The sequence below is a fragment of the Magnolia sinica genome, chromosome 6 (assembly GCF_029962835.1).
Source record: "Magnolia sinica isolate HGM2019 chromosome 6, MsV1, whole genome shotgun sequence".
Lineage (NCBI taxonomy): Eukaryota > Viridiplantae > Streptophyta > Magnoliopsida > Magnoliales > Magnoliaceae > Magnolia > Magnolia sinica.
This window is the reverse complement of record NC_080578.1, coordinates 19544129-19616217: the sequence shown is the minus strand read 5'-3', so window position 1 is coordinate 19616217 and position 72089 is coordinate 19544129. Positions and strand designations below refer to the sequence as shown.

At 40.5% G+C, this 72089-nt stretch overlaps 1 protein-coding gene across 1 annotated transcript; it reads left to right on the top strand.

Annotated features, from left to right (window-relative positions):
- The first annotated feature begins 17621 nt into the window (after positions 1–17621).
- On the top strand, positions 17622–37152 carry LOC131248465 (hydroxymethylglutaryl-CoA synthase-like). Its single transcript, XM_058248739.1, has 12 exons — positions 17622–17782; positions 19007–19113; positions 19698–19830; positions 20025–20168; positions 21847–22005; positions 33335–33408; positions 33513–33588; positions 34115–34170; positions 35111–35198; positions 35307–35447; positions 35557–35706; positions 36838–37152. The coding sequence occupies exons 1-12, from the start codon at positions 17714–17716 to the stop codon at positions 37063–37065; spliced, it is 1425 nt and encodes a 474-aa protein (XP_058104722.1). The 5' UTR covers positions 17622–17713; the 3' UTR covers positions 37066–37152.
- Positions 37153–72089: the final 34937 nt, after the last annotated feature.

The window sequence follows — 72089 nt, the reverse complement described above, 5'->3', positions numbered from 1 at the left end:
TTTGAATTTGTTTCATTCTAGCCCATGCCCTAAAATGAGGGGCAAGTGGATGGACAATGTAGATAAACACATGCATCAATTGTTAGGAAATAATTTGTTAGATGCACCAAAAATAAAAAATAAAAAATAAAAATATGAATTTCGTTTCACTAGGCTGAATCATGTAAAAAGATATGCTGTCCTTAAAGCGTTATTCACCCTCTTATCAATTATTAATGAGTTAAGGCGAATTGCATTTATGATAAGACAAGCTTGTATAGATCCGGTGTGCGGCAATCACGATAGTTCCACTTTAGAACAGTTTAACATAGTAGATATGTTCTGGCAAGAATCAAACAGTGGAAATGTTCACAGTAATCTAAAAAGGATATCTGGCGTATCTAATGGGAGAGATGGTGTTGAAATGATTGATTTTTGGACCAGAATGGTCCGGTTTATATAGGCACCATGTAGTGGACCGTTGCTAGGTGGCTATCAATAGTTCAGAACGTTTGAAAAACGTTTCTCACCGTTGACTATTAATTCTAGCCGTTTCTCGTCGTCGGATCAAAAGATCTAACCGTTGGATCATCATGGCCCGTCCGTTTTTGGACCATTATAGCTTTCAAGGCAGCTAGCTATTTACAGAAACTGCTGAACATTTCGGATTTATAATCGCATAAGGTCGCGAGGGAGCGATTATTTTGTGAAGTGCAAAATGCGCCAACTAATGCTAAAGTAGCCATACTGCCCAAGCCCACGCCTAAGCCCGAGCTCGCGCGTGCATGTGTTCCAGTGCATATTGAAACACGCAACTTAAGCATCTCCATCTCCAAAACATCCAAGTAAGAATACTACCCACACGTTCACATATAAACCCCAAAAACTTTTCTACCATTTTCGATGTGGGACTAAAAGCACACACCGCACTTTTTAATTTGAAATTCCTGAAAACCATTTTGCGGCAAAATTTCAAAATTTTAAAATTTTGAATATTTTCAAAAACCACAAATTTTAACATCAATGTGTGCCCCACTATCACAGCCTGACCGAGTTCAGTATCAAGCCAACTTGATTGAATCCGCTCCACCTGAGACAACCATGATATCGGACAAATCTGACCATAGATTTGTAGTAAGTTTTCTTAATTGAATGTGTATCGCTTATTGTTTATCTCCTTTTCTCATATCAAGGTATGAGGGAGAAAATAAGGTAGATCCAATGCTCAAGTGTATCATTAAGCTTATGTGGCATTAAATTTACAAAACATTAAATGCAAGAGTCATCAGTGGTGTGGTCCACTTGAGCATTGGATCTGCCTTTTTTAGCTGAGAAAAGAGATGGACGGCGTGGATAAACAGATAAATCACGGTGGTCCCCACATATCTGCCGATCTTGGCAGGCCGTGATGCTAGGTGGGGCCCAATTATTATTATTATTATTATTATTTGAGAAATCCACACCATCCATTCGTTTTAGGAGATCATTTTAGGTCATGTGACCAAAAATAAGGTGGATCCAAAAGTTAAGTGGTCTGCACGAGAGGAAACAGTAGGAATTCAGTGACCACCGTTTGAAACATTCTTACGGCGACAAAGTTTCATATCAGATTAAGTTTTCGGTGTTTTCACTTCATCCCAGTGGGAATGGACTTATAAACGGTTTGGATGGAATATAAACACCAAGGTAGATTTCAGGAAGTTTTCAACGGTGTGAAACTCTTTCCACGGTTTTCCCTCTCGTATGGAAGCCTTAAGTTTTGGATCCACCTGAAATTTTAATTTGTGTTTTAAAATGATCTTTAAAAACGGATGAGCGGTGTGGATTTATCAAAAACGTCACGGTGGGCCCCACCTAGCGTCCCAGCACGGTATTTTCTTGAAAAAGTTTCACAGGAAATCCGCGTCCGTCCCACACGCGCTGCGCGGTGGCACAGTCCAGTCTCTCAGTCACAAGGCATGTTTGCGTGCCTCTGCCTCCATCAAATTCTGAATGCGTGGCACGCATGGATCGAATCAAAACCGTCCATTTTGTGATTCCAGCAGTGGCTAAGCCATGGTCCAAGAATTACAATGTTTGGACAGCTCTGTCCCTTTATTTAGTGCTAGACAAACGAGTACTAAAATTACCAAAACCATCAACGGCTCCTATTAAGAAAGAGAATGCCCATTTGTTAGATTTTTTAAATAATATAATCAAAGATTTTCGAAAAGGTTTTGAATATGCTGCCATTGTCCAATTAATATAAGTAACTGTCATTGTCGTACAGTCGGTGATGGGAGTTGGGGGAATCGGATCGGCTACTTCCCCTGCCACCAGCCAATGGCTGGTGGTCCCTTCTCTATGAGCTCCACCGTGATGTATGTGCTTTATCCATGCTGTCCATTTATTTTTAAAGATTATTTTATTGTACGAGACCAAAAATGAGGTATATCTCAATCTCAAGTGGACCACATTACAGGAAACAGTGTTGAATGAACATTGACCATTAAAATTTTTTTGGGGTCATAAAAGTTTTGGATCAAGCCTGATCTTTGTTTTTTCCCTTCATTTGGGCCTGTATGACTTAATCAACAGATTGGATGTTGAATAAACAGTATAGTGGGCCTTAGGAGGATTTTAATGGAGGATATCCAATCATTATTGTTTTCCTGTGGTGTGGTCCACCTGAAATTTTTATCCCTCTAATATTTTGTATCATGCCTTGAAATGATATGTAAAAATAGATGAACGACATGGATGAAATATATACATCATGGGGAGCCCACAGATCACGGAACACCACCAACAGGGATGGTGGCAGGGGTGTAGCCAATCCGTTTCCGAAGTCAGGGAAACGGATTGGCTAGTGTACCTCACACCAGCCAGCAAGCTCCGTGGGTCTAATCATGAGGCATATGTTATATACAAACTGTACATCCATTTAGCGAGCTCTTCTTAAGGCTTGAGACGAAAAATAAGACAAATCTAACTATCAAGTGGACCACACTGCAAAATGCAGTGGGGGATTGAAAGTCTACCATTGAAATCCTTTTTAGGGTTATGGAAGTTTTGGATCAATATGATTTTTTTTCCCTCTTCATCCAGGTCTTTATGACCTTATGAATAGATTGGATGAAAAATAGATGTTATGGTGAGCCCTAAGAATTTTTTAACGGTGAAAATCATTATCTCCACTAGTATTTGTAGTGTAGTCCAGATGATCTTTAGATATTATTCATTTTTTGTATAATGCTCTAAAATAATCTCTAAAAATGGATAAATATTGTAGATATAATAAAAACATCACTGTAAGGCCATATAACTTTGATCTCTTTTGAACCGTTTGTACAACACGGAGCTCGAGGAGTGCTGTGCGAGTCACCCATGGCGGCTATATAGCTGGTGTGTGGTACACCACCCAATCCGTTTCCTGAGTTGGGGCCAGCCATGCGAAAAGCAGATTGGCTGGTGTACCACGCACCAGTTACATGGTTGGTGTAGATATCCGCAAAAATGAGTGCCTACGCTCATTGAGCTCGGAGTTGTATGATTTGCGCGCCTACGCTCATTGAGCTAACAGTTCAAAGGAGATCAAGGTTACATGGCCCCAAAATGATGTATTTATTATATTCGTACTGTTTATCCATTTTTCAAGATCATTTTAGAGCATTAGACAAACAATGAATCATATCCAAAACTCAAATGACGGACGATGATTTTCATAGTTAAAAAATTTGTAACGCCCATCGTAACATCTATTTTCCATCCAATCTGTTAATAAGGTCACAGATACATGGATGAAGAAGAAAAATAAATTTAATATTAATCTGAAACTTCTGTCACTGATGAGGTTTTCAATGGTAGATGTTCAATCCCCCACTGCTGATTACATTGTGGTGGACTTGATCTTTAGATCTATCTTATTTTTTGGATCATCCCTTAAGACGAGCTCAAAAAATGGATAGATGTTTTGGATATAACACATACCTCGTGATGGGACCCACAGAGCTTGCTGTCGTCAATATATACCTCAGTCATATATAACTGGTGTGTGATACACCAGCCAATCTACTTTCGGCCATGCGAGCAAAGGCGGCCCCACCATGATGTTTATTTGAAATTTGATTGGGTGGGCCCCACCATGATGTTTATTTGAAATCTGATCCCAACCACAGGTGTGTCACCTGGCATTAGGCGTAAGGACCAAAAGCCACCCATTGGTGAATGAAGTGAACCACACAAATGGAAAACAATATACTGGCCGCCTTCACTTTCTAAAATAATTTCCTTAATGTAGCCTGCCTAAGTCATTTGATTAGCCTGATTTTTGGGTCATAACTAAATTTTGATGTGGCATGTAAAAGGTAGGAATAGATTTTATACGATCATAATGCATAGTAAATCAAGGGTGGATGTATAACCAACTATTTCTTTTAGTGCAGCACACATTTAATGGTTGGAATGGATCTTACGTACACACCACAGTGGGTCCTGACAAAAATCAAGGGTGGACCTTATAAAATCCTCTAATAGACGTGAGATGCCTACCTTTTAAACATTTTTTTCCGACGAAAATCAAGGGTGGAGCCGTAAAATTCCCTAATACACATGAGATGCCCACCTTTAATTTTGTACGTGGCTCATGTTGTTGTGCATGTCAAATCTATTCCCATTATTAAATGGGTAATACTATGTTAGGCCTAAGGCACAAAACTAAGGTTGACTTGTGATTTCGGTGGGTTGACTTGTAATTCTAGTGGGCCACGACAAAGAAAATAGTTGGAAGAAATATAGACATGTTAGTGCTCCGATTTGTGCACTTTGTTTGTCAGTTGCGCTTGTTTGTGTTTTAAGGAGTCGGTTGATATATATCAACCTCTAGAGTGTCCATTGAGGAGAATCTCATAAGAATTCAAGTTTCTATTAGTTATAGGAGATTCTATCCAACTCATATCACCTTGGTCATCTCAATGGAGCATTGCATGTAAGGTATTTAATCTTGAAGCTAAAGCATTGGTAACGCATTGACATCAATGATCGAGAGAACAATTGAGAAGCGAATTGAAGCATGAGAGAACTTGGAAGAAGCGATTTAAGATCGGCGCATCAATCGGGATCAATTCGATAAGTGTCATGTATGAGTCAATACTCTATTTCCCTGTGTATAATTGAGAGTAAGAGTTTATAACCAAAACTCGAATAGGTTCTTGTATATGACTTAAGCTCTTGTGTAGGGCCGAATTTACTGAACACGGGTGTATACATGTTAGTTTCCATAGGAGCATCCAGTGGGAGAAAACGTAGGTTCTTAGACTAAGACCAAAGTTGTTGGTTAGTCAATTGAAAATCAAATAAAGTCTCTTACGGGAGCCTTTGGTAGGAGTGTACACTAGGGTCATTGTGTATGGTGAACCTGATTTAAAACCTTCGAGAGTGAAATTTGGTACATTCATGAGTTGAGTGCGTCTACCAATAGTGGAGTAGGGAAACCGAACAAATATACATTCTTGTGTTTGGGATTGCCAATTGAGCACTTATTTAATCATGTTTATATGATTAATTGATAAATTATATGTATGCATGATTAGATGAATGTTAGGATTTAATAGTCAGCACATCTAACACACATATGTACACTATTATATATAAACTAGTTGCTTGAATGTTACATCTTTGTAATATATGTGATTGGACCCTTTATTGGCTTGGAAGCCTCAGATATAAGTGGCTTACTTAGTTTAATTGACATATTAGTTTAAGTAGGTAATCATGTGTTAAAAGCCATAAATTTTAATTGGTCATAATCACCCCTTCTAGGATATAACATTCATTTTATAGCTCTACTAAGCTTCCGCATGCATAACCTATGACCCACCGCCTCACAATTTCAGTTCACCCTTAATTTTTACCAGGCCATTGTAATGATTATATGAAATCTACTCCAACTATTAGATGTCACACCAAGATTTAAGCCATTATTTTAGAAATTGAGCCTATCTCTAATTCATGCGGGCTACACTAAAGAAAATAGTTGGGAGATGAGTGTTGCCTTGTATAATATTGTTTCTAAGCATATGGTCTACCTGGATCATGGATGTGACTTATTTTTGTGACTTGGGCTTGACATGAGGTGATGCACCTGGTAATTAGGGTGAATTTCACATAAATTTCATGGTGGAGCCTACCCAAGCCACCAACCTGCTCTAATGCCCAATAACTAAAAAATGGAAATGAAGATAGTTCGAAAGGAGGGCATGAACACAAATTCTATATCAAGTAAGGCGTTATTTTTATATAAATTATGAATAATATAAAATGATTGTGATTCTTTCAAAATAGTTTTTGGATTGCATGTGTAGATGCCCCACTCTGAATGAGATTAGATCCCACCCATTGACTTTAGTTAGACTTCGAGCATGATACATGGACGGCTAAAATTGCACCCTAGAGACAGCCATCAAGGTGGATCGACCATTGTCAAGGCATACAGGCAACATGACAATGAAGGAATATTGTTTCTGATGCACCCATGGAGCACCATCATATATATATATATATATATATATATATATATATCTATATATATATATATATATATATATATATATATATATATATATATATATTAAAAAAGGTTATAAGCCTATTAATGGTGTGGGGAAATTCGTTTCCATGAAAATGGTGTGGCAAACACCATATTTGCGTAGATACAGTCCCTGCTCCACCGTTTCTGTGCACAACTGCCCCGACCACCAATCAAAGGTTGCCCTGAGCCTCTATATGCTTCTCTTGAGCTGATTTTTCCCTTGATATGTCTTGGCTCGACACAGCCTGATCCACGCTGTAGGGGTACATGGAGCAACTTGTTTTCCTATATAAAGCAACTTATTGCTAGAGACAGAGGAGTTCAAGAGATGAGACGAGGACATAAGGCTAGAGTGAGTAGTGAGAGGGAGAGAAGCAAACGTCGCTAGAGAGTTTGATCCGAAAAAGCTGGCTTTGCCTGAATATATTCTGACAATATTTAACTCAAATTACCGTCGAAGCACGTACTTAACTCTCTATCCTCTCTGAAATATTCCTCTTGTCTGTCAACATTAAAGCTAAAAGTTGCCATTAAAGTTAAAGAATATGGTCAGAATTTAGGACGTTCGATAATCCCTTTTGACTAAAAAAGGTACCTAATTTTTTTCTTTTCTTCTCACATCTTAGAATCAAGTTGTATTCCACTTTGCAGATTCACACTTGTAACATTTACACCCACTCACGCTTTTATTTTGCTTTCATTTCTTTAATATTTCGCTTACCCGGACCTTAAAAAGTCTGCAACGTATTGCTTAACTTTATGTATTTTCTTTACTTTGCTATTGCTTTGTTCTTTTTTCTTACCCTAGACCTACAACCTAGCGTAGTATAGCTTAATTTTGTTATATTGGAACTTACTTTGAATCCTCTAAAAAAATCATACAATTCTGCAAGGTAGAGATTGTGCTCCGCATGGGCGGAAAATGGTTCCTAACTGCTTTCTTTTTCGTAATCGAGGCCCTTACCTAGAATCTAAGGCCACAGAACAACTGCATGAGTTACTTGAGTTAGGGAATCTTATGATTCTCCAACTATTAAGCGATTCTATGGTTTCTAGCCTACTGTAGATTTCGGGATTCTTTTGGCTTATAGTGACTCCAAGTCAAAGGTATTTTTACCTCTGATTCAACCCCATGTTCAATCAAATCAATGCAAAAAATGGACAAACGGAAAAAGCCAAAAAAGTATGGGCATCATTCCTCCATGTGTACGTGTTTGCACGCAGAAGGGCATTCACTGAATGATGATTCCACTAAGGAGGTGCCATTAGCCAAGGCCAAACTTGAAACACAAGACTATATAAATTTTTCGGGGATACTCTAACTTCCATTATTGCAGTCTTTACTAGTCTGATGTTAACATACTAACAGACTAACCAGCTAACTTTCCAGTTTATAGTGGTCCATTTTACTTTCCTATCTGCATCATGCTTTCCAGTGTAAATTGATTCCTTTTACTTTCCTACCCACATCCTGGATTCCAGTGTAAACTGATTCTTTTACTTTCCTACCTTCATCTGCATTCCAGTGCAAATTGGTCCTTTCACTTTCCTACGAGCATCTTACATTCTAGTGTGCATTGGTCCTCCCGCATTTCCCTGACATTTCCATTTTGCAAGTTTGCTTTTTATATAAAAAATCAGAGAAATAAAAGTAAAAAAAGGAAAAATAAAATAAAAAAGGAGACTATATAGTGAAACAAATTAGACGACAACGGGCCAGTTTGCAACCATCGCGCCCAAAAATCAATTGCGGGTTTGTCACCCTGTTAAGTTGACGAACACATACCAAAGCATTATCCGAACTCCTACACATGCAACCATATCGATCCAAGGAGATGCCTCGACATCCCCTCCGGATTCGCCTAGGACACAATCCCAACAGCCAACTGTCATCCCATTGGTAGCCGATCTAGCCTTCGACATGAGAATGTTAAAAGATCTGACAGCCCACCTTCTCTAGGAAAGGGCCACCCATTCCGTTCATAGTACACAACAACCCACCACTCACATGGGCCTTTTTGACCCCCACCTCATTCCCTCTGAAGAGAATCAGGTTCACTTCCAATACTCTCTAATTAGAGCATCTCAAATTCTGACACATGCTCCCCCTAACGAGAGCCAACAATAGATCTTGACAGAAGCCAGTTACCTACCTACTTTCCTCCCCCCTAATGGGAGCCAGTCAATGCCTCAACAGGCGCACTCAAGCCAATCTTGGTCCAGCCAATTCCAGTAGCCTCCCCCTAACAGGAGCGCTCTTCAATTCCAATTGGAACAACCACAACATTTACCTTTTGGTCAACCACATCATTTGCATTTCAGATAAGCTTAGTCTCTACTTTCTACCAATGTATATCTTGATAATCAATCTTGCCCCATGGTCAAGATTTCTCATCAACCCCCACATCTACCTTTCACCTTTCAACCAAATCCCATTATCAGAGACCACAAGAATGTTGAAGAGATCGATTGCTACAAGGAAGAAGCTAGTCGAGTTCTACAAGGGGCACAATCACTTCTTTAACAATTATTTAAAATCGATCGACTCTAAAAGCATTTTGAGGACCAACTCACGACCATGAGAAATGAACTCCAGAAGTAATATGGGGTGGAACTCCCTTCCATAAAGTTTTGAGACCTTTGTACCTAACTGGATACTAGGATTGTAAGGTCTGTATCCTAGTCCGTATCGTTCTGTAGACTTCCGCGATCCTCTTTGTCGAATTTCGGCAACCCACGACTTGTAATTGGCGTTTGCGCGTGACTTTAAGTCGCATCCTATATATCTGAGTCGGCTCGACCCGAGACTTATATCCTAGTGACTGCGCCATCGCCGTGGTTCCAATGCCGCGTCTCACGCGCCGATACGATACTCAGGCCAGGAGTTATGGGCCCACGTTTATTTCGAAAAAATGTCATGCATTGTAAATCTTGAGAAGAGAATCTGTACAATCTATCAAATCAAACCCATCAATCAATCAAGTACAACACCCATCCCTCTCTTATACAAGCCTTTCCCAAAAGTCAACCTTCATGTCATCTTTTCTTACACCACCATACCTCTCATCACATCCCTCTTACACACCCATCCCTCTCTCCTTACATCTCCCATCTTTCACTCATTCTCTACCATTTTCCTAGCAACTGAGAGAGAAAAGGACTAAGGAGAAAAGAGCCAAGTGTGGCCCACTTCCTACCCCAAGATCCTCACCATCCAACCCTTCAATTCTCATTATCCTCCATCAAAGAGAGAGCTAAGATCCAAGGATTCCAAGGGACCAAGAAGATTTACAATAGGTGGGTGTTTTGTAGGGTTGGATTACAATTTTGTGATGAACCAAATGGGACCTACCGATTGATGGTATGAATCCTATTTGGGAACCATCTTTATATACATATTGTAATCCTATGAGGGTCCATAGTAGCGGGGTCCCTCCATCGCACACTGTCTCTCTCTCTCTCTCTCTCTCTCTCTTTCTCTCTCTAATTTTCTTTTGATGATGATGATGATATGTGGAGTGGGGTCCACCATGTTGTACGTGTGAAATCCACACCATCCAGGCCATGAGGCCGCATGATGTATGTGTTTTACCCACGTTGGTCATCAGCCGTAGGGCCCGCCTTAATGGCATGTGGTGTCCACGCGTGTGGACCCACCTAATCTGCACCATCCATTTGCTTGCCACTCACTTGTTGACCTACTGGATGAAAGGGAAACAACAAATATTAGTTTGGTCGAAACCCACTAATGTAGGTGCTGCACCCACATCGTCCAGCAGGTGGATGTGGCTCCACCTCGACGTATATACCTTAATTCGGACCGTCCAGATCGTATGGACCCACCTTAATGCTGTTATATCTAAACCGTCCATTAGAGGACATTGTGTGGGATCACCGTGATGTATGTGCTTGGGTCCACACCATGATGTATATGTGTAACGTCCTGTCCAACCAGAACAGTGTCCTGAAGCGTCCACGTAAGATTTGCCGCAAAATCGTTCGTCTAAACTACTCTTGGTGGGGTACCACAAGTAAATTAACCTAGGATTAACCCATTAGAGTAGACCAGTCTGGTTATGATTGGACCAAGTGCGGGCCGTCAAGCTAGATGATCCGTTTACACTTAACAACAGCTCGTGCGGGCTATACAGCGACTTAGGAAGGTCAGAAAAATCTAAAAATTTAGGGAACCATAGATCTCACTGGGCTTGTGGTCCATCGTGGGCCACAGACTCAGTGGACACCCATAAATTAATTATCCACGTCATCCCAGCGGTACTTGCCAAACGCAACTCACCCCTGACCAAAATTGAATCTGGTACTTGTAAATAAAACTGAGATATCGGGCTTTTCAGCCATTGGATCTCTTCTACATTTACGGTGAAGGTCTATTGTATTTTTCTACGCCCGTCCCCAGAACCTGGGACTTGATCGTGGAACGGTGATCGTTGATGCAAATCAGACCCGTATGATCAAACCCCACATCTGTTCGTTCTCAAATTTTGCATGACCCTTCATCAGGCTATGGAGCACATACTCTATAAGTTTCATGGCCAGAGGGCCACCAGAACCGCTCCAACAATCAGAATGGACCTCGTTGGGCTATTTAAAGATCGGAGCCGTGTGATAAAACTCTATATTCGATTGCCTTCAAATTTTGTATTGCCTCTCATCGGGCCATGAGTCACCTACACACCAAATTTGATGGCGAAGGGGGTGATAGGGCCACCCTAAAGCCATATAGGGAGTCCTAGAGGGCCATTGTGGGAATTCGTGGAAACTTAAGGCCAATGGGCCTAAGTCTAGGAAATAAAACCCTAGCTCCTTATCTCATAACTCCCACTACCAAGGGAGTAAAGAGAGAGCAAGGAGAGAAAGAGAGAGTGAAGAAGAGGGTGGATGGAGCTTAGATCGAGGTGAGGCTCATGGAAACCCAAATCTTGCAACTTCTTACCTTTTCTCCAAGGAAACCCCCATCCGCAATTGCAAGAATTGCTTCCGTTGATCATATAAGTAAATCCCTCATACCTTTCTTGAAACCCTTGTATTGAGAAGGGATTGACTTGGAGTTCTAACATATAAGTGCTTGCTTTAGGGATTTCGGCCGATCGACCCCAAAAATCCATGCTCCTAGGTCATTTTCCAAGTCTTTAACGATCCATAGGTATAGTGATCCTAAGAGATCGTGTAGCATCGAAAACTACATTTTCATATCAAAGTGTGTTTATCCTCATAGGGCCGTATAAAGTGCAGGGGTTCTAACCACCCTCAATCTAGACTTGCAGACTCTTTCAATGCACACATGCTGATCAGGCATGCAAGGGTTGCAATTTGATACCCCAAAAAGCCACATAATGAATATAAATAAATTGCAACATTTTCCCCAACCCTCGTGAGATGTCCAGGTTAAGCTTTAACCACACGAAACTCTCGACAAATGACACTTTGGTAAGGAATAGACTAGATCACATCTACATCTAATCTAAGGGTGGATTGTCCATTCACTTTGGCATTCGGTTGTACTTAAACCTCTGTCAAAGAGGGGCATATATAGATACCCCAATTTGAACGGGATTGGATCCTGCTTGTTGACTTCAATTGGACCCCGAGTAAGACACATATACGACTAAAATTGGACCCAGGAGACAACCATCGAGGCGGATCGGCAACTGCCGAGGCATTCAAGTGGCATGACAATGAAGGAACATTGTTTCCGATGCACCCATGGAGCACCATTATATTTTATAAAAGGCTATAAACCTATTAATGGGAAAATCCGTTTCCATGAAAACGATGTGGCAGACATTGTATTTGTGTAGATACGGACCCTGCTCCACTATTTCTGCGCATAACGACCCTAACCACCAATTAGAGGCTACCCGAGCCTTTATTTGCTGCTCCCGAGCCTTTATCTGCTGCTCCCGAGCTGACTGTTTCTTTGATATAGCTTGGCTCGACATGGCCCAATCCACATTATCAGGGTATGTGGTGCAACCCGTTGCTAGAGATAGAGGAGTTTAAGAGACGAGACATGAACAAAAGGCTAAAGAGAAAGCAATTTGAGGGAGAGAAGAAGATGTCATTAGAGAGTTTGGCCCAAGAAAGTTGGCTTTGCTCGAATATGCTCTGACAATATCTAACTTTCATTACTATCGAAGCACATGCCTAACTCTTTGTTCTCTCTGAAATATTCATTTTGTCAGGTTCTCCTGTGTGTTAACGTCAAAGCCGAAGCCGGTACTGAAGTTAATGAGTAGGGTCGAAATTTGAGACGTTCGACCATCCCTTTTGATTGAAAAGAGTGCATGGTTTTCTCTTTTCTTTCTTACTTTTCAAAATCAAGTCATATTCTATTCTGCATATTCCCTACACACTTACAACGTTTACACCCACTCATGCCTTATTCTGCTTTCATTTTTTTAATATTTTGCTTACCTAGGCTCTCAAAAGTCTGCAAGGTATGACTTAACTTTGCATGCTTTTTTTTTATTTTTTTACTTTAGTACTAATTTGTTCTTTTTTTCCCAATCCTAGCTCTACGGCCTAACATAGTATGCCATAGTTTTATTATATTAGAAGTTACTCCGAATCTCTTAAAAAACCATATAGTTCTATAAAGTATACACCGTCCTCTCATTTTTTTCATAATCGATACCCTTATCCAAAATCTAAGGTTATAGACCAATCTCAACCGTCGCTTGAGGTAAGAGATCTTATAATTCTCTTACGAGCTGTTTTAACTAGCTGTGACTCGAAATTTGACTGAACTCCGGTTTAATCAAAGCAAAAAAAGAAAACAAACGAAAAAAAAAGAAGCAAAAAATAATATGGGCATCATTCTCTGTCATGCGTGCGTGTTCGCGCATATGCAAACATCATACAGTACCAACGGATTTGAAAAGTTGGACGGTAGCCATGTGCTGGGGCTCATCTTGAACTGGTCAGCTTGGTCTTATTTAAAATTTTGATTATTCTCTGGTGGGCCAGCCAGCCTAGTCTGGCCCACGGACATCCCTAATCAGGTGCACCACACATGCTTGAGAGAAAAATGGACGGTTGAAAAATAAAACAATGGCCTCTGGCATACAAACGTGCCACGTCGGCGTCTGAAGTTCTTAACAACTCCCTCATCAGGATTGGACGGTTGTTATGTGTTGTTAGCACCACTTTATGGGTTGGTGGCCCTAACTTAGGAGGCTTTTAAACGGTGTTAATGATAGTAGGTAAGATCGGTTTGAACGGAGAGAGAGGTTTGGCCGTACGTGTCGGCGTAGTTCATGGAATCCCATGTAGATTGAAGAATAATCTGTTCTATTTCCTTCGTATTGATGGTGACTTTATATGGTCACGATCAGAACCGTTTATTCAGTGGCCCACAACATGGATGAGCACTTACATAAAAATACACACTGTTTAATAGATATCCACCCAATTGGATTAAAAAAAAATCAATGGTTAATTACGTACAATAAATTTCTTATGGTCTCTCACATTTAATAACTAACAGATTAGTTGGGAACGGAATCGCGTGCATGCTACACCTGTTTTACTTATCTTGTAAAACAACTAAGCTATTTGGAGCCCATCACGTTGTATATGTAAAATCCTCTCTGTCCGTCCGCCAATAACCCTTATATCTACCGTACATTCAAAACATCATACCACCACCACCACAACAACAACAACAATAATAATAATAACAACAACACATATCGACCACACCATAGGAAACAACATAAAAGCTACTTTTAAAACCTTTAGGGGTCGTTTGGCACTTCGGCTTGGAGGGGATTTCAAATCCCAGATTGTTTGGCACCATAAAGTAACTAGGGTTTTCAAATCCCCTCTTCAAAAACCACAGGAAGAGCATGGATTACACCTAAAATTATTTCAATAATTACAAGTGTAACATGTGTGCCACTATACTATCATTCTGTTGGGTACATGGCCCACTAATAATGATCAATACCTTTCAAACATTATCTATGTAAATCAACACCATTTAAATATTGTCCAGTCCAAACATTGTCTATATTAATCAATGATTAAAAATCATTGGTTAGTCACTCAAATATAATCTCATGCTTGTGGTTCATTTGAGCTTTGAAATTTCATCATTTTCAGGCAAAGCATATATTTCAGTAGGCTTATCACAACTATTGTATCAAAAATTACATATCACATTAATTAGGGATATTAAAGTTGATTTAGTAATAAAAGTCGAACCCTATGTAGATATATCACGCACAACCACTTTTGGATTAAAGTGATTCACAATCCGCGTGCCAAACACAATAGGAGGATTTTAACTCGGTTCAAATCGCGGGGGCTCCGGATCCAGGGTTCCAAATCCACGCTCCCAAATAGGTACTTAAGTTCACGTGGTTTGGCCCACCTTAGATTTGTACAGTGAGTTACACTTGATTAATGGGCTGGATGTAAGGTACATATAATGGGCCCCACACAAACCTATGGTTGTAATCCCATCTTCATTGTTTTGCCTGTTATGGCCCACCTAAGTTGTGGATTTGGATGATTTTTGTATCAATGGTCTAAAATAGCAGACAAAACCAGATGGACAGACTGGATTTTATATGCGCATTACGGTCGCCCCACAGAGAATGGTTGTTTTACGCGCTTGGTAAAACAGGTTGTCACGTGAAGACGATTCCTGTCCGATTCGTTAGAGGATTCGATATTGCAGAGCATCTACACGGCAATATGGTAGAGCCATCTCTCCACCTAGCAAGTGAGATATCGTAAGGTATTAATCGGGACCGTCCATCTAGCTTTATCAACCGTGGATGTTAAACAATTCAAAATACACTTGCAGATGGGCTTAACTACCTAGTCAAGTTCTTCAATCCAACGGTCAGAAGCAAAGGTTTTAAGGCTGAAATTTCTTGCAGGAAAGTGAAGTAAATTGACGTCTAGGATTGTCTGGCAGTGCTTCTTGAAGTATGTCCCATCCATGATAGGTCCCACTAGATGGACAGATCCTATGAGGAAGTGGATCTACCATATATCGGTTCTACAGAGCTGTACTGTATCATCTACCTCGTGTAGTCGCTCTTGCCTGAAGATTAATTAAACAGAACTACACGGTAGCCACCTGTTCAAATCACGTCCGCAGGCTGCTTTTCAAAGTTCCAACGGAATGGTATTTACAGACGTCCCACTTCAAGCGCGAAAGACAAACGCACTACACGTGCCAAATAAGCACATCTGAGCAGAATCCAGAACGTCCATCACACGGTCCACTCCATCATGTGTTTCATCTGCTAAATATTACACTTTCCCAATCATTAGGTGAATGAGACTTGAATGCTAAATCTGAACCGTTGGTTATCATTTTGTGTCGGAGAAGTTAGACATCATGTCTGCTCCATCTGATAAACGGACGAGATGGATTTTGGAATTGGACTTTGGATGTGGAGTAGAGACTACCCAATAAGCATCCCGGATCCTGCATGTACATATGGCATTGGCACGTATGGTGCGTTTGTGGTTGGCTAGAGGTTTTTCCTCATGTTCCAAGAATCAAAGTATATCTCATGTCATTCATATTTCATCGTGAGATATGATACCATGGGAAAGGAAGCACCGGAATATGCTAGAGCCATCTCACCACAGCCCACGTGACCGGATGATCCTAGCCATCTAAATTCAATTAATGTGATATCTATGCTGATCTAATGTATAATTTTGAGTAGTGGATCAATTTTTTACAGCTACCACTAGATGGACGGTCCGGATGGATCATTAATCCATCCATGCGTACCATGGAGAGATGATTCTACCATATTCCGGTTCTCCCTGCTCTACTGTATCATTTCCGTCATTCATAATCGAGACGAAGGATCTTCTCAGAAATTCAAACGACCACGTCGTCGCACGCCGCTATACGGTGGTGGCCTGCTATGGATACACGTGCAAGTACGAAAGACTACAATCCTACTCGCAAGCTCATGTGCCAGCGTAGAACATGCATTCAATATCAAGACCGTTCATCAAGCTAAGCACTGCCCAAAAATCAGGCTGTTGCACTCTCTGGTGGAAACACGTGTAAGAATGGGCAGCTAATAGATATTAACTAGCAAACAACATTGAACTCGCATCTGTGATCCGCGTGATTAACAGACTAGGTGTTTTGAGGCCAGGTGGGAGTATACATGGTTAACCTGTCAGATGAACGGTCCTGATCTTTAAACACATGCTCTTTGAGTGTTGCACGATACAAGGCCCTCATCATTGCGCCCCATACACATGTTTTCAGTTCTGACAAACAGGACCCATATTTTCGTAATCCTGACCGTTGGTACGTTGTTTCTAACCGTGGATGGTCTATTCCTTGAAAGCATAATTGGAAAAAAAAAATACTAACCATTCATTTTGTCGATTCCATGTTTATAATCAACATATCATTGGTTTGGATTACCGAAATGTAGGCCCCACTTCCCAAAATTGAAAGTGTGTATGATAAATGAAACTGTGGGCCATCGTATCATATAATTCAACAGGCGGGTCTTCCAGTCAATTCAAGAATGAGGCATCCGGTTCGAACCCGGCTTATCCCCCCAAAATTGAAGATTCCGACGCGGATTGCGTGATGAACCCAACACCATGCAGCTCAATTGTGTGAAGACTCTGTGGGGCCCACTATGATGTATGTATTTTATCCACCTTGTACGTCCGTTTTTCCAGCTCATTTTACAGTATTATTATAAAATTGAAGAATATCCAAAACTCAAGTGGACCACACCACAACGGTAGACGTTCATTTCCCACCGTTTCCTGCGGTGGTCCCCTTGAGATTTGGATATATTTCAATTTTGGGATCATGCCGTAAAGTGAGCTGGAAAAACGGACGGACAGCGTGGATAAAATACATACATCATGATGGCCCCACGGAGTCTTCACACGGTGGAGCTGCATGACGTTGGGTTCACCACGCAATCCATGGCCAACAGATTCCGGCAGTTCGAATTGAATGGCATAGGCTGTAAAAAAGGAGAAAGCCATGTCTAAATTCCGGAAGTCCGTGCTATATATCTCCCCGCCTACTCCCGAAGTAATGGTCATTTCTACCTGTACTCTCTCACACAATTCCTGTTGTGACCGATTCTCCTCTCTCTCTCTCTCTCTCTCTCTATTCCAGGGAGGGAAATGGATTCCCAGAAGGACGTCGGGATTCTCGCCATGGATATCTACTTCCCTCCTACATGCGTTCAACAGGTAACTGCTTCCTAGGGTTCTTCTCTTTCTCTTTCAAAAATCGTTTCTTGCATGGGATGGATTTTTCGCTTATCTGGTATCCCTTCGGAATAGATTGGAATTGGATTTCTGCATTTATTTTCGTCGCCTTCGGAGTCATTCATTCATCTTTTTGATTCTTTTCTTCTTTCTAAAATTCCACCAATGTACTTCACTGACGCTGTTTTCTTGCTTCAGGGTTTGTTTGATTCACCAGATTTCATGAAATGTCAGGACATTTTTCACTAAATTAGACTGATTAATCGTGAGAAATTTCTTGATATTTTCTGCTGCCAAACGCACCTTTGTATTGAATTTCTCCCTCTCTCTCTAATTTGTATCGTGAATTGTCCAAATTTAGTCGATTCTGTTGTTTTTGTCCCGTTTAAGAAAGAGTGAAATTTCTGAAGAGAAATGCTGAGGTTATTTTGCATGAGGATTAGATTGAAGAGGGGGTTTGTGGCCCACACGTCAATTGAAGTGTGTATGAGAGAGAGAGAGAGAGAGAGAGAGAGAGAGAGAGAGAGAGAGAGAGAGAGAGAGAGAGAGAGAGATCTGGGCTATTCAGCATGTGGGATGGTATGTGGGAATCCGTGTCTGGGAAGGTAAGACCTGTCTACTCATAAGTGGACTGCAGTTGTTTGAAGTAAAAATGGGTGGTTAGACAGGAATGATTGATGGTAGTGATGTAGACATGGAGTCCAATAATGAGTGGACCAGACTGGTCTTTTGGGCCATGGAATGCTCACGGCCGGACCCACCTTATGAATGGTCTGGATGTTGCCTTTTTGTACCACGAATTGGCAACTATCCTTGGCTCGAATTGTTACCTTGTACTAATCTGCCAGACAGAGAAACCATTAGAGGAGAGAGGGAGACACTGGAACAGTTTCCATTTTGAAAATGGTGGCAAACCATCACCCTAATATTGTTCAATTTTCAAAAGGAAAAGAGGAGAGAGTAGAGGAGAATTTGATCAGATCAACCTTCTTCCTATTCTCTCTCTCTCTCTCTCTCTCTCTCTCTCTCTCTCTCTCTGTTGTAGGCATGTGCTTTGAATATTTTGAATTGCTGTACTTTTCATTGAATTCTTTTTTTGTTTTGGTCCTTTTCATGTGCAACCATAAGAAGCTCATGAGGATCATGATGGTGAAAGTATTTACTATTAAATTCTTTCTTATTGTCTTTTTTCACATGCAACCATAGGAAGCTCTGGAGGATCATGATGGTGCAAGTAAAGGGAAATACACTATTGGACTTGGGCAAGATTGCATGGCCTTTTGTACGGAGTTGGAAGATGTCATTTCCATGAGGTTGTGGACCACTCTCTAATCCTCGATTTCCTTCTATACTGTAATCCGGATGATCCATTATCAAGTGCCTGGATATGAACTTTTCTCCAAAGTTAGAAAAGGTTGCAAGCAATAAACCATTTTTATGATTTTACAAGAGAGTTCTCCAGTCTGTTAGATCTTGTTAGGGAACATCGAAAATCTTGGAAATGAAAATATCTTCCATGGAAACCTACCATTCCTCAATTTGTGAAGAGTTCTCTAGTCTGTTCAGAAATTGTTTTCGATTTCCAAAGTTTTACTCAGAAATCATGGATATAGAAATCTTTCATAAAAGCTGTTAAATGCTTCCGAGGTGACAAGAGACACCTCTTGCAATTTAATCGTTGACCTTTTAACATTTCCATGGAAAAATGCACTCAATAACAATACCAAGTATCTATAGTCCATATGTGGACCGTTTTTGCTGAGAGCTATTCCCAGTAAACTGTGGTTTATGGTCTTCTGAATGATACATAACTTGTTAAAACCTATCATGACCCATGACTAGTTGGATGCCTGTGTATTATGTTAAGATTTGATTCTTGACAAAAGGTTTTGTTCAGCTTGACAGTTGTTACTTCCCTTCTTGAGAAATATGGGATTGACCCAACACAAATTGGTCGCCTGGAAGTGGGCAGTGAGACTGTGATAGACAAGAGCAAATCCATAAAGACTTGGCTGATGCAAATCTTTGAGGTTTTTTTCCAATTCCTTTGGCTATGCATGTTCTTTAGAGAAAAAAGAGTGCAACATTTCATGGTTCCTTCTGTTCTTGAAAAGGCCCATAAACTCGAGCACATTTTCATCCTGGAGTGTTAGCATCTTCTTGTTTTTTTATGTTTCTCAGAATGGGATTGCATTGTCCCCTTATTCATGTGAATAAAAAACAGGAATTCGGGAATACGGACATCGAAGGAGTTGATTCAACAAATGCATGCTATGGTGGAACTGCAGCTTTATTCAACTGTGTAAATTGGGTGGAGAGTAGCTCTTGGGATGGACGCTATGGACTTGTTGTTTGCACCGACAGTGCGGTATTAGCCTTTGACCATCTTATGTTTACTTCAATTGGTGCTGATTAATGAAAAGATGCTGATTAGTTGTTGGGTTGAAACTTGCTTTTCTTGATGTCTGCTTGTATTGTTGCTTGAATAATGCCTCCCTTCAGTAATAGGATTGTTCAAAGTGGCTTGGCCTCGAACACTTACAAGTACATTTTAGTTACTCATAAGTAGGTTCATATAATTTACTTACATTAAGTTCATGCAACAAACAAAATAAGCTTATATATTGCCCACTTCCTACTCAGTATCAATGAAGAAAGATAATCATTTAATATGAAATTTGACAGATTAAACCATGAAAAAAGGAGAATTCTAGACAGTACCATTTGCATATATGATAAAATGAGGAACGAAAAGAAGGCCTGGTTTTCACTTTAGATTTAGTAAATAAATTAGTGAGGTGCGTGACACATGCGATTGAACCAGACTAACGAAAATCTAATCCAGCCAAAACTAAAGCATATAAAATGAATGGGACTGTGAGGTGGGTCCTTGCTCTTGCTCCGGTGGTAGACTCTTAGGAGTTTCAACACCTGGTCAAGGGTTCGAGTACCCATAGGTGGTGAAATCCCACTACGGCGTGAGTGTGTGGCGGTGTGTGTGCGTGTTATATATATATATATATATATATATATATATATATATATATATATATATATATATATATAGGGGACTGTGAGGTACTTGATAACATAAATTTTCTTGACACTTGGATGGCAGCTTTGTTCAAAAAGAAAAAGAGAAAAGAAAAGAGGGAATGATGGGTTCACATTTTCCCTACTTGGATGTTGGTATTTTCTCATGACTGCATGCATGTAAAAAACTAGCTGGAACTCGTGAAGGCAGCATCACCATCTAAGACTTACGTAGTACTGTTGCTACTTCCTAGAACCCAAAACTATAGCTAGAGGTGCAACTGGACTTGACTGCCCTGGGGCAAGCCTGAGTCCACCTTGGCCAGGTTTGGGCTTAGCCTAGAGGCTTATAAGTCACACTAAGCTGGGTTTTCAGGCCAGATAACTATTTGGGCTGGGTCTGAGTTATACTAAGTCACACTAAGCGGAGTTTCCATGCCAGATCACTAATTGCGCTGGGCTTTACTTATGCTAAGGCATTTTAGGTTGGCCTAGCCATCCTTAATCTAACAGTTCTGGCCCGAGTATTTTTCCTATTACTGCTTCATCCAGCAAGAGCTTGATTGGCTGATTCCATGGCTCACAGGCTGGGAGGGATGCCTACTAGGATCCTTAGTGCATGGGTGGGGCCTGGTCACACTTGCCCAGCACAATTGCAACTAAAGCTAACCATGGGCCAGGGCCAGGCTGCAGAAAGACAAAATTTGAACAGGATCGGCTTTATAGGCTTGACACTAGCAGTTAAAAAGAAATCGCATCTGAGACCTTTTCAAGCCCAACAATTGCCAACCCTAGTTGTGACACTAACTACAGAGGTGATAGTGTTCACGACTTGCAAGTAGCAACATGAGTGGGAAAGTCTGACATTTGGATGTTGGCTTCACGTTTTGCCTATACCTTTTCCGTATCCTGCGAATTGATTATCATTCTCAAGACTGCATGAGTGTGTATAGATTTGTTGTAGGTCTCGACCAAGTGATTCTTTTTGCTTGCTAACAGCTTCTTCATTTTAGGTCTATGCTGAAGGGCCAGCCCGGCCCACCGGAGGAGCAGCTGCCATTGCAATGCTGATTGGACCAAATGCCCCAATAGCATTTGAAAGCAAATATAGAGGGACTCACATGTCTCATGTTTATGACTTTTACAAGCCCAATCTTGCCAGCGAATACCCGGTTTGCCTCCTCTTATGCTTTTATTTATGTTGTGTGTTTTTGCAAAGCATGATGCATGGACCTCATGATGCCTTGGTTTATGATAGATAAATCTTCAAATTATCGTGTATCTATATCCAGAAGGTTTGCATTGTGTGTATCTAGTTCTTAGTACGCAAGACATTCGATGGAATTATTATGATTTTGCTGTTCATATGGTTTTTCTGCCCAATTAAATGAGCTACTTTTCTTGCTTTAAAGCTTGGACATGGACCTCTTCTATTCTGGAAGTCTTGAAAAAGGAAATCCTCAGTCCTACACAGACATTAAGCTTCCTGTTCCTTCCTCTATTGGCCTGATTGTACTGTTGATATGCGGGTTCATGTTTTATGATGTTTCCAAATTTGACCTCTTTTTTTAATTTTATTTTATTTTAATTTTTAAATTTTTTAAAATTTTAAAAATTTAAAATTTAAATTTTATTATTATTATTATTATTTTTTTAACTTTCAAAAAGATAAAATAAAATAAAATCTTCTAACTGAAAAAAAATTGTCTACATTTTCAATCCAATTAGGGAAATATCCAATTCCATTAAATTCAGATTGTCGACTTGAATTTCTTTGGAGCCTTGGCTTCGCTCCAAAGTTCCAATCAGTCATTCCATGGGATTGGATTCCCACACAAGTCCGACCATTTTCTCAACAGAATTAGGCTATTTATCACTTAGAAGTTGATCGACATCTCGCAGGGGAGCTGTATCATTCTCATGACCAAAACCAGCCTTGAAATCCTTCATCACCTCCCCACCGGGCTGCTGGATGTGTAATTATACGCATTAGTTAATCCTTCTTCCTATTTAATTCTTGAAGTGATTCAACTATTCTTGAATTGCTTCTTGCATCCTGGCATATGTGCTCTGACTGCCTCAACCATGAGCACTTCTTGCCACCACAAGAATCCAATTTCAATCCCAACAAGAAACTGAACAAGTAATGAACAAGAGATCACCCAGCTGTAAAATCTATCTTTTGTTCTCGTCATCTAAGCCTTATCCTAACTAATTGGGGCTGGCTCCATGAATCCTTTTCCTCCATCCCACTCTATCAAGGGCTATAAAATCCATCTTTACAATGTCTAAATTACTGACATAGCAGAAAATTGTAGGAAAACCAAAATGAACCACGTAAAGTCCTTTATATATATTTAAAAAATAGGGAAATGGTACTATGAGGTCAACCTCATGGGAACTTCCCATGAGGTCGAGCTGTGTGGCGCCACTATGATGTGTGTCGAACATCTTACCCCATCAGTCAGATGCACCATTCCATGGTGGGCCATGCGCTTAAAAAGCTACTCAATCTATGACTTGGGTGGGCCACACCACATACAACAATTGAGAGGAGTTACCCTCCCATTAAAACATTCATAATCATTTATTGGGCCCACCAATATGTGGTTCACAAATCCAGCCCATCCATTGTGTGTGTCCCACTTGGATGAGGGGCTAGACCAAGTTTCAGCCGCATCCAAAACTCAGGTTGGCCCCACCAAGTACTTTTATATGTTATAGGCATATCTTCACATGATTTTAGATGGTATGGCCCACCTAAGTTCCATATAAGGCTGATTTTTGGGATATCCTATAACCTAAAGGGGACCCATCAAGTGCATGGTGTAGATGTTCAACACACATCATGGTAGGGCCCACACAGCTCGACCTCATAGTACCATTTCCCATATATATATATATATATATATATAGAGAGAGAGAGAGAGAGAGAGAGAGAGAGAGAGAGAGAGAGAGAGAGAGAGAGATGCTCATGTGCGCACCTTTGCACATGTGTCATGGTCCATAGCAACTTTCAACTTCATCCAAAACTCTGGTGGGCCATAGCAAAGAGAGATGCAGATCAAGGGAGGAAACTGTTTCCTTTTGTCATGGCCCACCAAAGTGTTGGATCAGGGTAAAAGTTGGGCCCTAGGGGTTTCATGGAGTGCTGCATCACATGGATAGTTCGGATTTTAGCTCACATCACGTGATATGAGTTCTCAAAAACGTCTGGACGAGTAGAGTGCGAGCTGGTGCGTTACTGAGCATTGGGCTATATATATATATATATATATATATATATATATATATATATATATATATATATATATATATATATATATTATCTGGACACTAAACTCCAATTCTTAATATGATAATGGAAAGACCTAAATGACCCCTAAATGGCTTCACAATTTGATATTACTAAACTTCTCCTAACTTACTATGCTTAGCTACTTCCTTGTGACAATGGAATTAGGAAAACGGACATTGCAATTGCGTGTTTAGTCTCGATTTAACAACTATATATATATATATATATATATATATATATACATATATATATATATATATATATATATATATATATATATATATATATATAAAAAATACTAAATAATTATATTAAAATAAATATATATATATATATATATATATATATATATATATATATATATATATATATATATATTATATATAATTATATCAGGACACTAAACCCCAATTTTTAATATGATAATGGAAAGACCTAAACTACCTCCAAATGGCTCCACAATCTGATATTACTAAACTGCTCCTAACTTACCATGCTTAGCTACTCTCTATCTACTTGAAAATTTCTAAAACTCAATACCAGAAACAAAAATTAGAGACCCAAAAATTAACAACAACTGTTTTTGTTCTCCTCAAAATCTTCGTTAGATGGTGTCACAGAAGCAATGGGACCAGTTGAATTTCTGAAATAAAATATGCTACATTTTTCTCAATTTAAGTAAGGCTTTAAAAGTTCGAGTCTCCTTGGAAATTCTGGGGGTAGGTGTGCTTGCTCCCCACAACCGTCTGGGGAAGTCTTCCAAAAGTCAAATTCGTTGATAGAAAGAAATAGAAGAGGCTTTCCACTTGGAAGGCTAGATATTTTCCTTTTGGGGTCATATAAACCTCATCAAAGCTTGGCTTCTTTTGCTATGCGACTTTATTTCATGTTGTTGTTTCAGTGGCTCGTAAGCATTGGTAATGTTGGGGACTTTGTTGAAGTGATAAAGTCCCTTAATATACATTGATACACCACACTCTGACAGCTTAAGCTTTTAGAGTAAATGGAAGGTCCTATGTTCGAATCTCGAGAGCAACAAATATGCCTCGCTAATATATCATTCTCCCACGGGGGGTCAGGAAAATTAGGTCCGGCCTAAGGACCGGGAAATCAAACCTGAGCTATTTATGGTGTGAGTGTCCCTCCACCCTTGTCAGTATGTTCCCGTGCGGAGTTCCCACCCCGCATGTGTCGGGGGAGGGGGGGGGGGGGGGGGTTGACGTGATAAAGTCCCTTGATATACATTGATACACTACACTCTGATAGCTTAAGCTTTTAAGAGTAAATGGTTGTTTGACAGAGTTTTGTGGGAAGGAATGGAATTAAAAAACACACAAAAAAAAGAACTATCTCTTGTCGAAGTGAAAGAGGTGTAGTAGCGTAGACACCCCACGCAGGCTAGAATCTTGAGAAAGCTAAGACAATCTGGGAACCATGATCATATCCTAAATTAAACCCTAATCCGAATCGTAAATCAAAAACCAACCTAACCCTAACCCAAACCCTAGCTTTAACCTTAAACCCAGCCTAACCCTAGCTTAAACCCTAATCCAAACCCTAAACCATCACCCAAGCCAAAACTTAACTTTCATATGGAATTACCCCTATAGATCACTCTATTTACCAACCTACCAAGCCAAAAGTCAACTTTCATATGGAATTACCCCTGTAGTTCACCCTATTTAGCATCCTACCAAGCTAAAAGTCAACTTTCATATGGAATTACCCATGTAGTTCACTCTATTTACCATCCTACCAAGCCAAAGTCAACTTTCATATCGATTTACCCCTGTAGGTCACCCTATTTACCATTTTTACCAACTTCATCAACTACCAAGAGCCAATAAGAGCATGCCATGTGGCATTCTTCTCCCCTCAACCAATCCCAAGCTGCCATGTTAGCATTTACTCCTCTCAAACCTAACAATAACCATATTGCCATTAGAGAAGGCTATAAATAACCCTCTCCTCTTCACATTTCACACACACTTCCCATTCTTAAAATCTAAGTGAGAGTGAGAGAGAGAGAGAGAAAGGAAAAGAGTGAGGATGAGAGAGAGCTCTTAAGCCCCCAAGATCAGATTTTTTAGCCATCTCTTAGCTTTCTCCTAACCTTCTCAATCTCAAGTCTAGCCCGGATTGATCATGGTGTAACCCATGTCTTAGACTATTTAAGTTCAAGCCAAAGATCCTCTTATTTTATGCAAGCATTCATCATGACATCTATTCCCTTCTCAACCCCCCTGCTTCTCTAGAACTCTAGTGAACGTATGCTCTGTGACTTGCCGTACATCGGATCCTGTCACATCAGAAATTCTTAGCAATCTAGTCCATTTTTTTTCATCTTTTGGCATAAGCATCATTACATCCACCCTCTAGACATATCATTGGACGTATGCTTTGTGGCTTGCCGAAATCTCGGATTTTGTCGCATCAGAAATTCATGTGTGCCTAGTCCTAATCCGATCATATCATTAATCCCTTGAGATTTCTTACCACACTAAGTAGAGACCGTACATTTGTATGGGCAGAGAGGGTGCATAAAACCTTCCCTCTTTATAATCGAGGTCCCTTACCCGGAATCCCGGATCGCAGAGCAGGAGTCAATCTAAGGTAGGAGAGTCTTCGGATTTCTCCAACATTACGTATTCTGCAGGTTCTAGCCGACTGCAGGATTCTGAGATTTATCGGCTAGTAGTAGCTACTCCAATATCCATAAATCAGCCTAGTCACCCTTAACATCAAAACAAAACATATAAATCAGCGTAGGCGTTGATTTTCAGCGTTCACAGAATGGCAACTCCACTGGGGATATGCTAGAGCACATTAGCTGAGACCCGACTCGAAAGTATGTGGTATTCCAATCTCAAGGGACATTCATCATTGCATTCATAGAAAACAAGAAAAAATACCTAACAGTCATAAGACAAACAAACAAACAAACTAAAAAATAGCAATCTTTGGCTTACACTTGTTTGGGCATCAATCCTAGCCACGACTACTCAATCCCATGCAACTATGACTACCCATGAAGAAGAGCCGGCAGCTCTGCCAGCTCTTGAAGCATCATCATCCGCACCGGTACCAGCATTGACACCTCCGGTAGTTCCAACAGATATGCCAGTCACTGCAGCCTTGAATGAGATGTCTCAAAATTTCAAGGCATTGCAAGAGCTATTGCTTCGCCTGGTACCAGGCGCCATACCAAACATGCAAGCAACACAGCCTAGTGTACAAAGCAACTCAATTTCACAAACTCCTTTTGCTTTCTCCTTCGTTCCTCCAGTAAATCCTGTTCTCCCTCTTCCTGCTGAATCAGCCCAACATACAAATGGGAGCAACCCTCCCGCACATCGTCCTCCTAATAGGAGATCCAATCAATTCCAAGGGGCAAAACCCCTCTCGACTGGTCCCTCCGAAATTGAAGAGCTCCGAGAGCAATTGCAAGATATGCAAAGGAAGCTACGGAAGCAGCAGGGGGTGGATCTCCTATCTACCAAGATCAGGGATCGTTGTCCCTTCCCTGATGCAATGGTACCTCAAGACTTCGATGTACCAAAATTCAGCAAATATGATGGTACAAGGTGTCCCATTGACTACTTAAGAGCATTTTGTGGAGAGCTTAAAACTTTGGCAGGTAATAACGAAGCATTGATCCGTTTGTTTCAAAAATCCTTAAAAGGCGATGCGTTAGATTGGTACACGTCATTAGACTACCATCGAATTAAAACTTGGGAACAACTTTCCCAAGCTTTCATTGATCGTTTTGTGTACAATCTTAATGTAGCGCCCAAAAGGGCTGATCTTGCTGCCCTAAGGCAGAGGAATGATGAGTCATTATCAACTTACGTTGGACAGTGGCGGGCCATGGCCGCTAGAATGAAAACACCTATTGATGTCGAGGAGCAAATCTACATGATCATCCACTCGGCAAACCCGAGTATCTCTGGATGCCTCGTTTCGTATTCATATGCCAACTGTACCCAACTCATCCGTGCTGGCGAACAAGTCGAAGCCGGAAGAAGGGCTCGGACGATTTCCCCTTGCTGGCCTCATCAGGCCTCTCCAGTACAACGGATAGTGGAAGGAAGGTTTACTGGATAGGAGAGCGGTAACAGAAATGTTCCTGACCTCCATCCAACAAGAGAAGACAATCTCGTCGCCTCTACCCAAGGTGCTCAATTCGCTCCTCAAGAGGAATAATGGCAACAACAACAGCAAAGGGAGATTCCTTAGTACCCCAATCATGGTCAGCAGATGCGGATGGCTCGAGAACCTAGGCAGTTTACACCGATAGTCCAAACTTGCAGTGAGATACTAGCCTTGCTAGTTCGAAGGCAAATACTTACACCGCTATTGCCTAGGCTCCCACCAAACCCTTTGCTACCAAATTATAATGAGAATGAGTATTGTGCATACCACCAATCCCGAGGCCACACAACGGACCGTTGTTTCGCCCTAAAACATGTGGTCCAAGATCTGATTGACAACCAAATGATTGTGGTTACCTCTTCTGCTGTTGCCACCACCAATTACACCCTCCAGAATCCCCTGCCATTGTATCAAGTAAGCCCCATCTCATTGTGCACCCCTGTCACTAATAACATTCAGGGAGAATTGCCTTGCCATCCAGTCCAATGCATCCATTCAATCATTGCCAGTTCGACACCAATACTTTTGATTCTGTAAGGGGCATGCTCATCCATTCCAATCTCTACGCCCTTAAATATGTAAGGGGCATCTCCAGCCAGTCCAATCTCTGTGCCTTCACAGCCACCCCAATCAATCCAATCCATACATCCTGTCTCGCCAGGGGTGCCATCTGCCTATCCGATCCTTGCTCCAACTGTCATGCTTTAAGAAAAATCTCCTTCCCCGATCAACATACCACATGCCCTAGCAAAATTAGGGCCCAGCTTCTATTATGCGGTAACTTTCCAGGAAGGACATTCTGGTACTCAAAAGGATTTACTTAGCTCTACTCAGTCTTCAATCCTTTAAGAGGAGTCTAGGACGAGTGGTTCCTACTTCTAGGAGAAAGGTCGAGGAAGAGATTAACGTTGAGATCTTGATTAGCCCCAGCGGAGTCGCCATTCTGTGAACGCTGGAAATCGGCACCCAAGTTGATTTATATGTTTTGTTTTGATGGTGGGGGTGACTAGGCTGATTTGTGGATGTTGGAGTCGCCACTAGCCAATAAATCTCAGAATTCTGCAGTCGGCTAGAACCTGCGGAATATGTAAGGTTGGAGAAATCCAAAGACTCTCCTACCTTAGATTGACTCTTGGTCTGCGATCCGGGATTCCGAGTAAGGGACCTCGATTACAAAGAGAGAAGGTGTTATGCACCCTCTCTGCCTGTATAAATGTACGATTTCTACTTAGTGTGGTGTGAAATCTCAAGGGATGAATGATATGATTGGATTAGGACTATTGAGGGTGGATGTAATGATGCTTATGCCAAAAGATGAAGAAAAGTGGCTAGATTGCTAGGAATTTCTGATGTGACAGGATCCGATGTACGACAAGTCACAGAATATACGTTCACTAGAGATCTAGAGAAGCAAGGGGGTTGAGAAGGGAATAGATGTCATGATGAATGCTTGCATAAAGTAAGTGGATCTTTGGCTTGAACTTGAATAGGCTAAGACATGGGTTGCACGATGATCAATCCGGGCTAGACTTGGGATTGAGAAGGTTAAGAGGAGGCTAAGAGATGACTAAAAAATCTGATCTTGGAGGCTTGAGAGCTCTCTCTCACCCTCACTCTCTCTTTCTCTCTCACTCTCACTTGGATTTTAAGAATGGGAAGTGTATGTGAAATGTGAAGACGAGAGGGCTATTTATAGCCTTCTCCAATGACAATGTGGTTATTGTTGGGTTTGAGAGGGGTAAAAGCTGACATGGTAGCTTGGGATTGGTTGAGAGGAGAGGAATGCCACATGGCATGCTCTTATTGGCTCTTGGTGGTTGGTGAAGTTGGTAAAAATGGTAAATAGGGTGACCTATAGGGGTAAATCTATATGAAAGTTGACTTTGACTTGGTAGGATGGTAAATAGAGTGAAATACATGGGCAAGTCCATATGAAAGTTAACTTTTGGCTTGGTAGGATGGTAAATAGGGTGAACTACAGGGGTAATTCCATATGAAAGTTGACTTTTGGCTTGATAGGATGGTAAATAGAGTGAACTACGGGGGTAATTCCATATGAAAGTTGACTTTTGACTTGGGTGATGATTGAGGGTTTGGATTAGGGTTTAAGCTAGGTTAGGCTGGGTTTAGGGTTTAGGCTGGGTTTAAGGTTAAAGCAAGGGTTTAGGTTAGGGTTAGGGTTAGGCTGGTTTTTGGTTTACGGTCTGGATTAGGGTTTAAATTGGGATTAGGGTTTGATTTAGGATATGATCATGGTTCCCAGATTGTCTTAGCTTTCTCAAGATTCTAGCCTGGGTGGGGTGTCTACAAGTAGTTAAGCAGGGAGGCAAATTAAATTGCTGAAAATTATGAATCATGCCTTGCTTTGTATGTGGTTGTAGAGTTTGGAGAGGAACATGGCATGGTTTGGAGAGAAGGTGGTCCTGAGAAAGTGTTGTGGTAAATTGTTTGGGTGCTTCTAGAACTTCATGGTACTGACACTCTAGGGGTTAGGATACATTCTCATTGTGGAATATTATTCTAGCAAGGCATCTCCTTGATATCAGAAATGGAGCATTGGTTTGTTTGTGGGAGGATCAATGGTGCAATGATAAACAATCGTGTCTGCCTTTTGAAGTTAACCAATTGTGAAGTTTGGCAGGTGCAAAAGCAGTGTGGTAACCCATTTGTTAGGTGGAATCTTAGGGATGGGAAAGCAGAGGATCTATTTAGGCTATGAGGTGTGTACTGCTTGAACAGAATTGGACAAGATAGGAGAATTTAGGGGACTGTTTGGAAACAATGATAACCAGGACTGTAAAAATTCACTTGGTTGTCCTTCAATTAACCGTGTTTGTAAACTTGTTTTGGAAGTGGAGCTTTTAACCTAAACTAGTTTTTCCTAAACTAGTTTTTCTCCTAGAAATGCCCTCTTTTTCGTTAAATATTTTATCTGAACAAGCGAGTTTCTTCTTTACCAGTTGAAATTTCCATCTCTTCATCTTGCTTCCCTCAACCGTAACCCTACAACACGATCATCCATCAACCTTTGACAATCAACTTTTGGTTAAATATTTAATATAAAAAAATAGTTTTTTTTTTTAATAACCAGTTAAAATTTCATCTCTTCACCTTCCTCCCTTCCCTCAGCCCTAACTTCACAAAACCACCATCCATCAACCATTGACAATCAACATTAGGCATTACCATCCAACTGACAACCTGAATCCAATAACTCACTTTGTCTAGCTAGAAATTGGAATGATTATGTTGATGACGACAACAATGATAATGATGGTGGTGACACTCCTGATGGTGGTGGTGGTGATGATTAAGGATGATGCTGATGATGGCAACAATGATGATGGCACTGCTGCCGATGATGATGACAATGATGGTGGTGGTAAGGAGAATGCTGATGGTGATGACAATGAGGTAACCGATGATGTCCGTGGTGGTGTCAGCCGTGTTGGTGGTGACGGCAACCAAATGATGACAATGAAGATGACAATGACATCGGTGGTGTTGTGATGCCAATGATGGTGATGATTACAATGATTACGATGATGATGATGATGATGATGATGATGATTAGGATGACTATGACTATGATGAAGATGGTGGTGATAACTTAACTGTCAAAATCATGGCCCGGCATTGAACGGATCATAAACCAACAAATAAAGTGAAATTACATCTAAAATGGCAAGTTAGTGGACATCTGATGGACAATATTTGGAATGATACAATTTTTTTTTTTTTAATAACAAACACAGTTTGAATTGTTCTAGATTACTAGATTACATTTAACAAACAGATTTCAAATCTGTCAGAAACAAAACTTGTCTGGCATTTTTGTGCTTTTTTTTTTCTTTTTTCTTTTTTTTCTTTTTTTTTTTCTTTTTTCTTTTTTAATATCTGGTGGCAAAACTTACCCTGCATCAACTGCCACTGGGAGTATGATGACTGGGGGAATTCTGTCAGGTACTTCTGTGAGTGTGATAGGAGGGGTTGGAAGAACAGCTATGGAAACTTGGTTCTGGAGTGCTAAAGGTCCTCCTAGCTAGTGGCTGGTGGGTGGTTTTTGACAAGATATTGATGAGATCATCTCCAAATTTGAAAAAATCATTGTGAATGGCTGTTGCATGGGATGAGAGTGCAGAAGGTGTGAATCACCTATGACCTATTCCTTCTTTGCCCGTGTGTCTCCAAAATATGGTGGTGGTGTGGTAACCAATTCACGGTGGCATGGTTGATGCTAGGAACAATTGCTGAGCTCTGGATGTGTGGTCAACCTGTGTAAGTGGACAGAATGGCACGAGCTCTAGGAACTATGTTTCTTAATCAGTGCTTTGATCTGTTTGGAAGGAAAGAAACAATAGAACATTTAACAACAAAAGCGAAAATCCCATCTAGGTGATTGATAGAATGAGTGGCAAGGTCAGTTTTTTGGTGTCTTTAAAAGTGTTTGCAGGGTATAGGAAAAATGATTTCTATAGGGATTGGGTGGGAGCTTTTGTTTATTGTGCTCTGAAGGAAGCTGCATTCTTTGCCTAGTTTGGCCTTTTGTTTATATGACCTTTTCTTCCCAGTAAAGAAAAAATGTTTCTACTCATTACTAGGACTATTATTATGATAATAAGCATCACCTGGGTCCCAAGTGTTTTCTGCTTGGTCCTCTTTGCCCCTAAGGAAGAATCGACCCTGTAAAGCCACTGACTAAAAGAATGAATCATATCCGAGTCCAGTCCTTCGATATAGAGAGAAGAGTTGGCCTACCCAAGATACCATCCTACATCAAGACCTTCCATGCATGGTGAGGGCCCTAATAACAAATTTGTGCTTCCTTTCAGAATACCCCAAGTATAAATCTGAATTCTAAGCATGGTTGTGCAAGAAACCCTGCTTAATGAAATGAGAAACCTGAAATAATAGTGGGTGAAAAGATTTAGAACAGCTACAGTGAAAACAATGATAGATTCTTGTGTTTTTGTTTCTTGTCTAACAAAAAACGCTCATGCTTCTTGACTAGGTGTCTCTCTTCTATACTAATCCAAAATTCATTGTCATAGGTTGTTGATGGGAAGCTTTCACAGACTTGCTATCTCATGGCGGTTGATTCTTGTTACAGACGTTTTTGTAGCAAGTAAGTTGCAAATGAATTCGGAAGAACTGTCCTCTTTCTTCTGCATCTATTTTGGCTTGCATGTCTGAAATTGTTACTGTGTCTTATTTTCTTTCTGTCATTAGGTTTGAAAAATTTGAGAGGAAGCCATTTTCAATTTTGGATGCAGATTATTTTGCATTTCATTCTCCGTACAACAAGGTAATGCATTTTCTGTTTCTTCAGTTCGTCTGTCCACACATTTTTCGAGTATCAATTGAAGCTATTGTTTCAATGGATGCTGGAAAAACTGAGCAATCTGTGCAGTAAATCAGTTTATGCCAAAAAGCAACCACCAAGTCCCTGAAGGTCGTCAGTTTTTTTGGATACTATTCGTTTTAAAGAATCTGTGATTGCTTTATTTATGCCAACTATAAAGCTTCCAGAATAACTCATTTGTACTTAAATAGAATAAATTTTCACAAAAATAAGAATTCGATTGCCAAAGAGACTGAGCAAGCAAGTTCCTCTATCACATGAGCTTCATCTCTTTCCCTGCGGGTAAGGTCATCCTGTAGGACTATGACAAATCAAACTTGGGTCCATTAAGGAAAATTGAAGCCAAGGTTTTTGTCTGGGCACAAATAAAGAAGAGGGAATCTTTTGGCCAATTTTTAAGCCGAGTTTTGAGTTGAAAAAGCTTCAAGAACTAATCTTATATATAATTATTTTTGGACTTTTCTTTCAGCTTGTGCAGAAAAGCTTTGCCCGGCTTTACTTCAATGACTTCTTGAGGGATGCCAGGTTTTTACCTTCCAATGTCTGAGTTGTTTACTATAATTTTCTTTTGTTTGCAAGGGGAGCTAGTTGATTCCCATGAATCCCATCACAAATCCTATTTGGTAAAACTGTATAGTTGTCATATGATCTAATAAAAGAAGGGAAAAAAAGGGATGGCATAATGTTCGTGGTTGTTAATGTTTTAAAGTTAATGATTTATTTATGGTATTCAAGAGATGAAACGGAATTGCAGCGAAATCACTGAGATTATAACTTCTTTGACTGGTCTTGAACTTCTATTTGGTTGCATACTAATAGAAATACAACAGATGTTGTCAGTTAACTAAAGATTGATGTTGAATGTTAGGTGATAGTTCACTTAGATACATCTTATTTTACATCATTTATGTTTTATAATTTTTATTAAAGTTTACCTTTTCATTAAATCATAGAATTTATGATTTTATTCCTTCCAATCCTGTCATGATTTTATGATCTGATTTGATTTTTGGAACACTGGGATCAACCCAGATGCTGTGTGTGGGAGCCTCAATGAGGAGCAGCTAGTATCGTTAGAATCACAAAACTTTTGTCCAACAGTGCTTTTTTAATCCCATGAACATCTTCAATTCTGTTTGGGAAAAATCATTCAGGAAGTGTACAATTTAATATACATGATGGAATGGAGTAGGCACCTGTGTTCTGACAATGCATTGGTTGGATATAATATAGTTCCTAGCAAAAACATGTAACTGGGGGTATTCTCACATCTCCAGATGCTTTCTCTTTGAAGCTAATGTTGAATTTTATTCTATTGTCAGTGCTGTTTTTATAGAGGATGAAAGGCACCATATTGCGATGTTTCATTATGTTTTTCTAGCCTCTGCCTCTAGCTGCGTTTAGGCAGAAACATCCTGTTTTGAGTTGTAACTTATTTTGTTTCTCAATTGCTTTTATTGATAAGCTCTATTGAGGAGGATGCGAGAGAAAAACTGGAGCCGTTTTCAAGCTTGTCTGGTGATGAAAGCTACCAAAGCCGTGATCTTGAAAAGGTGAATCCTGTATCCCAAGAATATCACTTTATGGCATCTTTACCAGCATGTAGTTTCTTCATCCAGGAAGGTTTCCCTGATGATGGATTAATTGTGTCATATCTACAGACATCCCAGCAAGTTGCGAAGTGTCTGTACGATGTGAAGGTCCAGCCATCAACTTTGTTACCAAAACAAGTTGGAAACATGTACACTGCATCTCTTTATGCTGCGTTTGTGTCCATTCTTCATAGAAAGCATAGCACTCTGGTAAACTTCATCTATCCATCGATCTTCATCATCATCAAGCTATTCTGGTTTGACCATTGATTTGCTCATTGCCTGTGTTTTTTGTAATCTTATTTACTTCTATTTACAGGGTGGTCAACGGGTTGTAATGTTCTCATATGGAAGTGGTCTATCTTCCACAATGTTCTCATTCAAACTCCGGGATGGTCAACATCCCTTCAGCTTATCAAACATTGCCAGCATAATGAATGTTTCTGGGAAACTCGAGTCAAGACATATCGTATGCCTCTTTTTCCTTCTTTTTTTTGTTCATGTAGTTATTCTCTTTGCAGTTTATATAATTGAAGCAATGGCAGCTATGTTTTCTCTCATCATCACCATGATCATAGATTTGTCCCTGCCGGATCAGCTTTGGGAATCTTTTTAACCAATCACCTCATCTTAGGGCCTTGATATCATTGAAGGCAATGTGAACTAATGTGATATGTGCACCTAGACAAGCGTGCATGGGAGGGGGGAAACATATCATTAAGCCGATTCATTGTAGCTACTACACATGGCCCTTGAGAAGACACCAGTGGTCCCTTGTTTCTCTGTGATTGTTCCCATGAATGCAGGCGATGTGCAGTTGATTGAGAGGCCTTTCTGTTCTCAAGGGGCATGTTCATTGTGCCTTTTAGTTGTGTATGCATATGCTTGTACGTTGACATCAAATTTGTGCATTTGTACATATATTTCATGCCAATGCACTGACATTTAAATGATTTAGATGTAGAAGAAATTGTATCAAAGAGATGTACTCAATGGGCAGTGCTTCGTATCAGATGGCATTTTTTGGGCTGCTTGGTATTGCTGACCGCTCGAATGAATATTGGCCATTGATTATCTCTTCATTGACTGGAAAAAAAATTTGTAATCAGCAAGAATATATAGGGTCCTGATGCATCTGGATGTGAATAGCTTCCTCATGTCCCATTCCGTGGTTCAGTGATCCAGACCATTGATTTTTTTGCCACATTATGGGTGTAGGATCCCAAGATGTGAATAATTCCTGACGTGTCATTCCATGCTTCAGTGATTCAGACTGTTGATTTGCTGGGCACATTGGGGTTGTATGGCACACCAAACATCCCCAAGTTGGAAGATCCTTACCCTTAGATCAGTGGTTAAGTGGGAAAATATGGAGCAATGTTCCTGTAAAAAGGCCAAAGTTCAGATTGCTAGGATCTTGCACAAAGAAAGGCTCCTTCCCTGGTGGGGATCTGTCAGTTTAACAGTCCAGATAAACTAACCATAGAGCCCCATTTGTACAAATTAGGTGCAGATGGATTGGAACACTGTCTGTGAGTTCCCTGTTATCAGTACACATCTCTCTTGATATAAACAGTAAGCATTGGTGTTTCTTGTGCAGTTTCCACCTGAGAAGTTTGTCGAAACCATGAAGCTGATGGAGCATCGGTATGGAAGCAAGGATTTTGTGACCAGCAACACCGACACAAGCATACTGTCCCCAGGCACATTCTACCTTACTGAGGTTGACTCCATGTACCGACGTTACTATGCCAAGAAGGCTGGGGACACCACTGCAAGTGTTGGAGCTGTCAGCTATCAGAATGGTTCGCTGCCCAATGGCCACTGATGATGGGCCCCACAAAGCATGGAGGTGGTGGCAATGACTGATGCTGGCATTGGTTTTTGGGATGTAATGGCTCGGTTGGTGGGGGGGGGGGGGGGGGCGCGGGGGCGGGGTGGGTTGGGGGGTGTATTTCTGGCCATGCATGGTTGGATTTGCCACAGGTGTTAACTTAATGTGGTTATGGATTTCATTTTCTTAGTTGATTTCTCCAAAATTTCCTGGTCGTCTGGCATTCTTCTTGTTTCCTAAACATGAGCTTGTTAGGATCACACACGTCCACCCACGACCCATTGATTGGTGAACATGGCTAAAAATATGTCATCATCTATCATAGGGCCCCACTAAGGTACGGACCCAGTTGCCATGGTACAAGGTGCAAGGTTGTGGTTAGAAGTCCCTTAGATCGATCTCTATTGAATAGCTCATGCAGGTTGGGTTGAAGAGATGCTTTGCCTTGCAGGAGCACTCATGGTGGATAGGCTGAATGGACCCACCATCAGTCGTGGCTCAAAGAGGGCCAGTCTGCTCATTAGGTGTGTGCCAAAGGCAATAGTCTAGGCCAAGGAAAAATCAAAATTCTGAATTAGCCCAGCTGGACCAGTTCCAAATCCAGTTCTGATTCAACCCCTCCAGGTCCACCCGCGTCTAGGCTGTGTGCCTTCCTCACATTGTTGGAACGCTTTCCTTCTTTCTGTTTTCGTAATCGGCCATGTTTATCAAGAAAGTGTTGTGGAGCTGAAAGGACTTCATCCACTGTCTACATGACAGGTTAATGTATCAGTTGGCTCCACCAATGAACCGCCATAGCATCCATAGCGTATATTTCTTTTAAGTGAAACAAGTTATAGATAATCCTATCCATTCAGCATCACATCTCATCACTTTATCCTTGTGAATATTTGACCACTGACCATTTCTTCATTTTCTATGGTCAGTTAAATATCCCACCGATTAAATAAAGGATATCATTGCTTAATGTGTAAATGTTGAGACATAAGCCGTCCATGCCACGTGTACTGTGGAGAGATGGCTCTATAATATTCTAGGTTTTCCTGCTCTATGCTTGCACTGGCTGATGAGTGAATCGACATTTTCTGTACTAGAGTATGCACATGGTGGGGTTCCTATCTGATGAATGAGCTAGTTTTTTCACATTGTGGGGTTCCTATCTGATGAATGAGCTAGTTTTTTCACTAACTGCATTGGATTTGGACCCCTTCTCTTGGAGCCTGATGAAGCAAGAAGAGTTCGTTTTGCCTCTGTTGCCACTCTCGCTACCCACTTGCAGAGATGGCCCCAATGATTTTGAAACTTCCATTTTCTTGCTACTAACACCATGAGATATTATCACATGATCAAGCTTTAGTGATAATCCCAACCTTTGATTGTTAGAGAATTGAATGAGAGCCATTGTTTTTTTTTTTGTTTCTCTTCATTTTTCTAAATTTATCTCTTGATACTGATGGACGCAATCATCCTTTCAGCATGAGTTTCTTACCAGTCGTCCGCCCCTTGTAGCGTAGGGGGCCATTACATGGACGGCTCATATCATCAGACCACTCAGCCTGTGGGCTGTGGTGAGTCACTGCGGGGGACAAAATGAACTCATGGACATGCAGGAGGTTTGCTTATCCAGATCACTGACCTTGTGGGGCCCCCACCATGGATGGACGAAATTCTCCTTGTGTAGCTAATTGTAACTCTTCGGTTTGCATCCTGTAAGTTGACAGTTACATGCTCCACATAATTGGAAAATTGTGAGATTTATGGGTCGGATTGTAGGATATTCCAACCTGTGAGAATTTTAGGTGTTTTGCTGTCAGTGCTGGACCAGCTAAATCAACGGTCTAGATAACTGAACGGGGCGCCACTAGTGCAAACTGAAAATCCATGAATACTCTTCCTCAGGCGCTGGAAAAAAGAAAAAAAAATACGTAACGGTTTGCAAATTCTACACGCGATAACCACCCAATGAGTAATTTTTTTTAAACTTATGTTACTTTTTGGTAAAACTTATTAGTTTGGTAAACACTATTCTAAAAGTTATCTTATGTGATGTAAGTTGGATAGTCCATATCGAAGGAGACCCCACATGATGGGCGGTCCACATCAAAGGTGGGCCCACATGATAGATGATCCACATCAAAGGTGGCCCACATTATGATGATTTATATCGAGGTGAGCCTACATGATGGATTGTCCACATCAAAGGTAAGCGCCTAATGATGATGGGCTAACATCCAAAGCGGGCCTTGCATGATGGGCAGCCACACAATGAATGGTCCATATTAAAGGTGGGCTCCACAAGAGGGACGGTGGATATTGAAGGTGCGCCCCACATGATAGATAACCCATATCAAAGTGGGCCCCACGTGAGGACAATTCACATTGAAGGTCGGTCCCTGATGATGAATGACCCACATCCAAGGCAGGCCCTGCTTGATGGATGGCCCACTTCAAGGTTGGGCCTTACATGATGGACAATCCACATTAAAGGTAGGCCTGCACGATGGATGGTCCACATACAAGGTGGGCCCCACATGATGGATAGCTCACCTCCAAGGTACGCCTCGCAAGGTGGATGGTCCACATTGAAGGTAGGCCCCACAAAACTAATGATTTACATTGAAGGTAGGGTTGATGCAGGCCCAACATAGCGAACGGTCCATATCAAAGGTTGGGCCCACATGTTGGATGGTGCATATCGAGGGTGGATCAAACAAACTCAAGAGGTAAGTACTTATATGAAGTTGGAAACCAAACATACTTTTCCACTTCTGTGCTGATAAGTTCATTGTTTATCAAACATGGTACTCTACTTGAGGGTGAGTAACTTATGTAAAGTAACTTGGGCTTGTTTGGGTACCACCAAATGAGTTACTTTTTAACTTCCGTAAGTAATTTACTTTTTTCATTAAGTTAGTTTGGCAAGCATAAAAGTAACTTATATGTCAAAAGTTACTTACCTTAATAAGCAATTATTTTGAGTTTTTTTTAGCATAATTTTTCTTGTTAAAAGAGACTCCCTGACAGTCCATAGCAGAGGAGGCCCCACGTGGTGGACTGTCCACATTGAAGGTGGAACTCACATGGTGGATGGCCCACACAAAAGGTGGGCCTTCCATGTGGACCTCACATGATGGATGGCCCATATTAATGTGGGCCCACATATGGATGGTCCACATCAAAGGTCAGGCCATAACGGTAAGAAGCTTACATCTAAAGCGGGTTGGTATGATAGATGACCCACTTCAAAGGTGGAGCCTACATGATGCATGGTCTACATCAAAGATGGGCTCCACATGATGGGTAGTGGACATTGAAGCTAGCCCCCACATGATGGATGACCCATATTGAAGTGGCCCCACATGATGGATGGCCCACATTGAAGGTTGGCCCCTAATGAGGAATGACCCACATCCAAGGTGAGCCCTGCATGATGGGCAACCCACATTGAAGGTGGGGCCCACATTATCGACAATCCACATCAAAAGTGGGCTCCACATGATGAGCAATTAACAATGTGGGCCACACACGGTGGATGATCCACATCAAGGTAGGACCCACATGATGGATGGCCCACATCAAAGGTCAGCCCCAATGATGCGTGGCCCGTATCTGAGGAGGGCCTTGCATGATGGATGGACCACATCGAAGGTGGGCCCACATGATGAACAATCGACATCAAAGGTGTGCTTCACATGATGGGCGGTGGATATTGAAGGTTGACCCCACATGATGGACAATAACATGGACATAGATTGTGTCCTACCCCGGCCCGTCTCTAGCCATGAACGGGCAGTTTTGTGGGAGAGCGCACCGTGATGTATCTGTTTATCCACACCGTCCATCTCTTCTCTTAGATAATTTTAAAGTATGTGCACAAAAAATGAAGTAGATCCAACCCTCAAGTGGACCACACCAAATTATAAGCTTGGGTCACATTAAATGCAAGAGTCATCTGTGGTGTTGTCCACTTGAGCATTGGATCTTCCTCATTTTTATGCTCATACTTTAAAATGATATGAGAAAAGAGATGGACAACATAGATAAAAAGATACATCATCATGGGCCTGCCCACAGAATTGCCCATTCGTGGTTAGAGACAAGCGAGGATAGGACGCAATCCGCATCCTAATAACATTTATGGTGGGCCTCACTTGATGGATAACCAACATCAAAAGCAGGCCCTACATAATGAATGGTGCATACTAATGGTCAGGCCATAATGATGAATGGCCCACATCTAAGGTAGGCCCTGTATTATGGACAGCCTACACCAAAGATGGGGCCCATACAATGAATGGTCCACATCAAAGATTGGCCCCACATGATGGATGGTGGATGTGAGGGGGACCAAACAAACTTGAGAAATAATTACTTATGATGTTAGAAACCGAACATGTTTTTCTACTTTTTGCTTGATAAGTATACTGGTTACTAAACATGCTTATGAGCTGAATAAGTAGAAACCAAGGTAAACTACTTATAGCATAAGTAGCTCATTCAAAGCAACATAAGATCCAAACACTCCCTAAATGGCCACCAGCAATATGGCCCACATGTGCTACATCTATAGCATGCAGTCGAGTCCACCCTACCGTGTACTGCCATGAAAAAGAAATGATGTAGAAAAAAGATCTCCGTTGGTCAGATTCTTTTATCATTTGTCAATGTGCAGCTTAACTGATGACCAGGACCGTCTGATTTTACTGTCATGATATCTAAACAATGGGGCCTAGGAGCATGCATTGGGTTCACGAGTTTTGGAAAAGAGGTATATATTCTATATGAGATTTGATCAGTGTAGAATGGCACTCTCGATCAAAATAAGCCCATCCTGAAGAATGCATATATCCACTCCAATTAGAGCCCGAGCTGAGGTGGACCACACCACACAAGGAATATATGAGACTGAGGCACCCGTTAAAATCTTCCAAACCGTGCGTGTGCATATGCCATCTAATCCATTCATTAGAGGAGCCCTAGGGACACGGAATCGAGCTTGTTTGGGAGCGTGGATTTAGAACCCCCTAATTCGGAATCCCTTATTTGAAATCCTCCTATTGTGTTTGGCACCCTTGATTCAGAATCGACTTTAATCCAAAAGTAGCTATCCATAGTATATTCATGGGGGTTTGAATTTAATCACTAAATCAACTTTAGTATCTTTAATTAGTGAATGTATGTAATGTTTGACACAATGGTTGTAATAAACCTGCTAAAATATATACTTTGTCCGAAAATGATGAATTTCCAAGTCTTGGATGGTCCACAAGCATAAGATTATGTAACTAATGATTTTTAACTGTTGGTTTACATGGACAATGTTTGGACGACGCTGATCATCATATTAAAGTAATTATAGTGATGCAATTTATAATCTAATTATTTTGAGTATCATTAGTGGGCCATGTGTCCAATAGATTAATAGTCAAGTGACACACATGTTACACATGCAACTCTCGGTAGAAATCTAGATGTAATCCAAGTTTTCACCCTAAATTCCAAACCCATTTGAAACCCCCAATTACTTCATGGTGCCAAACAACCAAGGGATTTGAAATCCCCTCGAATCCATGGTGCCAAAGGACATGTGTTAGGCATGATTTTACACTATCTGAATTTGGATTGGCTAGAACATGAGGTGGCAAACATGATGCATGGTGTGGATGTCATACATATAGCACCGTGGGGCCCACACAACTCGACACTCGACACTTCACGATAAGTTGCCATTGTTTAAAGGGGTTTGTGCTATGTGACACGTACAAAAGACGTGTGCGGTTTAAATTGATATATGCCCCATTTATGTTAGCTTTGCCCATTAATAGGGGTGGAATTTGGGTTGGGCTCGACCCTAACCAGACCGGCCAATCTCAACTTTAAATTGGGTTTGGTTTAGGGTGAAATCCTAAACCTGGCCTCACCGTAGCTTAGGCAACCCACCCAACCCCAACCTGACTAGGACAGCCCAAATTTTAGGTTAGGTTGGGTTGGGTTGGGTATGGCTGAGGCTGAAATCCTTTACCCAACCTCAAGTTGGGACAGGCTTGGCCTGAGCCCTTAGGCAACCCAATCTAACTTGAACCTGAGTGGTTCAATCCCAAACTTTAGGAGGCATAGGTTTAGGTCTGATAATGGACTAGGCTGGGCCAGGGTTTTAGTCTCAAAACTAGAGTTGTATACAAGTTGAACTGAGTCGAGCTTGCACAACTCAGCAAGTAACTAACCTCAACTCGAACTCGGCTTGACTTGGTACTCAAGCCTGACTAGTCAGCTCAGCTTGGTTTGGTCAGCACCTCGGGCCAGTTCAAGCAGAGTTTGAGCATGTGCAACATTTTCTCAAATACATAGAGGGCATCCTTAGTTTCTCACACAATACAAAACATTAACAACATTTTAGAGGTGTTTCATCAAACATTTGGCGAGCTGCATCAAAATTAAGATATGAGGAAAATCTTATAATATAAAGGGTTTTTTTTTTTTTTTTTTGTAGTAACTTATTTAGTATCCATTCTTTCCTCACCACCGGCCAATCTTGTGGAGAATGTAGGCACATGAAACAACACTTCGTTGAGTGATTTCATAAAACACTCGGCGAGTAGCATTAATATCAAAATAACCGACTCATTGAACTGTCTGAGTTGATTCGAGTTGAGGTTCGATCAGAGTGGAGGCGAGCTTGGGCAAGCTCAAACTCATCTCGAAATTTTTCGAGCTCCAAAAACCAGCTCGACTTGAATCCAATTTTAAGCTGAGGTGATGTGAGCTTTTTCGAGTTGAGTCAAGTAAGCTCTACTCAAAACTTGGCTGGAGGATTGGGCCAGGCTTGAAATCTAGGCCCTATGTCTGGGCATGGCTAAGTCAAGGCTAATGATAAATGGCTCAATCCAATCATCAAGTGGGTCAATGTTAAAAAAAAATAAAATGGACGATGCTTGTTAGTGGTCTTCATGTGTAGTTTAAAAACACTTTTAGATCAAAACCGTGTATAAAGATGGAGGTAATATCAAAAAAAAATAATAATAAATAAATAAATCAAGCGAACCTTGGATCATATCACCCTTTTTCTTTGATGGCTGAGCAAGTAAAGGTTGGGACCAGGGCTTAGCCCAATCCTAGCGCTGCCACATTGCCACCTCTTTCAAATTCATGTTAAGGCAACACGACCCAATTCAACTCAACTCAACTCAACTATATATTCCATATGATCCATATGAGTTACGACTAACATGCATATATAAATCATGGCTAACAAAGAAAATACATTTTGGCATTGAAGTAGTCTATGCCATGGCCTCTATGCTATGTAAGTTCCAATATTAATGTTCGGAAAATAGGATTTATGATTGAAATTGACGCAAGGCCTATATGTTAAATGGTCTTAAATATGTTTGACTTTGTGTTATTTACTGTTTACACCCAACTCAAATTGAACTAAGGGCCTACCATTCAATAACTTTGGTTGGGCTTGAGTTTGTTGTGGAGTAGGAATTTGATAAAATCTCTACTGGCATTTTTTAAAGTGGTTGTGGTCACATCCATTGCATGCATTGCATAGTCGTACTGCGATCCAGACCATACAAATCTCTGATCCAAATGTGGATGGACAACAACCCAAAATCTTTAGACAGCATACGGTAATGACCATCCGATTTTGCCTAATGAATTTGGACCACTCATTACATTAGTCTGAAATAATAAGATCCTTAGTTGGAAATTCCAGACTAAATACAGCATCCTTGAGTTGGGACAAGTGAGACATACGGCTTGGTCATCTGGAACGTTGATCTGATGGGGTACGGAGTAGATAAAGAGCATGGCCCAAAAAAATCTCCCAAATTGGAAGATCTTGTCCATCCAATCCCTTTGCTTTTACTTCAAATATAGTCAGTGGCCTATGTTCTTTCCCTCAAGTGTCCACATGCAAAGGTTAGTTTTGTTCAATCTCAAGGGATTGCAAAGGACTCCACATCCACCGTCCATTAGATAAGCAGTCTATATCATCTATCAATGGGCCCCACTTGTAGGAGGTTAAGGCATGAGAAACATATCATTCTCGTAGGTGGGCCCACCTGGTCGTGTCCTTATGGCATCTAGCCTGTCCATCAGCTTCATCCCATCATGCAAGGTAGACCCAAACAAACCAGGCCAATCCAACCACCATGTGGACCACCACCTGACTTTCTAGGTTCTCTGTATGGTTATCCATTGCTTTCTATAGTGGGCCCCACCATATTGCGTATGTGCTACCCAACCTATGTGTTACGTGAGACCTACCATGATGATGGGATTCCCGAATATCAAGTCTATATAATTAGGTGGGCCACGTCATAGAAAACAACGGCCAGCATTTCAGATTCCTGTAGTGGTCCACATGATAATTGGATTGGCCTCATCTTTGAAGCGTCCAACTTTCATGATGAGGGAACCCAGATGGACGGATTGGATTCCATAAGCCCAAAACGGTGGGCCCCACTTAAGTGTACAAGGACTAGGAGGGAGGAACCAGGCTCCAAAATTCGGTGGGGAATAAAGATGAAGATTGCATTAAAAAAAAGCCACGTGACCTCTGAATCCACGTGTCAAATCCTGGTTGGTAGATGCTGTTTGCCAGCCTCGTACAATCTCTTCCTTGCCGGGGACAAGCCCACGCGGGAGTCCGGGCAACCTCATCCGTTGGTGGGACCACTTACTGAGTGGTGCTGGTCGTCGACGTGGTCCACGAGAGTGGGCCCCACACAGCCGGCCACCTAAAAAAAAAAAAAGAGAGTGGAGAATGGTGGGGCCCACTTGGGTACGATCCAGAACGGCTCACGGCGTATTTTATTGAACCACTCCCCCCCATGAGAAGGAGGGGCCCCACACAAAATAAACCCGCTTTGCTCGAGTCGGGTGGGGACCACCGGTTCGAACAGCTTGTGGCCGACATGTGGGGCCCACTTGCAGTGGCTCCGTAAGCCGAGCTGGCTTACAGCAGGGTATTGGGAAAAAGTGACATCGCACGAGTGCCACAGAGAATGTATGTGTGCGCGTGTGGAGAGGACGGATTCGATGAATAAGCGGGCCCACTAAGTCGTGAGATCTGAGGGAAGAGGATTGCGTACTGAGTAAACTTTGTGGCGTCCACCGTGATTTATGTATTTTATCCACTTTGGCCATCCATTTTACAAAATAATTTTAGGGCTTGAAGTTAAAAATGAAGTGCATCTAAACCTCAAGTGGACCATACCATAGGAAACAGTGTGAATTGGACATCTGCCGTTGAAAATTTCTTGGGGGCTACAGAAGTTTTGGATCAAGCTTGTATTTGTGTTTTCACTTCATCCATGTCCGTGTGATCTTATGAATAGGTTGGATGAGAAATAAACATCACTGTGGGGCCTAGAAAGTTTTCAACAGTGGAAGTCATTATTCCAACTGTTTCCTATTGTATGGTCCACTTGATCTTTGGGTATGCTTAAATTTTGGTCTCAACCCCTTAAATAAGATGTGTGGCTAGGCTAGATACATTCACAGTAGGCCCAACAAAGTTTACTCAGTGCAATAAGAGCATATTGAGTTACAAACGCGGATTGCGTCCGACACCTACCTGTCTCCTGCTGGCAACAGACAAGAGCTTTGAGTGGCCACCATGATGTATGTGTTTTATCCCACTGATCATCCATTTTTTTTTTTTTTTAAATATCATTCTAGTATGTAAATCAAAAACTAAGGTAGGTCCAAGACACAAGAGGACCACACAGTAGGGGTTAATTTCTTACTGTTGAAAATTCTTGAGGGCTAAGGAAGTTTTGGATCCAGCTGATATTTTTGTTTTCCTTTCATCCATGTCTATGTATTTTTTGTTGAACAGGTTGGATGGAAAATAAACATTATGATAGGCCTTAGGAAAGTTTCAAATGGTCAGAATTATTATCACCACTGCATCTTGGGTTGTTGTCCACTTAAGCCTTAGATATACCTAAATTTTGGCCCTAACTCATAAAACTCCACGGCTTGGAAGAAACCCATGTATCACGGTGGCTACTCTATCACCATGATTTATGTATTTTATTCACTCCGTCGCTCCATTTTATTGAATTATTTTAGATCTTGAGACAAAAAACAAAATATCCTACACTCAAATGGACCAATACTACATGAAAAAGTGTGAATTGAACATCTACGGTTGAAAAATTCTTGGGGCCACAGAAGGTTTGGATCCAACTTATTTTAATATTTTCCCTTCATCCATGTCTATGATGGAAAATAAACATCACTGTGGGGCCTAACAAGGTTTCAACGGTATAAATCATTACTCCCACTGTTTCTTGTGGTATGATCCGTTTGATCTTTTGATATGCTTCAATTTTAGGCTCAACCCCTTAAATTATATGTAAAATTGGATGGACGGCGTGGATAGACTGCATACATTCATGGTAGGCCTAACTGAGTTTACTCAGTACGATAAGAGCGTTCCAATCCGATTTCTTTTGAACCCGAGAACACGGCCCTGCCCGTGTTCCAGTAACTTGTGGGCCCACGTACGTCTGTAATTTTCCTTACCATCGATATTATCATACATTTGTCACTTCTCACGTGGACCCACCATATTGACTTCCACATCCCATAGGTGTAAGCCACATTGGCACGTGTGATCCACCTTGAGTTATTTAATACTCTGGCAGCATATGATGCTAGATACGCAGGCCCTCAGATATTGTACATGTGCCATCCATTAACTCAAATTAATCCGACTAAATTGTGGAATCCACTGTTTCTAAATCAAAATCCCAAAATCAAATTGGTTGAATACTTCTAATATGTGATTCATGGACACATAACCTGTTGAAATAGGACCGTTGGATACATTTTTAGCCGTCACCAATCCAATGGTCAAATAATAAAATATTATTACTTTTTAGCCTATAGTACATCTAAGGTTGGATCCATAATTTGGACAGTTTAAATCTGAATTAGTTATATTCCGCGTATGCAATTTTAAGGTAGCTTTTAAGCGCATGCTTATCATCCGTCCCACTCTGCCAGAGTACCAGAGCTTTCTTCAGTAGGAAAAGGCCCTGGAAAGTGCTCACATACAACAGTGTTGTATGTTGACTTTAACATACGATGATTACTTTCCTGCCAACATGTCATTTTTCGTATGAAATCAGAGCCGTGGAAAAGATGGATTTCATCATTAGACTCACCTGGAATGATAATTTGGACGGTTTATTCAACAGAAGGGCTACATCATTGAAATCAATGGTCATACGATGGTGTGAACTAATGGTTGTTTGTGGGCTACAAGATAAATGGTTAACTGCAGTTTTATATCCAGATGATATCCATTGTATGGTCCACCTTTTCATCGGGTCGGATATTCTTCTTAAGCGATGTATCATCAGAAAATAAAAACCTGCACACGTTGTACAAATTTCTAAAAGGCAACTGCATGGAGAAATTAAATTTAAAATAGTAGAAAAAGTAAAAAAGATTTTTTACCACAAAATTCCTCAGGTATTTAAATTTTACAAAATAGTGCCTGCAATAAATATAAATCATGGTAGAGGGCCTTTCAACGGTGAGATTACAAAATTACCATTTGGAGGGTGAAATTACAAAATAACCTTCATTAGCTTTTTTATTTTTATTTTTATTTTTTTCAAGTGATAAATACATGAATTGTAGAGCCTACGATACACATGTATGGAATCCAATCCGTCTAACAGATGAATCCTATTATAAAGATCATAGAATGAAAATTCTAGTAAATCTAATTACAAGGTAGACCACACCTTAAAAGATAATATACACGTCCCAAAACGAATCAAATTTATGTGTAGCCCTGCCTACTGATGATTTGATTGACTAGAATTTTTTATTTTAGTCATCATCATGGTAAGATGCATATGTTGGAGTTGAATGTTGTTCACACATCACATGGACCCCACAATTCTACACTTCATCACCTTTTAAATAAAAAGAGGGTAACCAGTAACATCATCATCCATATAAATTTGGTTAGTGAGGGCATATTTGGTTGAATAAAATATTTGTAGGACTTTTACGATAAAATCCCCCCAAAAAAGAAATCACGTGCTTAAAAGTTCCATTTATAAAGTACATATAACAAAAATCCAACGTCCAAATTGAGTAAAATAGACTTAAATTCTATCCCTGGAACAATGGACATTTGTTCTTTGAAGGTGGACCGTTCAGTCATTTTATTTTAACACTTCATTAGATGTTCACTAACCCACGAGTTAGTCATGGTTTAAGTGTAACCATTCATTCAAGACACATGCAAAAATGAGCCCCACTTGTGATCTTGTAATCTGAATACTGAAATAAACGAATGGTCTCTGCATCAATAATGATAATTTTACAATATAATTTTAAATGTGTATTTTATTAGGAAGACATTCTTGATGATATCGTAATGTTGTCGAGAGAGGATTTAGTCCTCTGCACCTTATACCCTTAAAAAAAAAACTAGGACTAGAGTTTTCCGCACCGTGTGTGAGGGAACAAGATCTATAAAAAGCTAACTTATAACATTTCTTTCCTTTAGAGTTTTCACAGTGTAGGTTTTTATATTTGATTTAATAATTGTGCATAGGGATCATGGTCTCAAATCTACATATAATGATGACAACCATAGTGGGTCCACCGTATCACTCAATCTTAATAATCCAATGACCAAATCTACTAGGAGTAGAGTTTTCTACACTATGTGGGTGAGGGAAGAAGATACGTACTTTTAGGAAAGAGGGCCGAAAAAAGCTAACCTATTACATTTCTTCCCTTTAGGGTTTTCACCCCATAAGTTTTCATAATTAATTTAATAATTGTGTATAGGGATCATGGTTCAAGTGTCCCGTCTCAAAATCTACATGTAATGATGACAACCATAGTGGGTCCACCGTATCACTCAATTTGACTAATCCAATAGCCAAATCTAGACCAAATATCAGGTGTGGCCCACCTAATAGGAATCCCTCCGCTGGGGCATCAAGGCATTTCCTATGCCGAAGTTGTGCATAACTTGCATTGCGACCATGCGTCCATACAACCACCCACAAACGCACTCAAAATTGCCGAATAAAATATCATAGTGGCCCACTATCAGGTGGGCCACTCCTATCCTAATTAAATTTACGAATTTTTACAATATGGTCAGCGATCCACATTCAATATACATGTGGCCTCATAGATGAGTTGATTGTACTATGTGTGGTCATCTTTAGGGTGGGGCCACCCTATGCAGTGGTCAAATGTCCTACACCCTATGCTTACTCTTTCTGGCATCATCACCCATCCATGTGGCAACTGTAAATTTAGTGGGCCACGAAGTAGGTGGACAGACCATAGTCTAAAGTCCACGAGTTGGTCTATTAATTCTTTTGATTAACGGCTCAGATTCACCTCAAAATAAGGTAACATGATGCTCTAGATCAGAGTAAGCCAATTTTATTCATTGAGTCAAACCATCTTTTTCAGTACTATGTGATTGGCTCAAATTTGGTCATACATATTGTGCGTACGTGTTAGGTGTGCCAAAGTCAAATACAGTTCCAACAAACCAAATGCTTGTAACCCCAAGCATCGAATAGACTCAGATACCGAGTCATGTATGGATGAGTCTATTATAGTCAATTACAAAAAAAAATAAAATAAAAAAAATAAAATAATTTATGAAAGGGAGAGTTCATCCTATTTTTTAATCTTTCAAATAAGATAACTTTTAAATAAGCATGTAATAGCTTATTCAGTTCAATAACTTTTAAATAAGCATGTAATAGCTTATTCAGTTCAACGATAAAGTAATATTGATAAAAGAGAAACAAACCTAAATTAGAAAATATTCTAATGATACTCAATAAATGCTAACAATAGGTCAAAAGATAATTTTTTTTTAAAAAAGAGTGAATAATCAGCAATGGTCGGTTCATCGCTCAACAAGATGGTAGGAAAGACACTAGTCAAGCACGACTTGAGAAATCTTAAAGCACAATTTAAAAGAAAAAGAAAAAGAAGAAAAAAAAAAACTTCCCAAAATATACACATCCATCCCATTTTCCTTTTTAAAATCAAAAGTTTATGTCACTCATAGTGACTCAGTGTCGGGATAAACCGGCCAAATGCTAATAGAGTTAAATGCAGTAGATATACATACAATATTAGACTTCCCAACACGAACATTGCTTTGTTAACAATGGTCCATAATCTCTCTCTCTCTCTCTCTCTCTCTCTCTCTCTCATCTACACACACCATCACTCATATTCCATCTGCTACGTATTGGTGCCATGCATAGGGTGTAAGAATTCTATAGGGTGGGCCTTATTTATCAACAGTCTAGATTGACTTAAGGGTTGGATAATGTGATCGCGTATACCAGTGGGCCCCATTAAGTTGTGATACATTCAAAAATTTGTGGGGTGGAGTGCTATAACTGTGATACACACACAGTGTTTTAGAAGAATTAGGGTTGTCAAATTCATGTGGAGCCATAAAGAGAAGAGTTTTGATGGGTTTCAAACTCCTCTGCTCTCTATAACTATAAAACTAGGGTGGGTCCTCAATCCAACACCACCATAGAAGTTACAACCTATCGCAACTTCTCTAAAGGGTGTGAGGAGAGGAAGACTTTAACATCCTATCTCCAGCAATGGTGTCCTAACGAGGAAAGCCATCTAGCCTTTCAAATCTACATATCCAATGCATAGTAAGATCCTTTGACAATTCCGCGTTGAGATAAAACTTACATAGGGTGGATAGGATGCAAGTTGAATTAGGGAAAACCCAACCCAATCAACTTACTAACCCAAACTACACCCACAAACTACTACCCTATGGTTTCAGTGAACTCAATTAAAATCCATTGAGCTCAAGCCTAACCCAACCTTAATCCAAGCATGTGTATGTGTGTGTGTGTGTGTGTCTTAAATCCATGGACTTGGCCCATCTCAAGTCTAAGAAGAGAAGAGGCTAAAAGCTCAAGTTTGAGAATGAGACATAGGAGCTAAGTTGGCCTAGTCAGTGCAATTAATGGATATCATCTTCTATTATTTTGCTTTGGATTTTTGGATGGGTTAGGGTCATTTTGTGGGTTGAATCATCTGGTTGATCCCATTGATACCTTTGTGGTGGGTTGGTCAAGTACAATTCAACATGAGCCTGGACAGGCACAAAAGCAAGTCCGACCACTTGACCCTTGAGCCGATCCAACCCATAGCTAGCTACCGTTAGATTCCAAGGACCACTAGACACTTTACTTGAAAATGAGATAAAAACTACCCTATGACTTTAGTCAAGTTTCAATAAAAAGTATCAATACCCATTGAAGTTGGTATGAGTTGGGCATGATATTTTTTATGTAGGACTTGTAAATAATTGACAGGCCAGGTCGATAGATCAGACTGCTAACTAATCCGATTCCAATGAGATTGCCACAATTCTTTCAAAACTCAAATGTGCATCATCTCAAAAAGATCACCTCTGACTGGCCTAAAAGGCCTTAAAAACCCCTATAAGCCGATTAGAAATGATCCTTGGCACGACCCAGAGACGATTAATAGATTGCATCGGCAAGCTTATGACTCATTTAAATCAGATATCGACCAATTGTCGATTGTCCGAGGTATCCAAGAGTTACAAATCAATCAAATTATATAAATTCCAATGGTGGCAAAATCTACGAAAGTCAGACCAATGGAGTCCCGAGCAACTTCCGAAGATGACCGCCAGATCCGATTGACTGATACCGAACCACGCAGACAATAGAGTACTTGCATTCAACCCCGAGAAAGACCTAGAACCCTATACACATCTGCTGCTATGTACAAGGAACAAAACTCCAAAATGTGCCCTTGAAGGGCCAGTTGAGGAAAGGCACCAATTGTGGTGTAGAGAATGATAACCTAAGCAAAAGGGAAATTAGGGAACACTAAAAAAACCTATAAGCCTATAACCGGCCGAGAAAGGGAAATTAGGGCATAGAAAAAAACCTATGGGTCTGTTTAAAGACCATCGTAGCGGTGGGCCATTTGGGACATGGACTGAGAGCTAAGAGAGGTAGAGGGCTCGTCAATTCATTCTAGGCTGGCTAGGGTGTGGCTTAGAGCGAGCCGAAGTTAGCACATTATTGCCAAGCGGTAGAATTCATCCCGACTTTTGTCAAGTTTAAAAATGGTAGATTGTGCTATCACTCCACGCAATTAGAAAGTATCAATATTTGAAATAAAAGTCAAAGAATACAACTAGAACCAGGGACATTCGACCACCATTTTTTAAAAGAAAATAGTATTTGGTTTTCCCTTTTCTTTCTCACATTTTAAATTAATTCATACTCCATTCCTCACATTTTAAAGACATCTGCAGCATTCACATTCGCCCACTCTTCTACACTTCTCCATCTTCTACTCTCTTCTTTTTACTCCTTTCTTTTGACTAAAGTCTTGAGATACTCTGTGAAATATGACTTAATGTAATGACATTGAAGTCTCATTAAATTTTCAATAAAGTAATAAGCATATATCATGTGGACAAAAAAAGTGCCTAGTCTCTTCCTTTTCCAGAATATACAGCATAAATCGATGGTAGAAGTCACATGAAATGAGATATCTAGTGATCTTCCAACTCACGAATAATTCTATGACTTCTAACCACCCAAAGATTTTTGAAGTTTTAGTAGCTGGTGGGGGATCTCGTCTTGCGCGTTCAATATCTAAACCAATATTATACCTCATTTCACCTTAAACAAAGGATTCGAGCACAAAATGAGTGGGCGCACACTCGTGCCGCATGCACAAGTCCATCCATGAAATTTACTGTTTGTAACTGATATAAAGTGGGCCGCGGAATAAAGACTTATTCCTGGTCCGGATGGACCAAAAAAAGCTTGAATGAAAGTGGACATAATCCATTAGATCTAGGCCTTGTCTTATATGGGGTATAATATAACTGGTGATGGGGGTTTTTCTCCTCAGTTCAGAGGAGAGGTAGTGCAAAACGGATGTTTTACTGCGCTGCTTGACTAGTCGAGTGGGTTGCTCGACCAGTCGAGGCTCGCTCGACTCAAAGTCCAACAAGTTTTATTTTTTAGCCTTAACCAGTCGAGGGTTACACAGATTCTGCGCGGATCTTGTGCAGACTGCATAAATTTGAGGCGATTTCGCAGAGGTGCAGAAGGGGAGTTTCTTAAACTATAAATAGGGGTCCCTAGGGCTATTCTAGGGTATGCTACGGCTTCCTAAAGTGATTTTAGAGGAAGAGAGAGAGAGAGAGAGAGAGAGAGAGAGAGAAGAAGCTTGTGGAAGGGAGGGTTCTGCTCGTAGAGGTGATCTACTGCGCAATCGACGTCTCAGCGCTTCTACGTCCTCGTGATCGGTGAGATTTCTCCATTTTCTTTATTCTCTTATTATTCATCCATTCGAGTGAAGAAGGTTTGATGCAAGCGGTGTGTGCTTGTAATCAGTTGTAACGTTTTACTTTATAGAGAATTATTACTCTGGAGTAGGTCCCGTAGTTTTTACCTCTTCGAGGGTTTTCCACGTAAAATCTCTTGTGTTGTGTGATTTGTACTTTAATTTATTTCATTGCTTTATTATATCCCATAATTATAGTGCTTTTGGGAGGCGAGATCCTAAGGTTTTTGTGCATCGCTCCTAATAAAGTGGTATCAAAGCGTTCAGGTTGGTTGAACAGATTAGGATTAACTTTTTGAATTATGGAAGGTGGCTCATCAAGGATGATCAGTCTCAATGATTCTAACTGGACCATATGAAAGGCTAAGATGGAAGACTTACTTTATTGCAAGGACTTGTATGCTCCAATCCTAGGCATATCAACAAAGACAAAGGATATATCAGATGATAATTGGAAGAAGTTGGACTGGAAGGTGATGGAGTTTATTAGACAATGACTAGACGATTCTGTATTCCACCATGTGTCTATGGAGACATCAGTCGCTAGCGTATGACTAAAATTGCAAGGGTTATATGAGAGGAAGACAACCGATAATAAGATTTTTTTGACAAGACGACTTGTGAATCTCAAGTTCAAAGATGGTGGTTTTGTAGTTGAGCACATGAATGAGGTTAGCAATATATTGAATTAGCTCTCCACTATGAAGATGGTTTAAGACGATAAACTACAAACTTTACTATTGCTTAGCTCATTATCGGACAGTTGGGAGACATTGGTGGTGTCTCTGAGTAGCTCCGCGCCAGACGGAAAGGTGTCCATGGAACAGGTAACTAGTTGTCTCTTCAATGAAGAGATAAGGAGGAAGTCTCATGGGTCTACTTAACAAGAGGCCCTTGTGACATAAGATCGGGGGAGAGGAAAGAACAGAAAGGGTGGGAAGGGCCAAGATAAATCAAGAGACAAGTCAAGTGTCAGGAATGTTGTTGAATATTGGAATTGTGGCAAGAAGGGCCACTACAAGCATGAATGTCATAAGAAAAAAGAATGACAAAAAAGGAAAAGGAAAGGAGAAGGAAGATGAATCAGACTCCACTGTGGTCGCTTCAAATGGCGACGTTATAGTTATTCTTTCAACAGATCATGATGTTTGTCTCACGGCTACGAGTCAGGATACTGACTGGGTGATAGACTCGAGAGCCTCATTTCATGCGACTCCACACATGAATTTCTTCACAAGCTGTAAGTCAGGTGACTTTAGGACCGTGAAGATGAGAAATTCTGGCGTATCGAAAATCATAGGGGTTAGTGATATTTGTGTGAAGATCGATGTGGGCTGTATATTAGTTCTTAGAGATGTGAGGCATATTTCAGACATTCTCCTCAACTTGATGTTAGCGGGAAGTTTGGATGATGATGGCTATGAAAGTCGATTTATTGGTGGGTGCTGGAAGCTCATTAAGGGTTCGTTGATCGCAGCCAGAGGGAAAAAGTGTTGCACCTTTTACAAGGTAAGTGTCAGTGTATGTAAGGGTGAGTTGAATGCAATGGAAGATTCAGCTACTAACATGTGGTATAGGCGTCTAGGCCACATGAGTAAAAAAGGACTTTAGCTACTAGCAAAGAAGCGACTCCTCCCAGACGTGACAAGCATACCTCTCAAAACCTGTATTAACTATTTATCAGGAAAACAACATAGAGTTTCATTTGTTAAATTCGTTTCCAATGTTAATAAAATGCATGCATTAGATTTGGTTTATTTTGATGTTTTTGGTCCTATGAGGACAAAAAACTTGGGTGGGGCATTATATTTTGTTACTTTTATATATGATACATCTAGGAGGGTTTGAGTTTATGCTTTGAAATCTAAGGACGAGGTCTTTGGTGTGTTTAAAATATTTCATGCTATGGTCGAGAGAGAGAGAGAGAGACAGGTAGATCATTAAAGTGCATCTGCACTGACAATGGTGGTGAATACATTGGTGACTTCCATGAGTATTGTAAGTCCTTGGGTATATGGCATGAACGGACGGTTCCCAAGACCCTCCAATATAATGGTGTGACTGAGCAAATGAATCACACTATTGTAGAGAGAATCAGATGCATATTATCCCATGTAAAGTTGTCCAAGATGTTCTTGGAGAAGTAATGCACACGGCAATGTATTTGATAAACAGGTCTCCATCAGTCCCGTTGAATAAAGAAGTATCTGAGAAGGTGTGGATTGGACATGATCCATCGTACAGTCATCTTAGGGTGTTTGGATGTAGGGTATCCGTTCACGTACCAAAGGACGAGCGGTCCAAGCTCGATACGAAGATCAGACAATGTGTGTTCTTGGGGTAAAGTGATGAAAATTTTGGCTACAGATTGTGGGATCCAACCGAGAAAAAGCTTGTCAGGAGCAAAGATGTGGTCTTTTTTGAAGATTAATGTATTGAAAACATTTGTAAGCTAGAGAAGACTTAGTCTAGTTCATGTGAGCTAGAGGACATGGATCCGGTTATTCCTCTTGTGGTGCTTGATGACGGAGGAGTACAACAAGGTACAGAGGACGAGGGAGTTCCTACAGAAGATGGACCGGGGGAGCAACCCCCACTTGATCCACCTATTGAGCCACAAGTGAGGAAGTTATGTAGGGACAAACATCCATCCAAGAAGTACTCACCGCATGAGTACTTTATGCTCACTAATGGGAGAGAGCCAGAAGATTATTCTAAGGCCCTAGCCGACGAAAATAAGGGGGAGTGGTTAAAAGCTATGTAAGAGGAGATGAAATCCTTGCATAAGAACTACATTTATGATATAATGAAATTGCCTAAGGGCAAGAAAGTTCTGAGCAACAAGTGGGTGTTCAGAAAGAAAGTTGAGTAGAAGAATTCACAAACGAGGTTCAAGGTCAAACTTATGGTGAAAGGGTTTAGTCAGAGGAAAGGTATAGACTTTAAGGAGATATTCTCACCAGTGGTGAAGATGATATCCATACGGGTGTTGCTTGGGTTGGTGGCTAGCATGGATTTGGAGATAGAGCAATTAGACGTTAAAATTACCTTTCTCCATGGTGACCTGGAAGAAGAGATCTACATGCACCAACCAAAGGGTTTCGAAGTCAATCGCAAAGAGCATATGGTGTGTAGGCTAAGGAAGAGCTTGTATGGGTTGAAACAAGCTCCAAGGCAATAGTAGAAGAAGTTCGAGTCATTTATGTTAAAGTATGGATGCAACAGAACGGAGTCGGATCATTGTGTGTTCAAGCACAAGTTCTCGGATGGTGATTTCTTAGTTCTGTTGTTATACGTTGATGACATGCTCATCATGGGTAGAGACATCAAGAAGATTGACAAGCTAAAATAGGATTTGGGTAAGTCATTTGCAATGAAAGACTTAGTCCCAACTAAACAGATCTTAGAAATGGAGATAACCCATGACAGAAGTAGCAGAAAGCTTTAGTTGTCACAAGAGCGGTATATTGAGAAAGTCCTAGAGCGGTTCAATATGAATGCAGCGAAGCTAGTCAGTACTCCATTAGATTGTCACTTCAAATTGAGCGACAAGCAGGGTCTAAAGATGAAGGCAGATGTAGATGAGATGAGGAAGATACCCTACACGTTAGCGGTAGGAAGTTTGATGTATGCTAGGTGTGTACGCGTGCAGATATAACATATGCGGTTTGTGTTGTCAGCCAGTATCTTGCCAATCCTAGTACAGAACAGTGGGCAGCGGTGAAATGGATACTTTAGGATCTAAGAGGCTTATCCAAGTTGATCCTATGCTATGATGACGGAAAACCTATGTTAGAAGGCTATATATATGCAGATATGGCAGGTGACACAGACTCCAAAAAGTTTACATCGGAGTTCTTGGTCACGTTTTCAGGGGGAGCGGTCTTTTGGCAGAGTAAGCTATAGAAGGTCGTGGCATTGTCGATGACAGAGGCCGAGTACATTGCAGTCATAAAGGCATGTAAAGAAATGCTTTGGATGAAGAGTTTCCTACAGGAACTTAGCCTGAAACAGGAGCAATACGTGGTCTATTGCGATAGTCAAAGTGCTATTGTAACACCCTATACTTTTCAGTACTTGGGTGTTCTCATTTAAGTCAAATTCGGCATTAACACGTGTTAGAACACGCATAACCTGTAACTCACACCATTCTTAATTACCCTTGATTGACCCCTTACTTTTCAGTACTAGAGCGTTACCATGAGGACCTAACATAATATAAATACAAGTCTATCCTACTTAGACATTCAATTTTGCTAGCCTATATCTAACCGTCTGACTGTCTAATTATAAATCGAGCTAGATACCCACCTAGATAAGCTTTAGGATAACTAGAACCAAGGGGAATCGATCCTAGGACAATTTTATAGTAGGACTTCAAGATCCGGTCATCAAATTATCAATTAATCAAGGGGTTTGAGATTGGTTATTAGAATTAGACCTCACATTATTCGACAAAGGGTCTGGCTATTAAAACCAATCGTTAATTAAATTCATCCAGATGCTTTAAAGGACTCTTAGACCATAAAAGATCTATTCTAAACTAACCTAGTCATCTAAACTCGGAGTTGCCCATTTAATCAGGTTGTAGAGTTATCAAATCTACTCCAAACTAGACTACGAACCCTAATGACAGTTGATGATCTATTATGAAAGAATTTAACCATTCAAACTCACTACGGTTCATGCACTTGAGATGTATATATATATATATATATATATATATATATATATATATATATATATATATATATATATATATATATATATATATAGACCATTGATATACCTTTTAAAAACAATTCAGCCACTAGACGTTGAAATTGTCAATTAAATCTTAAGAGTAAATGTTAGTGTGGATTATGAGCCCGTTTTACCACAAGAATGGCTATTTAACCATCCAACATGGACCATGAAACGTCTTGACCATTGGAACAACTCCTTGAGACTTTTTGTAACCATTGAAGCAAAGATTAAAATCAACCCGACCGTTAGATTACTAATAATCAACACGTAATACAAGATCGCTTGGTATGGCCCACCTGAGTTTTGGATTTGCCCCATCTCTGTACAGATGTCGTAATACGACAAGTGGAATCAATGGACAGACTAGATTGTCATGATCATCACTATAGGCTCCACATTTGTGGTGTGTGCGCACTGAGCGTGTGCACACTCGCTGTGTACCGGATCATGAACTCGGTCAGGATAGGCGCTGACCCGAAACATTCTGTAAAAAGGGCGCTTTCTTCCTTCCTTTCCAGTTTCCGCCATCGACGGACGTCATCGGTTCGTTTAAATTGCAGCCCACCACCTGTGATCATTTCAATGATCTAAACCGTCTATCTTGTAGAAAGGTTGATTCTTTCTAAAACCTAACTCGTCCCGTTCCGCTGAAAGGTATGTATATGCACATGATTTTCGGTGTAAATAGGGTGTGTGTATGGTCGTTTCTGGAAACGGAAATCCATTTCAGTTCCACGTTGGCAATCCGAGTGGGAGAGTTTTCTCTCATCTCAGTCGTTGATAAGGGAGATCCCAACACTCCATTTCAAAAGAGCGGACTGCCAGCTGTACAACCAAACAAACGAATCAGTTTGAGGAGAGAGAGCGCACAAGCAGGAAATCCTAGGTTGAATATAGACCGTGCATATTCTTTTCATCCAATAGTCTGAAATAGTTAGGGCAACGATATAAATGAGATAGGGATCGAATGCAAGGGTTTTTCCTTCCGTCTTTTATAGAAACGCTAGGAATCTGCCGTTTTTCTTCCAAGCTCGAATCCACCGACCCAACCTCCTCCAAGCTTCGAAAATCCTCTTTCCCAAGACTCATATAATCAACCAGAATCATCCAGAAGAACCAGATCAATGAGATAGCCCTACGTTTGGAAAACGCCATTGGAGCTCCATCATCTTCCTCGGCAAGCTACAATGTCGGTGGATCTTCATATGGCCAACAATTTCAGATCTGATATGTTTATCGAGTGGCCCATTCGATCATATCAGCATTCAGAAAAAAAGGAGAGAGAAAGATCGAAAGCAGAAGAAAGAAGAGAGGGTGAGGGCGAGCGTAGGGTGCTGCCGAGTTCAGGTCGACTCAACTGAGTCAGACTGGCGCGGGTGGAGTCCGTGGGTCCAATGTCCATCCCTGGACATGGCTGGTCAAGAGGTAGAAGAAAGAAAAGAAAGAAGAAGGTAAAGGAGAAGAAGAAATCGATTCAGCCATGCCGCACTGAGTCAACTCAGTTCGGGCCAAGGCTGTCAAGTCAAATGCAACTGGACTGAGCTTCAACTTAGTCTGAGTCCTTTCAAGAAGAAAGGTAAGAAAGAGGAAGGAGAAAAGAGAAGTGAGGGAAAGAGAGAGAGAGGGAGAGCTGATCGAGGGCTGTGGCATTGAGTCGGCTTGAGTCATGGTCGAGTCAAGTCATTGGACTGCTTTAACTCACTCAGTTGAGCAAGTTTCGAGACCTGCTTGAGTTCAAAAAAAAATGTGGCTGACGCCGGAGCATAGAAGGAAAGAAGAAAGAGAAGAAACAAGAAGAAGAATAAGTAGAAGAAGAAAGCAGTGTAGTACTTAGCGTACTACCGAGTCAGATTCGAGTTTAGCCGAGTTGACCCAGATTTGAGGTAAGTTAAAATCTAAATCTCAAATTAGGCTGTTAATTAGAGTAAAATTCATGACTAATAAGGGCCATTAAATGCACATTTTATTAGTGATGTAGGGATATATTTTCCTAATTAGTCTTTATGCAACTTCGTATTGTTCGCCCTAATTAATGTCAGGTGCCTATCAATCAAGTTGGTTGCATCTTGAGGACTTCATTTCTTCATATATTCCCACATTTAGAGTTTATCCGATTCAAGGGAACTTCTCTTGAAAGGTGATGATCACCTTACAAGCTTTACTACATCTTGATAATTAGCCTTGTTTATTTATCTTTATTCATTTATATTATTTAATTCTTTAATATAGTGTTAAGTAGCAATGATTATAAATGTAGTCTTTAAATGAGTAATTATTTATAAATATATGGTGATTGGATTTAAATTGAAGTTATTGGAACATGCTACGAATCTCAAATATCCATATTCTGCCTTAAAATAAATATTCTGAATGTGTAGGTGTCATTAATATTATTCGTGGTTTATTTGGCCACAGGTGATTACTTGATAGTATATTTGGAGGGTCTTCAAACTAGTGGCAAATTATTTAATAGACGAATTGAGATTATGTTGTGGGCTCCCATCATGTGGATCACTGGTGCCTTTATGGCTTTTTAAGACAACCCCTTCCTTAAATGGACTATTTGCCTCCTGTGGCTTTGATTGACTATTTGCCATTTTGGGGCTTTTATTGATTAATTTCGTATAACCCTACGATAGTAAATTTCACTTATAGAATTATAATTGGCCACTAGTTATATAGGATTACCTTTAAACATCATATTTGTTAGTCTCATGAGCTAGAGATGGTGGAATGAGACACTATGCCTGAGCTGCCGGCCTATATTGGGTGATAAACCCTCCATAGTGACTCTTGAGCTTCCTTAGAATGATGGTTTGAAATTGAAATAATAATGGTTGGGCTAATCATGCATTTTCATAGCATATGGTCTTTTCCGGGTGGTTAGTTCTCCTTAGGCGTACCTTTATGTACTTTTCCGGGTGACTAATTCTCCTTGGACGATCTATATTATTTAGTCTTTTTCGGATGGTTAGTCCTCCTTGGGCATACCTTTGTGTACTTTTCCGGGTGACTAATTCTCATTGGGCGATCTATATTATTTGGTCTTTTCCAAGTGGTTAGTCCTCTTTAGACGTGCCATTGTGTATTTTTTCAGGTGGCTAGTTCTCCTTAGGCAATCTCGTTATATGGTCTTTTCCGGGTGACTGGTTCTCCTTAGGCGTACATCTGAGTATTTTTCCGAGTGACTAGTTCTCATTGGGCGACTTCTTACCGGTTGGATGTGCATCCTTACGTCTGTGAGCATGTGCATACATTCATGCATTTAAACAAGATTATCTTCTGTAATTTATTTAATGAATGCGTATTTGATGAACCCTACCTGATTTTCATGATAATCAATGTGTAATATTTGTTATACATTCTCTGATAACTGTGGTTAATTATCTTGATGATATGATAAATCTTGATGGTTATACCTCACTGGGTAGCCATTGACGCTATCGAACTGTATTCAATGTGCAGGAGACGCAGAGGATGCATATGCTGGTGTTCATGTGGAATGAGAGGAGCCAGATGATCTTGCGACTCTCCATTCCTGATTTTATTTGTATTTAATTTATACCTTTATGTTTATAAAGGTTAAGACATTGGTTTATAGAAGTTTTCGGGGAACCGCTTGAAATATTTGGTTTTATATACTTGGACTCCTTCTCATACTTGATTTAATTATATTCCGCTAGTTTACTAACTCTGATAAAAATAAGGAAAAAAAATACGTGAAATTTAAGTTATAGTTAAAGGTTAACACTCGGGTTTTTGAAAAACGAGTAGTGTACTCGGGTTTTGAGAAGCGGGGTGTTACAGCTATACACTTGAGCAAGAATCCAAGTCAGCACTCTAAGTCAAAACACATAGAGATTCGGTATCACTGGATCGGGGATACTTTGGAACAGAAGGTGTTATAGCTTGAAAAGGTCCACACGGACGATAATAGGTCAGACATGTTGACCAAGGCTTTGATCAAGGGTAAGTTTGAGGTTTGTAAAAACTTGACTGGCTTGAAGAAAGTGAATTCCTCCTGAGTCAGAAAGGGAGAGATTTGATGGGGTTTTCCTCCTCAGTTCAGAGGAGAGGCAGTGCAAAACGGATGTTTTACCGCGCTGCTTGATCGGTCGAAGGGAGCTGCTCGACCGGTCGAGGCTCGCTCGACTCAAAGTCTAGCAAACTCTATTCTTTAGCCTCGATCAGTTGAGAGTCCGCTCGGCTAGTCGAGGACCCAGCTCGACTAGTCGAGGGTTACGCAGATTCTGCGCGAATCTTATGCGGACTGTGTAAATTTGAGGCGGTTTCGCAGAGGTACAAAATGAGAGTTTCCTAAACTATAAATAAGGGTCCATAGGGCTATTCTAGGGTATGCTAAGGCTTCCTAAACTAATTCTAGAGGAAGAGAGGGAGAGAAAAGAGAGAGAGAGGAAGCTTGTGGAACGGAGGGTTCTGCTCGTAGAGGTAATCTACTGCGCAGTCGACGTCTCAGCCCTTCTACGTCCTCGTGATCGGTGAGATCTCTCCGTTTTCTTTATTCACTTATTGTTCATCTACTCCTGTGTGAGTGAAGAAGGTTTGATGCAAGCATTGTATGCTTGTGATCGGTTGTAACGTTCTACTTTATAGTGAATTATTGCTCTGGACTAGGTCCTGTGGTTTTTACCTCTTCGAGGATTTTTCATGTAAAATATCTTGTGTCGTTTGGTTTGTGCTTTGATTTATTTCATTGCTTTATCATATCCCATAATTCTAGTATTTTTGGGAGGCAAGATCTTAAGATTTTTGTGCATCGCTCCCAACAACTGTGCCACAGGCGCGTCCGGAATAGAGACATTCATTTTAAATTGAGAAGAAAATGCCATTCAAAGTGCAAACCGTAAATCAATCATAACTTTTGATTTGGAATGAGTTATGGGACATACGACCTATGAATTTTGACTGAAATTTTATTCTAAGGCCAACCGGCTCCTTCATACTCAAGTTTTATTTTTATTTTTTGGAAAAACTAACCATTTTTAATAAGTTTTAGGTTAGATATAACTTTTTATTTTTAGAGTTTTAGTATTTGGAGTCTTCTTAGGATTTGATTCTTATCATATCAGGAATCATCATGCAGAAAACTTTCTATTTTTAGTAAACTTTTACTATTTTAAAAAAATTTCTGTTTATTTATATTATGATTCTTAATTAGAGTTTCATTTTATTATTTAAAGTTTTGTAATATCGAATGAGAGATAGATTTTCATAAAATATTTTGTTGCAGATTCAAGGTTGTATTATTCACTCGAGGAAGATGTTGATCTTTCTCTTTATCACTTCACCTCTTCCTTGCATCAGTAACCCTCTCATTGGTGTCCCACTAGATCATCGATATAGATTTCCTTACTAGTGTCCCACTAGTGAGTTAAAATATCATCAGAAACTAAGTGTCGGCCCAAGGTCCTACGAAGGTCCCAACCCCCACCTCACTGACAATGTGTGGTCTTGAAGAGCCGTTTCAAGACACCCGTTCAACGTGTTAGATGACATCCGGATCGTTCATTAGGCAAGGGCCAGGGTGAACATGTCCTATCTCAAGAAGAGGCTTGTCTACTCATTAGGCAGGCTACATGTGTTGGCTTAATGCAGACCGTTGATAATTTTTTCCCTAAATACCATCCGCTTGATAACTAGTGTGGCGCATCTTTTGGACCAGGGAATTTTCATGATGGGCCTACTTGACGAATGGATTGGATCTTAGACACAAGTTCCATGCTGGCATGTGTGCCTCAAAGGCCACCTTCAATCTCCCTGCACAAATCCCCTTTGGTCTTTTGGATGAAGAGAAAAACTTTCCCACTCCAGCAGAGTAGGATGGACGATACTCGATCATTTCGAAATTACTTGAAATTGCATGGGTGGTGTTATGGATAAAAATGGACTGACCAGGTGTATATACTCGAAGACTATGAATTGCTTGATGGCTGAAAAATCATCTGACCTCGACCTCGGGTACCAATCTCAGAGTTTGGCCTCGACCAAAGAATTCGACTTACGCATTTACTATAAAGAGACATTACCATATATGCCACCGCTCCTAAAAGGTTATAAATAAGGACTCCGACACGGTAAAAAGTACATAGAATTTCTCATCCAAAACCCCTCAATATTATTAGACCCAGATTCTTAGCTTGACTTTGGCATAGGAGGGTCCTGCTCTATTTAGAATCTCCGATGTCTTTTTCATGTGCAAGTTCTCAGAGGTCTAAAAAAGGTGGACTACATTTTTGCATCAAAAGGTGGCATGCAAATTAATTAAACTGTCCAAATTAGGGTTCCACTTTAGAGATTTTTTTAAACCAAAAATTAGAATTATTAGATTATCTGATTATTACATTGGTGGACATTTATTGGACGGTTAGAATGAAAAAAATCCAACGGTCCTATTCCTACATACAGGTGTCCACAAATCAGAGGTTAGGATCCTTCAACCCATCAGATATTGGGGTTGTGACTTTAGCAACAGTTGGTTACACAATTTTAACTTCAGTCAACGTATGCTAGGTGTACAATTCCTGAGTGCCTGCGTATCAAGCCTCATACGCTTGCTGAGTATCAGTAGCTCCACTTGGGCAAACTTAGGATAACTGCCCGAGGATTGGCTGTGAGTGATGGCCTCATTTTAGTGGAAACGGATTGGCTACTCCCCTGCCACCAGCCAATGCTGGTGTTCGGTGGTCTGTGGGGCCCACCATGATGTATGTCTTTCATCCATTCCGTCCATCTATTTTTATAGATCATTTTATGATATTACACAAAAAATGAGGTATATCCCAATCTCAATTGGACCACATTAGAGGAAACAGTGAACGTCGACCAATAAAAACTTTTTAGGGGCCATAAAAGTATTGGATCAAGATGATCTTTGTTTTTTCCCTTCATCTGGATCTTTATGACCTAATCAACAGATTGGATGTCAGATAAACAGTACAATGGGCCTTAGGAGGATTTAAATGATGGATATCCAATCACTATTGTTTTCCTGTGGTGTGGTCCACCTAAGATTTATATCCCTGTTATTTTTAGGATGAAGCTCTTAAAATGATCTTTAAAAATGGATGAACGGAATGGATGAAACACATACATCATAGTGGGGCCTACAAACCACCGAACATCAGCCACGGGGCTGGTGTCAGGGGGAGCAGCCCATCCGTTCCCCATTTTAGTGGGCTACACCGTTCAACAATCGATCGCATGACGTATTGGCCCGAATGATAGACCCTGAGGAGTTTCAATACGAGGTCTGGGTTCGAAACCCATACGTAGTGAAATCCCACTACGGCGTGAGTGATGTGTGGCGGGTGCGTGTGTATATATATATATATATATATATATATATATATATATGACGTGTTGCACACGGTATCGACGAAACAGATGGTGCATACCGAAAACAAGCGTCACATCACGATTTGGACGCGGATTTCCTGCGAAAGCCTTTCGCAGTAAGTTCCTACGCTGGGAACGTAGGTGGGGCCCACCGTGATGTTTCTCATGAATCCACTCCGTCCATCCATTTTGTGAGCTAATTTTAGAAGACTAAGAGAAAATCGAATAGGATCCAAGACTCAAGTTGGCCGTACTAAATCAAAAGGTAGTTAGGGAAATTCCTACCGTTGAAACTTACCTGGGTTTGGCAGTGATGTTTACACGCCATCCATACCGTTAATAACGTCAGTCCTACTGGGATGAACTGAAAACACAAGTATTAGCTAATTCAAAACTTCTGTGGCCTCACGTATATTTCAACTGTGGACGTTCAATTATCACGTTTTCGGCCTGTTTGAGCATTGTATACGGTTCATTTTTGGCCTCATGTCGTAAAATGAACTCAAAAAACGGATGGACGGTGTGGATTTCTCACAAACCTCCCAGTGGGCCCCACCTGTGTTCCCAGCGCAGGAACTTCCTGCGACCGCGTCCGATTTGATTTATAGTGATCTGATGTGGGGTCCACCACAAGCTCAACCAGTGGTATGTCACACCATGTATCATCGTCAGCATGTCAGATCGTCATCCGAGCATTGAGCATGGGAGATGATACGATGTAACCGGAAGAACAGGAGTATGGTAGCGTCGTTTCTCAAACGTACATGTGGAAGGGCGAATTGTCATTTTGGACCGTCCATTTACTTACAACTTCTATAGATGGAAAGTGGTTCAAAATACACGGAGTTGGATGATTGTATCCGTCCGATCGGTATGGTCTTCAAAGCGACGGTAGAAAATAATAATAATAATAGTAATAATTCACAGTCAAGCATTCGGTGAGAGAGAAAACTGATGGATACAACTGTTTATCAGATGTAATATTTGAACATAAGCCGTCCATTCCATAGCAGGGAGTGTTGGATTAACGGACCTGATTGATACATCACCCTGTCACGAGTAAATGAGAGATGGCTCCACCATGTGTGGGTTTTTGGGGGCTCGGTAGCATAATTGTGTATGCGCTGCTGTATGCTAACTTCAGATACAACGCTTTTGCTTTTTTATCCCATGTCTCAATTACGTGGAGCATCCGAGCCGTGAAAATAGTGGGCCACTCAAGTAAATGGAGCGAGTTAGGTAGACCATTGGCTGTCCATTAATTTCACCGGTATAGCCGGCTAATTTGCTAACGGAAGATAATCATATGGAATTTGATTGGACCATGTCCTGCTGTTAAAGAGACTGCATTTGATTATGCCATAACCATAGGTGCTTCACCCTGATTTATTTATCCATGTCAATTATTCGCCTTCATTTTGAGGCATGAGCCCAAAAATGACAAATCCAAATTTCCAATGAACCACACCACAGTAATGATCAAATGCCTACCATTCAAAATTTTACAAGGCCCGCTATAATATTTATTTGCCAGTCGACAATGTCACACATATGGAAGAAAGGAATAGCAAATATCAACTAGATCCCAAAACTTCTATAGCTCACTGGAAGTTTTAAAGGGTAGGCATTTAATTACCGATGTTTCCCATTATATGGTCCATGGAAAATTTGAATGTCCTTCGTTTATATATCTATGTATTGTAAAATGAGCAGGAAAAAAAGGATATATGGTGTGTACATACCACACATATATTAAGGTGAACCTTATTATTACAGTATTGAAAATGTATTCTTTACCAAACAACTTTCAAACATGTTCATTTCTAATGGCAGCATGTAGCCTAATTAGATTCTATTGCTTTGGCAACAAGGGACGTCCATGGGTGGAATTGATTGGATCATATGCAGTGACCAAGATACAACTGAGTAAGAGCTTAAGCAAATAACTTCAAACATGCTTGGTGTCACTCATCTTTGAAAGTGGCCTGTGTAGGGTTGTACACAAACAGAGTTAGCTCGGATTGAAATTGAGTTGGAGCTGATTTTTTGAGCTCGAAAAAATTTCGAACAGAGTTCGAGCTTGGCCAAGCTTGACTTGACTCGGATTGAACCCCAACTTGAATCAAACTTGAATCGAACCAGTTTGGTGACTCATTTACTTTGATATTGATGTTGCTCACCAAGTGTTTGATGAATTGACTTAACGAATAGTCGGTTGGTAGCAAAGAAGGTATGTATATGAAATAAATATCTTCTTTTATTTATTTATTTATTTTAAATTTTGATGTTGCCTACAAGGTATTTGATGAAATACCTATAAAGTCACTGCTCCTGTCTTAGATACAATGAGATTTTGAAGGTACAATCCATGTGTTTGTGAAGATATAGTATATGTGAACTCGGCTCGATCTCGGCTCGAACTAGTCCGATCTGCTAACCGAACCAAGCCGAGTTGGCCAATTAAGCTCAAAGACTGAGTTGAGCAGAATTCAAACTGGGGTCAACTAGTGGCTGAGATGAGTCAAGTTGTGTCAAGCTCGACTCAATTGGACTCTTGTACACCTCTAGGCTTGTGGTCCAATTAAATTCCCACTTGAGGAAGTCCATATGGCACAATTAAATTCCACTAGCAAAGTCACCACAAACAGGGTAATAGAGTTACTATGCCATCCCGCAATTTAGTCCACGAGGGATTGGGTGGGGTGAGGGAAACACTTGATTGGGTGATCCCTTTGCTTCTTTCATTGGTCCAACCCAAATGCGATGTTAGTCGGCCAACAACTTCTAAGACCATCCACTGAAATGTGGAAAAAAAATTTAATAGACGGTGTAGATATACAATGCATATGTCAAAGTAGGTCATGCTGTCAGCGCAGCACCCACTCAAGTGGGCAACACCTAATCCTCCTGCCTTTTAAATATGCTTTGGTGGCTTTTATCTAACACAGCACGTGGTCCAATCAAATCTTGACATGTCAGGATTCTCCGACTGAAAGCAGACGAGGTATACATTGACCTGTTATATATCCATGCAGTGCAGCCATTTTCCATCTCATTTTAGGACCTGATACTAAGACTCAAGCATATACACGTCTCAGGTAGACCATAAAACTGGAAATTAAGGTGATTTACCGTTAAAAATGTATCGTGGGCCATAAATGTTTTGAATCAAGCTGATCTGTGTATTTTCTCGTCGTTGGATGGAAAATAAATATTATGGTAGGTCCTAACTGGGCTCTAGGTAGTTTTTAATGGCGGGCATTCAATCACCACTATTTCCTATGGTATGGTCCGCCTGAGATTTGGATCTCCTTAATTTTTAGGTTCAAGTCGTAAAATGATCTGAAGAAATAGATGGACAGTGTGGATATATAACACATCCATCAAAGTGGGCCACACAATCATGATAACATCCACTAAGAGTGTTACCCGCGTAACACCCAATCCGGTGCCCCATTGAAACTCAAGCTTCGCGGCCTCACCTAATCCGGTTCCACTACACGTTGTATGTTGACATTTCTCTTCGTCAGCTAGTCAGAAATGATACGGTCGTTGGGGCCCACCCTGATGTCTGTATTTTATCCTAACAGTTTATCCGTTTTATAAGCCATGCACTCAAAATGGAATCATATCCAAAGCGCAATAATTGTACCACACATCCGTTGATGAAATCCTCCAACGGCCTACAGTGATATTTATTCTTCGTCACTGAATTGTCGTCATCATATTATATGAGACCCAACATAATGTATGAGTTGTATCTACACCGTTCATCCATTTGTAGAGATTATTTTAGGACATGAGTCAAAAAATGAGGCAGATGCAAATCTTAAGTGAACCTTAGCATAGAAAACAGTGGGAATTGAATACTTACCGTTAAAAACTTCCTTGGGCTACATAAGTTTTCAATCAAGCTGATATTTGGGTTTTCCCTTATTCCATGTCTGTGTTAACTTATAAACAGGTCCGATCAAACTGATATCTGTATTTTTATTTTTATTTATTTATTTTTTTGTGATGAGGTCCACTTGAACTTTGGATCTGACTCATTCTTTGGCTCATGCCATAAAATAATCCCTCCAAGCGGATGGATAGTGTGGATACAACACATACATCATGGTGGACCCAAAGAACGTGGTGATGTCACTTTAGTAGCGAGACTCGCCACTGTCGGGTTCAATAGCTAATCAGCATTCATTCAAAATGTCACACAAATCAAGACGAAGGGAAAACACAAATATCAGCTTGATCCGAAACTTCTATTACTCCTATGTTACAGTAGCTTAATACGGAAATCCCAGAGATATATTTGTGAATAGGACGTAGAGATCAAAGGGTTTAGATGGCTTACTTAACTGAGATGTCATAGTCGAAGATGCAGAATACCGAAAATAGAATACTAGAAATATAATGTCAGGATCTTCCTTTCCTTCACACCCTAATAGAAGAAATTGATGGGACTGAGGTTATCTCTTCTCTCTTGTAGTGTAGGATTGGGGACCTAGCCTTCTTTTATAGATAACAGGGGTGGAGAGTTTGAAACCCATCAAAACTCTTCATCCATGGCTCCACACGTATCGGTGTCCTAGTAAAATACATACTGCTGTGTGCGTAGGGGTGTACACGAACTGAGCTAGCTCGGTTAGCTCGCTTGACTAGACTCGAAAAAGCTCGATTCGACTTGGTTCGAAGTTGAGTTCAAGTCGAGTCGAGCTGATTTTTTGAGCTCAAAAATGAGTTCGAGCCGAGTTCAAGCTGGCCCTAGCTGGATCCTTACTGTTGCTTTGGTGGTAGACTCCCAGGAGTTTCAACACCTGGTTAAGGGTTCGAGTATCCATAGGTGGTGAAATCCCACTACGGCATGAGTGTGGGCGTGTGTAAAGAAAAAAAAAAGTTGGCCCCAGCTCGACTTGACTCTAATCGAATCTAGCTCGAATTGAACTCAGATCGAACCAATTCGATGACTTAGTTACTTTAATATTGATGTTGCTCACCAAGTGTTTGATGAAATGACTCAATGAAGCGTGGCTAGTGGCAAGGAAGGTATGTACATGAAATAAATACCATTTTTTCTTGGTTTTTATGTTGCTTAGAATGTGTTTGATAAAATACCTTGAAAACCATTACTGTTATTTCCCATACAGTGGGATTTTGAAGGTGCAGTCCAGCTGTTTGTGGAAATGCTGCATAGGTAAACTCAACTTGATCTTGGCTCGAACTCGGCTTGAACTGGTCCGAGTTGCTGACCGAACAGAGCTAAGCTGGCCAGTCAGGCTCGAGGACTGAGCCAAGCCGAGTTCATGTTGAGGTTAGCTAGTGGTTGAGCTGGGTCGAGCTAAGGCGAGCTCGACTCAGCTCGACTCGATGTATACCCCTATGTGTGCGTATCACAGTAAAAGCATTCAAAATCCCTTACACAATTCATTCCTAAAATTATCACAACGTAACGGAGTCCACTCGATTATCCGATCACATTAGCCAACCTACCTTAAGACAATCCTGACCATTGA

Excerpts from the sequence above, each read along its gene's own strand:
- LOC131248465 (XM_058248739.1), top strand. The coding sequence starts at position 17,714 with ATGGATTCCCAGAAGGACGTCGGGATTCTCGCCATGGATATCTACTTC. Across the intron at positions 19,114-19,697 it reads GAAGATGTCATTTCCATGAG|CTTGACAGTTGTTACTTCCC; the intron begins GTTGTGGACCAC and ends GGTTTTGTTCAG. Across the intron at positions 19,831-20,024 it reads GGCTGATGCAAATCTTTGAG|GAATTCGGGAATACGGACAT; the intron begins GTTTTTTTCCAA and ends AATAAAAAACAG.